The sequence below is a fragment of the Gossypium hirsutum genome, chromosome A01 (genome assembly GCF_007990345.1).
Source record: "Gossypium hirsutum isolate 1008001.06 chromosome A01, Gossypium_hirsutum_v2.1, whole genome shotgun sequence".
In the NCBI taxonomy this organism is placed as follows: Eukaryota; Viridiplantae; Streptophyta; class Magnoliopsida; order Malvales; family Malvaceae; genus Gossypium; species Gossypium hirsutum.
Window position 1 is genome coordinate 96,931,314 of NC_053424.1, and position 72,089 is coordinate 97,003,402.

Sequence of the window (72,089 nt, forward strand, 5' to 3'; positions counted from 1 at the left end):
CTCTCGGTTTCCCAAGTAGTTTCCTCGATCCCGTGTTTGAGCCATAACACCTTCACTAACGGAACCCTTTTGTTTTGCAACTCCTTTACTTCACGAGCTAGGATACGCATCGGTTCTTCTTCATAACTCATATCGGCTTGAATTTCAACCTCTGATGGGCTAATTATGTGCGATGGATCAGATCGATAGCGTCGAAGCATCGAAACATGAAAGACGTCGTGAATCTTTTCAAGCTCAGGGGGCAAAATCAATCTATACGCAACCGGACCAACTCATTCGGAGATTTCGTACGGCCCAATGAACCTCGGGCTCAACTTGCCCTTACGGCCAAACCTGAGTACCTTTTTCCAAGGCGAAACTTTAAGGAACACTTTATCTCCCACCTGATATTCAATGTCTTTTCGTTTCAAATCCGCATACGATTTTTGACAATCTGTGGCTGCTTTCAGACTTTCACGGATTACCTTTACTTTCTGTTCGGCATCCTTAATCAAATCAACTCCGAAAATTTTACTTTCACCGAGCTCGGTCCAAAACAATGGTGTACGGCATTTACGACCGTACAAAGCCTCGTAAGGTGCCATCTTAATACTTGATTGAAAACTATTGTTGTAAGCGAATTCAATCAAAGGTAAATACCGTTCCCATGAACTACTGAACTCGAGGATGCAACATCTCAACATATCCTCAAGTATCTGAATTATCCGCTCGGATTGACCATCGGTTTGGGGGTGAAAAGCAGTGCCAAAATGCAGCTTGGTACCCAAAGCTTCTTGCAATTTCTTCCAAAACCGTGAGGTGAATCTCGGATCTCTATCTGACACGATAGAAATAGGTACCCCGTGTAATCTCACAATTTGAGAAACATACAATTCAGCTAGTTTATCCAATGAAAAATCCGTACGCACGGGGATAAAGTGAGCCGACTTAGTCAGTCTATCAACAACAACCCAAATGTAACACCCCGAACCCGAGACCGTCACCGGAGTCGAACACGAGGTGTTAACAGACTTTTAAAAGAAAATTTCCAGACACTGCCAATCTGCGTAATAGTCGCTTTAAAAATCATATCTTGAGTTCAGAAACTCGGAATCCAGTTCCGTAAATTTTCCCTGAAACTAGACTCATATCCCCATCTACATATTTTTTTCTAGAATTTTTTGTCGGGCCAATTAGTACAGTTTATTAGTCAAAGTCTCCCATGTTACAGGGATCGACTACCCTGACCTTTTCGCATTACGACTTGGATATCTCCTTGTACAGGGCTCCAATACTGATTCCGTTTGTTTCTATAGAAACTAGACTCAGAGAGGAATCTATACATATATGGCTTGACTCCTAATTGTCTCTGGTTAATTTGTAATGAATTTCCAAAGTCGGAACAGGAAATCCAGAAACCGTTCTGGCCCTGTCTCACGAGAACCTGAATATCTCTTAACATACTGTCCGTATGATTGTTTCGTTACTTTCCTATGAAAGTAGATTCATCAAGGTTCGTTTAAATAATTTATTTACTATTTAATTCCATTCCTACTATTTTTAGTGATTTTCCAAATCTACATCACTGCTGCTGTCAGCATCTGCCTTTAAGGTAGACTTTACCTATTTCATAGTTTCCATGATTCAACTAGCCCTTTTTGCATAAGTAGCACAATTTATGATAGTGATTAACCATTCCCATGGCCAATCCTTGTCAAGCCTATCCACACCTCTCAATAACCATATCCATACCAAATGATTATAACATTACACTCAAACTTATATAAGCCATTTTCGCATGGCTATCCAAAATTATACAAGTCCAAAGGGTCCATGACCCACAACAAACGGGTAGTCCTATACATGCCATTTCGAAGTTCAACCAAAATTGTACCAAAAAGGGGGCTTTGATAGTGTGGGCGACTTTGACTTCAAGATCCCGAGTCCGATAGCTGGAGAACCAAATCTATAAAATAGAGGAGCAATGAAACGGAGTAAGCAATTTATGCTTAGTAAGTTTTGAGCAAGGAATTCCAGCACAACAAAAGTATAGCATTCATATAGCTAAACGGATAATTTCATATGCACAAATTTTCGATATCATACTTGCTTCACATTACTAACCCTTATGTACATACACAAAAGATCAACTCAGCCAAAGGCCGGTAGCTCGTTTATCAACTGAGCGAATACTTATTTGTAAGGGCTCAACTAAATTCAAGCACATACGAAACATACCTCAATGTTGGGATGTTTCTAGAGTATTAACTGAAATTTTTACAGCAAGATCATTCATTCCCAAATCACGTACCTTCGGAATTTAACCGGATATAGCTCCTCGTTCAAATGCCTTCGGGACATAGCCCGGTTATAGTAACTCGCACAAATGCCTTCGGGACTTAACCCGGATTTAGTAACTCGCACAAATGCCTTCGGGACTTAACCCAGATTTAGTAACTCGCACCAATGCCTTCGGGCTTAGCCTGGAATTAGTATCTCGCACAAATGCCTTCGGATCTTAGTCCAGATATGGTCACTTAGCACAAAGCCTTCGGGACTTAGCCCGGACATCATTCAAATAACCATGCACATTTAACAGTAAATCATGGCACATTCGTATTTCATTTTCGTTAGCAAAACTCAAACACAAGACACTTATCATTGTTGCAATTTCGGCTCAATAGCCACACACAAAGAGCATGATTTTGATTTGCTTAAAACATGATCTAATCAAATCTTAATTTAAGCTCTCTTACTCAAGAACTTACCTCGGGTGTTGTCGAACGATTCCGATAGCTATTCGACCACTTTTTCCTTCCCTTTATCGGATTTATTTCCCCTTTGCTCTTGAGCTTAATTAAACAAATAAATTGATTTAATCATTTGAGCATCGAAAAGAGGAACACAAGGCACTTAGCCCATATTTATACATTAGACATTAAAGTCACATATGTACGGAATCATGAATCAAACTCAACATTTTAGCTAATTTTTCCCCCTTGGCCGAATATGCATGTCTATTTTGGGGCCGATTTCAACACTTAATACATTCTACAAGTATGGTCACTTGTATTGACTAAACACCCTTTTGTTTCAAGTTCAAAACTTGGCTAATACACACATATATACACTAGTAAAGCATCCTCTCCCTTTCCATCAATTTAACACATGCATTACTCATTAATATACAAAAATTATATTCGGCCTTAGCACACAACTTGCTAGCCGATTCTTCTCCATTTAGCAACCAATGCACATATGTGCTCACTCAAAAATGCTAAAAAGAAGATTCAAGAATCATCAATCCACCATCACATGTATCATTACAAAGCTTTACACTTAGCATGCAAATGACATCAACACAAATCCACCTTAGCCGAAACTTAACTCATCTTCATGCCTCATCACCACAACATCAAACATCAACCAAGAATGATGCATCCATGGCCGAGTGTCATTTCCATCACATAGCAAGATTTAGACCATGGGCTAGGTAGAACTCAAGCTAACAACTAAAATATGCATGCATCTCATGGAACATCACCAAACATACCTTAGCCTAGTCACATGCATGGCCGAACCTCTTCAACCTTTCTTCTTCCTTCCTCCTTAAAATTTTTGGCCAAGGATGAACCAAAGGATGAGCACTTTTTTTTTGTTTTTCTTTCTAGTTTCGGCAAAATGGGGGGACAACCACACACTTTTTTTTTGTTTTCATCATATTTCCTTTCATTATTATGCCCATGCTCCTTATTTTATTTTTTTTCCACCCATGATGCACCAACAAGACATGTCTATGACATGTCTGGCCCATCACACTTGGTCTACCATGCTTGTCATGGCCGGCCACTACTAATAGGGGGAATTTGACATGCAAGTCCCCCCTTTTTCCACATGCACTAATAGGTCCTTACGCATTGACCTATCACATTTTAAAATTTTCTCACATAAGTCCTATTTGATGAAATTCACTTACAATTAACAAAATTCAAACACGAAATTTTCACACATGCACATGTACATATAATGAGCATCAATTATGACGGTTAATTATTTTTACGACTCGGTTTAGCGGTCCCGAAACCACTTCCCGACTAGGGTCAATTTTGGGCTGTCACATGATGGGCAAATGTATATGTTTAATTAGTTATTAAAATAAGAAATGGCATTATGTGAGAAAAAAATAATATTAGTGAAATAAAGTAAAGAAAACAAAGAGGAATGAAGGTTCATCTTTCATCTCCTTCATTGCCGAAATTGAGAAAGGAAAGATTGAAAAAAACAAACCAAGGCATTCGGCCATGGCTAGTTCAAAGGAAAGGTATGCATTGTGATTTTATTCTAATTGATGTTGAGATTAAGTTGATAAGTGTATAGTCTAGTTAACCCATAGCTAAATTCATGAATTCATTGTTGGGAGATAAGAATGGAAGTTGCCGTATGTATGGGTATATATGCACTTTGGAAAGGAGATTTTTGGATGTTATTTGAGTTCTCTTTATGTATGTATGTGCATGAGTATTCGGTCATGTTATAGATTCATGTTGAAAAATGTTAATGCTATATGTGTCATATAAATGTACTTGTGAATGAACTTGAGAATATCTAAATTATAGGTTGGAGGTGCCGAATGTAGTGTTGGATGAGTTTTAAAGAATAAAAATTTAGGTGACTAGAGGTTAATGACATTCGGCCAAAGGCTTGTGTGCTAGCAAAATCGGTATAAATGTTGTTCGATGTGTTGAATTGAGTAAGTTAGATGTTGGAACACTTAAGGATTTGGCATCTCTATGACATTAGATATAAGTGTATGAAAGGCTAAGTTTAAGTAGTAAGGCCGAATAGGTTATAGATAAGGCACTTGGGAGTCTTTGGCCAAGCAATTTGCAAATTAGATTAGGGTTCTTGTGACATTTAATGTTGAGTTTAATTTGGTATATTCGGCCATCTAATTAAGTATATAGGTGATGTTGAATTTAATCTTGCACATTCGGCTATATGGGTGTACACAATTGTGATACTATCCTTGATTGGATTATCGACAATAGGGTGATAGTATATGGTTGTTAACCAAATAGTTCAAAAGCATGGGGTAGAAAGATAAGAATTGGCCATGTGTCTCCTATGCTATGAAATCATTAATATTTTGATATAAATATTTAGCAAGACGGTTAAACTAGTTAATTTATCGATTTAGCTCAAGAAGTTAAAGGTGGAGAGGCAAGCAAGGGCAAAGGAAAGAACATCAAGTAGCCGAGTTGGAATCGTTTTCCCCAACATAAGGTAAGTCACCAAGCATATATTTTGTATTGATCTAAATAGACATAATGTCTATGTAATTATGCCGAATGGAATGATAAATTTATATACATGTATGCATCTGGTGATGAAAGTGTTGAATGAAAAGAAAAGAGGTGAGATGTATTGAGTTGTTGATTTCGGCACTAAGTGTGCGGGTATAAACATTTATGATCATGAGATTGGCACTAAGTGTGTGGGTTTAAATTGTACAGCACTAAGTGTGCGAGTTGATTATATAGCACTGAGTGTGCGGACTTAATATATATTTTTGAATCACTATGGACACTAAGTGTGCTACATTATTGAGTTGATCACGAACAGCGGATCGGGTAAGTACCTTGAGTTCATGGCTAATAGGCGCTATGTTTATATTTGGAGTTGAGCTTGGTAAGTTTGAACCTATGTGACAATTATAATTGAAGTCACGTACATAAGATTTATCGTGGAATAGGTGAAAGGTCGTTTAGTTGTATGATTGTAACGAAAATAAAATGATGTATGAAAATGCCTCAAATATCCTATTGATTAGTATATGGAATGTGAATGCATGACTTGGTATGAGACTGAACCGATAGGTCTAAGGAACTATGGCATAGTTCGGTATGGATGGAGTAACTAGCCTCGTTCCATTTTGTTTCCTCTTGTGAAATGTTATTAATGGATGGTAGTGCATTGCTTATGACTTACTGAGTTATATACTCACTCGGTGTTTCCTTGTCACCTATTTTAGGTTTCTTGGACTCGTCTCTTTTTGCGTGATCGGGCCTTCATCGAAGTCATCACACCAGCTAGCAAGTTTTGGTACTTTCTTCTTAGTCGGTTTAGGAGAACATTTCGGCATGTATAGGCTATTATGTTGTGTTTGAACTTTGGTATGTAAACTTTTAGCCATGCGAAAATGGCATAAATGTTAATTTGGACTTTGGGTCCTATGATACTTAGTTATAAAACGTGGTAAATGGGTTTTATAATGTGGTCATGACTGATATTGGGCCAATTCGGTTTTGGTTGACTAATAGTTGAGGCCTAATCGATTTTTATGCCATATGTCATGGTTGATTAATTTTGGTGTTAAAATTCATGATATGGCAATAGTGTAATAGGGAGATGTTTGTCAATGATTAGCCTTTGGCATGGCTAGTCATGATCATAATTTGTGATATGCATGATGAATTATTAGTTAGATCAAGGAGATATCACGAAATAGGCATAGTTGCTTTAGTAACAGATGCTGGCAGCAGCAGTGATGTGAGATTGAAAAATCAAAAAAAATAGTAGGAATGGAATTAAATAATGAATAAATTATGTAATCGAATATCGATGAGTCTATTTTCATATGGAAGAAACGAAACGACCGTATGAGCTGTATGTTAGGAGATAATTAAACCCTTGTGAAACAGGACCAGAGCGATTTCTGGATCCCCTGTTCCGACTTTATAGATTTGCCATAAATTAATCAGAGACAATTAGAAGTCATGCCTTATAGGTATAGATTCCCTTTTGAGTCTAGTTTCATTAGAAACAAATGGCATAAGTATTGAAGCTCTGTAAAGGGAGATATCTAAGTCGTAATGCACAAAGGTCAGAGTAGTCAAACCCAGGAACAGGGACGACTTTTACTAATAAACTGTACCAATTTTCCCTACCAAAAATTCTACAAAAATTCTACCATATAGATATATGAGTCTAGTTCTGGGGAAAATTTACGGAACTGGATTTCGAGTTTTAGAACTCAAGATATGATTTTTAAAGCGACTAGTATGCAGATTGGCAGCTTGTCTGGGAAATTTTTAATAAGTGGTTTGAAGTCTGTTATCACCTCGTGTTCGACTCCGGCAACGGTCTCGGGTTCGGGGTGTTACACTTCAGACCTCACTGCAGCATCTCTTGATGCTCCTCTACCACTAGTCCCACTCCCGGGGTTCTTTTGTGGCCTACTCTTCAAGAGAGTACTACTTGCTTTCATATCTTGTTTTCTTCCTCTCTCGTCCATCTCAGGACAATCACGGATAAAGTGGTCAAGTGACCCACACTTGAAACAACCCCTCTTGTTTACTCAGTATTCGCCTAAATGACGTCTCCCATATTGCGGACACTCTTGCCTATTTGGCCGAGTGTTACCAACACAAGTGACCGAAGTAGTCTGGGCTTTAGATGACATATTCTGTTGATTCTTGTTTCTCCTCGAATACCCCACCGAAGCATTCGATCGGGTAGTAAATTCTTTTAATCTCTTGGATGATGACTGATGTGCTTTCCCCATCTGTCTTTTCTTTAAGTCCCGCGACTCAATGGTCACTTTCCTCCTCTCTTTCACCAGTTTCTCTACCTTCCACATTCTCTCAACGAGCACCACAAATTATCTTAATTCTAGGATGCCCACAAACACTTGGATATCTTCATTGAGGCCATCCTCTAACCTCTTACACAAGATAGCTTCAGTGGATACGGATTCCCACGCATACTTGTTGAGTTTCACAAACTCACGGTCACACTCTGTCACAGTCTTATTACCATGTTTCAACTCTAAAAATTCTTTCATTTTCTGGTCCATGAACCTCTGGCTAATGTACTTCTTTCTGAATTCTTCTTGGAAAAATTCCCAAGTTACTCTCTCTCTCGGCACTACTGACACGAGGGTGTTCCACCACTGATAGGCAGAATCCCGTAAGAGTGACGTTGCACACTTTACGCATTCCTCAGGTGTGCATGATAATTCATCGAACACCCTTATGGTATTATTTAACCAAAATTTTTCCTTCTCTGGATCATCACCTAAGTTAGCTCGAAATTCTTCAGCCCCTTGTTTTCGGATCTTGTCCATCAGACACTTTTTCCTTCTAAACATTTCCACACCTTACGAAGCTACCGGGGCTTACTGAGGAATCAGGGGAGGTGGGGGAGGTGGAGTGTTCAAATTCACACGAACAAACTCCGAATACCAAGCATCCATAATTTGGAGGTAGGCTTCTCTAGCCCCTCCGTCTTAGCCCATACTCACGGGCTCACTCTCTACTGGCGCGGTCCCCTTTGTGGGAGCTGGCGCATTACTTTCCACGTCATCCGCCGTGGTTCTATTAGGATCCATTTACTATATGAAAACAAAATTTATAATCGTTAGGAATCGTCACACTATTAACATATTTTTATGGCATGTATAGTTAGACTCATGCTCTAGCTAGGTTAGTCCTAGAACCAAATAAACCATAGCTCTGATACCACTAAATGTAACACCCTTCACCTGTATCCAACGCTGAAACAGGGTTTGAGGTGCTACTGAACTTAAACTCAACCAATATTAGAAAATCATACCATAAAATCTTGATCAATTTAAAACTTTTCATTTCATAAGCAATCTTCCTTTAATTGGGCTTACGAGGCCCAAAACATACATTCGAGGTGATTCGGGATCAAACCGAGGGCTCAAGAAAAACTTAGAAAATTTCATGTCTTAAGGCTCCACACGCCCGTGTGGGTATAAGGCACACGCCCGTGTGCTTGGGATACGCCCATGTCTTGCACTCGTGTGGCCAATTTAATATTTACAATTTTTCATAAAACAAGTGCTGACTTCACACGGCCTGGACATACACCCGTGTCCTTTCACACGGCCTTAACACGCCCGTGGCCCAGCCCGTGTGCAAAAACTTGGGCATTATGTTTCTGACGTTAGCATCACACGACCATTGTACACACCCATGTACTAGGCCGTGCCCTCACACGGCTGAGACACACGATCGTGCCTCTGCCCGTGTGATCCTTACCATGCATTCTGACTTGAAATTTCTAGGTACAGGGGACACACGACCTTCTCACACGCCCATGGGGTTGGTTGTGTGTCACAGATGGCTTAGCCACACGCCCGTGTGTCTACCCATGTGGACAACATGAGGCTATCTACCAAGCCTCTTTACCACCCTAGTGTACCTATTTTCATGTCAATTCCAACCAATACCAAAACAAGCAAAATAGACATTCATTCAACCATGAAGATGCATCTTTTATAGACTCAAAATGAAAGCCCTCATTCAAGGCTCAATGTAAAGAGTAGAATCTATTCTAGACCAACACATTTGGTCAATTCTCAAGGACACAAATTAATAAGGTCTAGCCTTATACATGCCATAATCAAAAATATAACTACAACTATACCTAGTATTAGGGCTGACAGAGTGATCGATATCTCTGACTTCAAAGGATCCTTGAGCTAATTAAGCGGCACTGAAAGAAAAGGGAAAAGAAAGAGAGTAAGCATAAAGCTTAGTAAGTTGCATATAAATAAATATACAACAACAATTTCACCATTAGCCATCATGCTCATATCTCAAAGATAAGCATAAACTTGAATTACTCATTATCATCTACTCAAGTCATATTCTCTAATTTGAGCTCATTACTCATGCATACCAAATAAGTACCTATACCACTCACAACATTATTATACTTTCCTTATTAAACCACTTTCGTAACCTTTAAATCTGAACCTTTCAGAATACTACCGGATATTCTATAAGCCTCAAACATGGGATAAGTTTCTGATGCCATGTCCCAGACATGGTCTTACACTAGCTCTCGTATATACGTGCTGATGCATGTCCAGACACATCTTACACTGGCTATCATTGTCGAGGCCAATGCATGTCCCATATATGTCTTACACTGGCACTCATCTCTACGCCGATGCCATGTCCCAGACATGGTCTTACACTGGCACTCATAATGTGGCCGATGCATGTCCCAGACATGTCTTACACTAGCACACAAGAAATTCGAATGTTATGGCATGAATATCCGATTTATTTCCTAGGGTCCCAACTAGATCTTTCTACTTTCTCAATCGCTAATATGCATTCTCAGTTCACAATCTAGCAATTGATATCATATCAATTCAATGACAATTCGAATACATACATTAACAATTAGTTTTATTATATACATACAACTTACCTCTATTTAGAAAATGTACTTGACTATTTTGCTTGGTTTAGTCGATTTGCTTGGCTTTCCCCCGGTCTAGGTTTGAATTCGGTAAATCTTGATCTATAATAGCAAAAGTGCACTCATTTAATCACTAATTACAATTAGGCAATCATAAATTCATATTTTTGGTAAAATGACTATTTTGCCCCTAGACTTTGGCAATTTGACCATTTTACCCTTATGCATGAAATTTTATTTTTATCGAATTTCGTCATATCTTAGGCCTAGCTGACCCCTTTTTTCCCTTATAGCAACCCCAAATTCTCACTATTTCACACACTTACCACCTATTTTGCAACCTATGCAAAATAGCCCCTTTAGGTGTTTTCATGCTAACACCTTTCACAAAAGTTGTTTAGAACTCTTCTAAGATTCATTTTCTTCCATAAAATTTTAGAAAGAATATAAACTCTCTCATGGTAAATCCCTAGACTTATCACCATTGTTCAAAATAGTCCTTTCATTTGAAAGCCCATGATACAAGCATGCCAAAAATGTAAAAATCATCAAGAAAATCATCAAGATCACTTGCATTATAAGAGGAATAAGTTGCTGAAAATTTTCAGCTTTCAAACCTCTATATTTGCTTATATTTTTGGTGGAGAGAAAGGATGGAGAAGAAGAAAAATAATAGCTAGGCTTTTAAGTATTATTTTATCACCAAATCGTGACATCACTTACCTAAACCTTGACTATTTGTTTAAAATTCATCTCATGGCTGGCCAACACAATTAAAAAGGGTATAATTTCCCTTTAAAATCCCTCAATTTTAGTTCTCTAGCTAATTGACACATTTGGGTACTAAAATGCAACTTTTGCCTTTTATGAGATTTAGTCCTTTTTTGCAACCAGGCTTACAAACATTAAAATTCACTCCCCAAATTTTTCATGCTCTAATATAATCATACTATAACCTCATAATAGTAATAATAATAATAATAATTTTCCTATCTTCGAATTTGTGGTCCCGAGATCACCATTCCGACTAGGCCCTAATTCGGGCTGTTACAGAACATATGCCAAGTCTGAGTGAAATAAGCTCAGCAAGAGGGCAACATATGCACAGTTTATTAATTGTGGATGAATGCATTTTGTTTGTTGGTGAAATTGCACACCATGTGACATCTTCATATTAAAATCGTTTCTCACCCACAACATGTTCATATCTTTAACTAATTTCCTTCTTATAAAAAGGGCTTCAAATGCTTTAATAGCCTTTCAAAATCAAAAGCAAATCTCACATTACTTTCACATAACACTCAAGAAGTAGTATCAGTGAGGTACTTCTTCCTAATGAGGAGTATGAAAGGTCAATCATGGCAAATGTGTTCAAAGTAAATTAGAGAACAAAGGGACGGCTTTACATTATATGGAGATGATTGTGTTACTCCTTTGCTGGCATGACTGACTTCCATTGTAGTTCAATCTTGTACCCACTTCTCAATTACACTGCAAGATTTAAATGCTTCTAGTGTTATGGGTATTGTATAATTTAGAAACTCAGATCATTCAATCACATTTTCAATTAGGAGAGAGGGTCTTTTTTTCCCTAAGATAAAGAAGGAATTGTCTGGTACGGTGGTTAACATGAGTTAGAAAAGAAAAAGTTTATAACTTGACATGGTGATTGAATTTTGTAAATAGATTTTTAGTTAGTTTTTGTTCCAAAAAGCTTCTCTTTCTTGTATCACTCAAAACATAATAAAAATTAGAATTCTACTGGTTTATCTCTGCAGCCACAAATGATGGAAGCTAAGATGTTTCGGTATCATTAATTGTGTGACTACAGGTATAATATACAAATTTAATTATTGTTCGATCATTTATTGAGAAGGTAAATAGATGTAGAAATTGATAGATTCTTGTTTATTCTTTATTCACTAAACCTATCCTAATTGAAAGTCTTTGGTTAATTATTGCTCATCTAATTCTTCTTTCCAGCTTTTTGTTCATAAACATGCAATCTGTTAGTATTTATGATGTTCGAGGGTCTACTAATGCCTAAACTAGTGTTTGTTTCTAATGCTTATTAACATGTAGAATATATACTTTCTCTAAAAAGGAAAAAAATTATGCTATACTTGTTCCTCATTGCAGCCCAATTTCTCCTGCCAATCAGGATCTTGCCACTTCTGATGAAATAATTTAAATAACAGATGTCGAAACCATTTTTTTGAGAAACGGATTTGACTTTTTATTTTGAAAATGAAAACGAACAGATGAGTCACCACCAACCCTTTTTGATGAGGTGTGATCGGGTCACCTCAAATTAATCATTTTAATAAAATTTAAGGTTTACTAAAACGATAATTTTTGATCTACGAAAATTAAAAAATGAGTTCGGGAGTCGGTTACGCACGAGGAAGGATTAGCACCCTCGATACTCCCAAAAATTGGTACCTAGTTGATTAATTAGTGTCTTAGTGTTGAAAATTGAAAACTTGAAAGACTTTAAAATACGATTCCTCTTTTTGTAGAAACACATGAATGTTAAAGGCCTTCTCGTCTCAAAGTGATAAAATGTCACATCCAGTAAGTTAGGACACAACATCTCTAACTTTTGAGAATGAGCTTGCCTTTTATGTGTATTTTAACTTTCTAAAAGAGTATTCTATTATTTAGAGTAAACGTGAAAAATCGAAACCTAGTAAGTTAGGGCACGATATCTCGAACTGCCAAATACCGAATATTGCCTTTGTTTGCAGAAATCTCATCTCGAGGTAAGAAGATGCCATATCCAGTAAGTTAGGACACCACACCTCGTATCTCCGAGAATAAGTATTTTATTCAAAACTCGTATGACGATTTAAAAGAATATTCCATAATTTAGGTTAAACGAGAAAAATCGAAACCTAGTAAGTTAGGGCACGATTTTCTCGAAATTCCAAATACGGATCATTGCCTTTATAAAAGAATTAATTTTGTCGGGTAATTAATATAAATTCCTGGTGAAATAGAATAGCGAAGAATGAACAAACAAATATGAATTTCAATATCAACGAACAAAACAGAACAAAAATAAACGCATAATAAGAACGATGAGAACAGAAATAGAGGAATAAAATGAACAAGCAATGTAAGAGAATAATAAAAGATCAATAATAATTATAATAGTTTATGTTAATATCAATAATAATATATAAAAAAATAGGAAATAGTAATATAGTAAAAAAATAATAATATGTTAATAAAAATAACAGTAGTAGTAATAATAAAAAAGTTATAGTAATAAAAATAAAAATAACAATAATAGTAATAATGATAGTAATAATAATAATGATAATATAACAATAACAGTAATATATAAAAAGGAATAATAATAGTATAGTAAAAATAATAATAATGTATTAATAGGAATGATAATAATAAAATGAGATTATAATAATAATATTAATAAAAATAAACATAAAAGAAATAGTAATAATAGTAATACTATAAATAATAATATATGTATGGAAAATAGTGATAGTAAAGAAAGAAAAGAAAAGAAAAATATGTATATACATAAATATATATATATAATAATATATATAATAATAGAAATAGTAATAATAATGGCATTAGAATAAAATGAATATAAGTACAAGTACAATAATAATAATAATAATAATAAGAGTAATAATAACATTTTAGATTAATTAATTTACTTAAAATATCGAAAATAACAAAAAAAAGAGTAAATTAAACTTAAAGTAAAAGTTTGGGGCCAATTTGAAAATTATTAAAGAAGAAAATGACCAATTTGGGCGTGCGGATAACAAGAGAGGACCAAAATGGGCAATATCTCATCCTCCCAAAACGCGTAGCACCAATAAGGATTAAATTGAAGGTCAAAATAAATCACAAGGAAAAATTATAAATAATGAAAAATCTAATTTCAAAACAATAAAAAAGTGGAAGGGCTAAAAGTGCAATTAGCCCTTCCACTTAAAAACACGCAGATCTCCCCCTTAGCGGGTCGGGTAGGGTCAAACCAAGGGCAAAACGACGTCGTTTTGGGTGTTTAAGGCCAACCCCAAAACGACGTCGTTTTGAGGGCCTATAAAGGACAGATTTTTTTAAAAAAAATTCATTTTCATTTGTTTTTAAAAAAAACCCCTCCCCTTTCTTTTTTTTTCTCTGCAGGGGTTGAGGGTCCGGCGAAAGGACCACTGTGGCTTCGCCATCGGCCACCGTCGCCGGTCACCGTACGCGATGGCCGAAATTCCAAAAAAATATATTTTTTGTTTTTTTATATTTATATAAATATATATATGCTGTTTTTTTAAAAGAAAAAAATAAAGGAAATATGTATATATATTCAAAAAAAAAGGGAAAAGTAAACTAAAAAAATCACGACCTTTTTCACGATGAATTTGTTTTCGATCTGCTTTCTTGCTGTGTTTCTTTCGTATTTGGATATTATTTTGCTTTAAAATCTAGTGCTCTTTTTATTGATCAAGATTGCCGAATCTCACAAATGTTATTTGGCTTGGCTTTTTAAAGCCATTTTACACACTTTTTTATTATTTTCTGTCTCTTCTTCATTTAATTTTGCAGGTGAAAGTGGCGTGGGCAGTGGTGATGCGACTGTGGCGGTGGAGTAGGTGGTGCTACAGGTGGTGACAGAGGGCAATCGGCATAGGGGCGGCGGCTAGCTAGGCTAAGGTTTTTTTTCTTTTTTGTTTTTTGATAAGTATTGGGCTAGGGTTAGGTTGAAATTAGGTTTGGGTTTGATTTGTTTGGGTTAATGGGTTTTGGTTTTGGGTAGGTAGTTGGGTTTATTTTATTTTATTAGGCCCGGGCAGAATTTGGGTTGTACAGCTGCCCCTCTTTGCTTGTTGTCATGTAAAAAAACATAGCAAAGACTTTTAAGAAAGACCAAATTTGCCCGGTCTCAATGAGTCTTGACTTCTTTGGTGTTCCGCTTCTTCATGTAGCCTCGCTCCAGTTCACCGTGTCTTGTTGCTTTAATCCACTCCACTGCAACTTGAAGGAGATAAGGTTTGTTACTTTAATCCGTTCTTTTGCAATTGTAGCTTGATCTGCTCCGTTGCAACTTCAAGGAGATGAGGTTTGCTATCTTCAGTCTGCTCCACTACAACTTCAAGGAGATAAGACTTGTAACTTCAACTTGCCCCACTGCAACTTCAGGGGGTAAGGTTTGTAATTTCCAGCCTTTTACCCTACTGCTTAGGGGGTTAAGACTCACTGTCTTTGATCTCCTCCACTACTACTTAGGGAGATAAGATCTATAATTTGGCATGTTACCCTACTGCTTAGGGGGTTAAGGCTCACCATCTTTGATCTGCTCCACTACTGCTTAGGGAGACAAGATCTGTAATTCGGCCACTACTGCTTAGGGAGACAAGGTCTGTAATTCGGCCTATTACCCTACTGCTTAGGGTGTTAAGGCTCACCATCTTTGATCTGCTCCACTACTGCTTAGGGAGACAAGATCTGTAATTCGGCCTGTTACCCTACTGCTTAGGGGGTTAAGGCTCACCGTCTTCGATCTGCTCCACTATTGCTTAGGGAGACAAGATCTGTAATTCTCCAGCCTGTTACCCTACTACTTAGGGGGTTAAGGCCCATCATCTTAGATCTGTTCCCCTACTGCTGAGGGAGACAAGATCTGTAATTCTCCAGCTTGTTACCCTACTGCTTAGGGGGTTAAGGCTCATCATCTTAGATCTGTTCCCCACTGCTTAGGGAGACAAGATTTGTATTTCTCCAGCCTGTTACCCTACTACTTTGGAGGTTAAGGCTTACAAATTCACTGATCTAGGGACATGACCTGTAGAGTCGGTTTAATGTATCTATGCTTACGCCAAATAATTAGGATACTATGATCGAAATGGATCGAATGCACCTAACTTAGATGTGTTATGAATGATCTATAAATGCATGAGTGCAACATGTTATGAGAATGATCCCTTTTTAATGTTTGGGTTGCCGTTGCTCTTTGTTCATCAAGGTTCTATCACTGAAATAATATTCTATCTTCTTGTTCAGCTTAGATCTTGGACAGAAAATCAGAAGTGGTAGTCCCAATTTAAACTCTGCTTTCTCAAATATTTCCAATCCTTAGGTTTGATTAGTTCTAAATAATAGTCCTGTTTTAGGTCCTTGTACTATTTAGAAACTTTCAGAGTAATATGCATAACTCCTTTTGTGAAAGTGTCATTAGTCCATTAATCGTTATTTCAATGCAAAATGCTTGAGAAAGATCGTAACAATAGACAGAATCAAAGTTTATCAGAAACAGAACTTGAAAGGAATAGATTAATAACAGAAAACAAACATTGCTGGAATACAAAATGAGTAAAAGGAAAATAGGTGTCCTAGTTATCGCAGCATGAGCTTCTCTGTACGAACTTCTTGAGGACCTTTTGTTTTAGCCCAATATGTGTTCAGGGGATCTAGAGTAACCTTGTAGATGCCCTAGATGTAACATCTCTCCTCCCTGTTAATTTAGGTACCGTAAGACTACCGCATGCCCCACCTTCGATCAAAATTTGAATCGTCCTTTACGGGTTTTCAATTCAAAACCCTTTGGTTTCAAGGTGCCTTTTGCGAGTTTTCACCTTGCCCTCTCCTTTTTTTTAGGCGAAGTATTTCTTCACTGAATCTGAATTCACAGGATTGGGTAAAGTCTTGCCATCTATTTCACCCAATATCAATTCTCCTCCAGAAAAGGCCTTCTTTACCACATAAGGTCCTTCCCAATTTGGCATCCATTTTCCTCTGAAATCCTTTTGTATGGATAGGATCTTTTTCAATATTAGGTCTCCCTCGTGGAAATCTTTTGGATGAACTTTTTTATTGTAAGCTCGCATCATTCACTTTTGGTACATCTGACCATGGCGAATGGCCCTTAGCCTCTTTTCTTCAATCAAATTCAACTGATCGTATCGGGACTGGATCCATTCTCTTCATCCAATTTTACTTCTGACAAAACTCTGAGGGAAGGAATCTCGACCTAATAGGTAAAACCGCTTTCATTCCATAGACCAATGAGAAAGGTGTTACCCCAGTGAAAGTCCTAACAGACGTTCGATAAGCATAGAGGGCAAATGGTAACTTTTCATGCCAGTCTTTATAAGTCTCATTCATTTTCCCCACGATCTTCTTAATGTTTTTATTAGCTCCTCAACTGTACTGTTCATCTTTGGGCAATACGGTGACGAGTTATGGTGTCTGATCTTGAACTGACTACAGACCTCTGCTATCGTGCTGTTGTTCAAATTCAATGCATTGTCAAATATGATCCTTTCTGGCATTCCATATCGACAAATGGTTTTTTTTAGGAGCTTGTTAACTGCCGATTTTGTAACATTGGCATATGAAGTGGCCTCTACCCACTTGGTGAAATAGTCAATGACCACAAAGATGAATCGATGCCCATTTCAAGCTTTTGGAAAAATTGGCCCAATCACATGCATCCCCACATCGAGAAAGGTCATGGAGAAGTCATAACATGCAGAGGTGAAGGAGGCACATGAATCTTGTCTCCATAGATTTGGCACTTATGACATCTTTTGGCATAGTTAATACAGTCTCTTTCCATGGTGGACCAATAATAACCAAATCTCATAATTTGCCTGGCCATTGTAAAGTCATTAGCGTGTGTCCTACAGATGCCCTCATGGACTTCTTCTAAGATTTTCTTAGCCTCTATAGCATCTACAAATCTTAACAGTACTTGATCCTTCCTTCTTTTGTATAGGATCTCCCCGTCCAAGACATAGTCATTGGCCAGTCTTCTCAATGTTCTTTTGTCATTCCCAGTACCTTGGCCGGGGTACTCACGATTCTTCACATACCGCAGGATATCGTAGTACCAAGGGTGATCATCATTTTCTTCTTCTTCTTCAAGGTTGTAACAATAAGCCGGAGCCTCATAAATACTTATTTGGATTGGTTTCACATCCTCTTGCTTATTCACCTTGATCATAGAAGCTAAAGTTGCTAGGGCATCAGCCATCTTATTTTCTTCTCTCGGAAGGTAGCAGAAGACAATATCATCAAACTCTTTAATTAATTCAAGGATCAGAATTCGATAATTGATCAACTTAGGGTCTCTCATCTCCCATTCACCTTTGAGTTGATAAATCACTAGGGCAGAATCTCTATATACCTCTAACACCTTGATTTTATGTTCTATGGCCACGCGAATTCTCATGATGCATGCTTCGTATTCTGCCATATTGTTCGTGAAGTCAAAATCTAATTTACTAGTGAAGGGATAATGATCTCTATTCGGGGATGCCAGGACTGCCCCAACTCCATTACCCACAGCATTTTATGCTCCGTCAAAGTTTAGCTTCCAAGAATGGCCTTCTTGAGGGTCTTCTTCAATGGTTGCTACGTACATTAGATCTTCATTAGGCTCGTAGTCCGCTAGAGCTCTACTGGCTAGAAAATCTACTATTGCACTCCCTTTTACAGCCTTTTGGTTCACATAGACTATATCGAATTTAGAAAGTAGAATTTTTCATCGGGCCATTCTCCCATTCAAAGCAGTCAACTCCATCAAGTACTTCAGAGGATCCATTTTAAAGATCAACCAAGTTGTATGGTACAACATGTATTGTCTCAGTCTTCAGGTTGTCCAGATTAAGGCACAACACAACTTTTCAATTGACGAGTATCTCGTTTCACACTCAGTGAACTTCTTACTGAGGTAATATATCGTTCTTTCCTTCCTTCCTGACTCATCATGCTGGCCAAGCACACATCCCCTAGAATTTTAAAACACCATTAAATACAGTATCAATGGCTTATCTGGACTAGGTGGTGTCAACACTAGGGCATTAGACAAATATTGCTTAACCTTGTCGAAAGTCTTCTGGCACTCCTCATCCCAAGTACCAGGGTTATGTTTCTTAAGGAGACGGAATATGCGGTCACATTTCTCGGTTAGTTGTGAGACGAACCGAGCGATGTAATTTAGTCTTCCTAGGAATCCTCAAACTTCTTTTTGAGTACGCAGTGGAGGTAACTCTTGTATGGCTTTGACTTTATCTGGGTCAATCTCAATCCCTTTTTCACTGACTACGAATCCTAGTAGTTTTCCTGACCTGGCCCCGAAGGTACATTTTGCTGGATTGGGTTTCAACTGGAATTTCCTCAACCTTAAAAACAATTTCCTCAAGGCTTGCACATGCTCCTCTTCTGTCTGATATTTGGTGATCATGCCATTGACATAGATTTCAATTTCTTTGTGCATCATATCATGGAACAGGGTTACCATGGCTCTCTGATATGTTGCTCCCGCATTTTTCAGTCCAAACGGCATTACCTCATAGCAAAAAGTTCCCCACTTGGTTACAAATGTGGACTTATTCATGTCTTCAGGATGCATCTTTATCTGATTGTACCCTAAGAAACAATCCATGAAGGAGAACAGTGAGTAACCTGCCGTGTTGTCCACTAAGGTGTCAATATGAGGCAACGGGAAATTATCCTTCGGGCTGGCTTTGTTCAAATCCCTGTAGTCTACACACATCCGTACTTTTCCATATTTTTTAGGGACGGGGACGATATTGGCTACCCATTCCGAGTACTTAACTACTTGTAAGAAACCAGCATCGAACTGCTTCTTGACCTCCTCTTTTATTTTCAACAAAACATCTGGCCTCATCCTTCGGAGCTTCTGTTGAACTGGCTTGCATTCTTCTTTAATGGGAGCTTGTGTACCACAATGTCAGTACTTAGCCCAGGCATATCTTGATACGACCATGCAAAGACATCCTTGAACTCTTGCAGTAACTCAATAAGGTTCCACTTTGTCTTTGTGGTAATGCAAGCTCCGATCTTTACTTTTTTCTTTTCTAGTTCATCTCCCAAGTTCACGACTTCTACTGACTCTTTGTGAGGTAGAATCTATTTCTCCTCTTGTTCTACCATCCTTAACAAATCAGGGGATAAGTTACAGTCTCTGTCATCCTCAAAGTCTTGAGATCTCTCTAGACACATATCTCGCTCAAAAAGAGACTTTGAGTTAGTAGCAACGTCGCTCATATCGTTGATATCTGGAGACCTGTTGTAGGTGCAAAGGAAGATACAAAGAACAAGAGAATCTAAGAACAATGATATGTATGGTATGATCATGAATGAAAGAATAAAAGAATATTTGCACGGAATAAGACAAAAGGATGCATTTCATTAAAATAATGATTTTGAACATAAGCCTATTTCATAAAGGGGACTCTTATTACTCCTAGGCCTAGAGTAATAAGTGAGTTTTGAATATTACTCTGTGTTAGTTCTAAAGACTACAGGAATCTCTTTCGCAATCCAATTATTCAGAACACTTCCCGGCTCATAAGGGCGAAAGCCCGACAAATTCTCTACTCCAGTTCTTTCTTCGTATGTGGCGTTGATGTCCAAATTTTCCAATATTCCTTCCATGATTTCCTTTCTCGACGTCTCCCACACAGGGTGAATGACTCCTCCAGACACAAAAGTCTTCGATATATGGGGAAAAATCATTGGTTCACATTTGATTTCTTCCCCGCTCAATCGCACTCTCCTTCTCTCTTGCTTCTTCTCCAATTCCTTCTTTCTTTGTTCCGTGTCTGGCTTACCCAAAACGGTCTTGTTTGTCTTTCATTATGGGTGCCTTAATCCTTCCTTGGAGGTATCTCTCGAGTCCTATTCTCGGTAGGGCTCCTTTTCCAACAGTTAGCCGTAAGCCCATTCTTGTGGTTTTAGATAACCTGGGCGTTAGAATCCTATTTCCTTCGGTGACGAATGTCGCATTCATAAACTCTAAAGACCGAAAGGAACATTCAATTGCTTCATCGTTTGCCTCTGGATAAGGCGCGTTGCTGGTTACCGCTGCGATGATGTCTTCTTCAGCATTTATTGTTACCAACCGACCTTCGGTTACCAATTTCAGATTTTGGTGTAGCGATGAAGGGACTGCCCTTACTGAGTGTATCCATGGCCTCGCCAATAGGCAATTATACCAAGCCTCAATGTCCATGACTAGGAAATCTACCTCGTATGTCCTCGGCCCAATTAAAAGGGGTTTTCGATTCTGCCCATTACCTTCCTTTCTATTCCACCGAATGCCCTCACTATGTTTTGGCTGACCTACATGTGAGAACTATCTACAAGCAATCTGTTCAGCATAGATAACGGTAGAACATTTAAGGCCGATCTGTTGTCAATCAATACCCCCGGCAATTTATACCCTATACAGTGGGTCGTGATATGCAAAGCTTTAGTCGATCCCCTGCCTCCTGGCGGTACTTCATCATCATTGAAGAATATAAAGTTGTCGGCACTTATATTATTGACTAAGTGGTCCAGCTTGTTTACCGAAATATCGTTAGCAACATAAGTTTCATTCAGCACCTTCATCAATGTGCTACGATGGGTTTCTGAGCTTAAGAGTAAGGCGAGTACCGATATACGAGCTGGTTGTTTGTGCAACTATTCCACGACACTATACTCGCTGTGTTTTAGAAATTTCAAAAATTCATTTGCTTCTTTTTTCGTCACTGATTCATTAACAGTCGGTTCAAGTCCCGTTGGCTTCTCTTTCTTTTGCTCAATCGCCAATGATTTTCCTTTAACATGCTCGACTTTTATATTTGGGGTATCATAATACCTTCCGTTGTGCATATAAAAACCCTCGTCTTGACCTTCCTCTGATGCATTAACCGGGATCTCCTCTCCCGGGATCGTCACTTTGCAGTTATAGTTCCATGGTACCCTTTTACTATCTTTATAAGGGAAAGCGATGGGCTTCTGGATTACGACCTTTGGTGCAACTTATGCCCCGGCTTCATTAATTCGCAGACGTGATATGATAACCACTGGGTGGTTGACTTTTTAAACATTCTTTGCTGGTCCCTCTTCTGAGGCACATACATCTAATCCTTCTGGGCTCCCGACATACTCGAAGAATTCTAGCTCCTTATTATCCATCAATCCTTGTACTAGAGCTCTGAATTCGCTGCATTTCTGAATCTCATGATCCTCTTGATTATGGAACTCACAATAATTCTTTGTTTCTTGGGGTCTGAGCCTTGAATTTTTTGTTATCAACCCTCTTTCCACCATTTCTTCCATACTTCTTTCAGCGGGGTATTCACTTCTGCGATATTCATCTTAATTTCTTTCCTTGAACTCTCGATTATCGCATTTATCCCCTTATCCCCATGGTTAGGTAATGGATTCTTTACACTAGATGTATCATCAAATTTCACGATGCCTATGTTGATGAGTCTTTCAGCTAATTTCTTGAAAATGGTGCAATTTTCTATCGAGTGTCCTGTAGCTCCCGCATGGTATTCGCATTGGGCATTTGCATCATACCATTTGGGGTATGGGGGTTGCATTGGCTTTAGATAGAAGGGGGACGCAACATGTGCATCAAATAAACTTTGATATAACTTCTTATATGTCATTGGGATGGGCGTAAATTTGAGTTTCTCCCTATTTTGCTTTGTGTTAGGCTCTTATCTGGGTGGGCCCTGCTGACCAGTGGTTGTCGACCTTGGTTGGCTTACGGTGATCGATTTCAAAAATGTGCTCACATTATTTACCTCGTGCTCTTTCTTTTTCGATGCTGACCTTTTGGCATTTTCTCCAGCCTCTATTTTCCCACACCTTATCGCATTTTCTATCATTTCTCAAGACATCACTATGTCTGAAAAACTCTTGGTTGCGCTACACAGCATGTGGTTAATGAAAGGTTCCTTCAGGGTATTAATGAAAAGCATAGTGGTTCCCTTTTCCAACAAAGGTGGTTGGACTTGTGTGGCCACCTCTCTCCATCGTTGGGCATATTGCCTAAAGCTTTCATTATGCTTTTTCTCCATGTTCTGTAAAGTGATTCTTTCAGGGGCTATGTCTGCCTAATGACCGTACTGCTTCATGAAAGCTTGTGCTAGATCTTTCCATGAACTGATCAGGGTGCAACTCAGTTGGTTGTACCGTCTAGAAGCGGCCCCAACTAGACTTTCTTGGAAGCAGTGAATCAATAGTTGGTCATTATTGACATGGCCTGCCATTCGTCTGCAGAACATAGTGATGTGAGCTTCGAGACAGCTAGTCCCATTATACTTATCAAATTCCAGAGTTTTGAACTTGGTACGGAGTACCAAGTCCGGAACCAAACTTAATTCCTTAGCATTGATTCCACCACGATAGTCGGTGTTTTCCATTTCTTTAATTTTTTTTCTAACCATCTACACCTTTCTTCCAGTTCTTCCGGGAGTTCTACCCTTGTCTTTTCTATTTCTATCACTTCATCGAGTTCGGGGACAATAGGGTTAGTCGGATTATCCCCTGGATTAGAGCCCGAGCCAGCCTGATAGTTCATCGGCACTGAAACACCAACCTGAAATGGCTGAAGCCTAATTGTGATCGATGGCCTTCTTGAGTACATACCAGGTTGTGTCTGAACGTTCGTTGGGGCAAAACCCGGAGGGTAGATAGGATCTTCATTATCATCTCCCGCATTGATCATGGGGCTTTTCCCTTTTTCTAATTTTCCATCCAATAGTCACGTTAATTGATCCATCATACTATTTTGGGACTTCAGCATCTGGTCCCTCACATCTTGCTGGATTTTGGCCAACTGTTCTTACATACGTGTTTGTAATTGATCCTGCATCTCTTTTTGCATTTGTTCCAATCTCTCTAACCTTTGGTCCATTGCTTTTGTTTTTCCTCTTGTACCGTAACGATGTTCCAGGGTAACTGTCATGATTTTTAGGGTTTTTTGTGAGTTTTAGTGCGTATGATGTAATGTTGATGCCTGAATGCAATGAATGCAATAAATGCAATGAATACAATGACTGTAAAAAATGCGTCGATTCTAATTCGATTTCATTAGATTAACTTTTCTAGAAAACAAGTTTCTTTACATAAAACAGATTACATATAAGGCTTGGCCTTGATACTTAAGGCCTTGACCTACCTAAGAAGCCAAGCTAGCTCTTGACCTCGGTCCGATTCTAACTTGTATTTTAAACTCAGCACATCGGCCTATACTGCTAACATTTGTAAGTGATCAGCCACTTATCGCACTTGAGTCGAAGCTTCACCCATGACGTAATCCCTATTTCTGACCTGGTCTTGAGATTGATGAAGTTTCTCCTTCAATCGCTCGTTATTTACCTCAAGGAGTTCAATCTGAAGTTCGTGATTTTGCAGCACTGCTTTAAGTTCTTCTATCTTCTCTTTTAATTCTTCAATTTTGTTCTGACTAGCCTTCAACTCGATTATAGAGTTATGAGTACGATACTGATACAAGGACCTTTCTAACTCTGACACCCGAATCTTTAATCCCTCCTTCTCATTTTGGCTTTCTACCAAACTTCTTTTCAGAGCACCTTCACGGGCTTGAGCATCCTGAAATTTTCCTTCCCATTGGCTGGCTTTACTTTTCTCTTCTTTAACTTCCTGTCGCCACTGTTCAGATGCTTTTCCTAACCCAGCGGTTCTCATTGACCTTCATAGCTTCTTGTAGTCTGTTTTCAAACTGTCCAAATCCTCTTCAGCCTTATTTTTTCCCTTTCTGAGTCTTTCAGCTTCTAGTTTCTGGACATCGACATCTAACCCCAGCTGCAATTTTTCTTCCTCCAATTGCTCGATCCTTTTTTCTAATTCCAGGCTCTTTCTCTCGAAATCTTGTCTGATTATCTCTAGCTCAGATGGGATCACTTTCAAGTGTTCTTTCATTGATCGAGTGTTTTCTTGATCTGACATAGGAATGTTGTCGTTGATCCTCTGATCCCACCACCGGTCATACTCAGGGGTAGTCATAGGATTGGCTGCAAATGTTTTCATTCTACGAGTCTGGGTCCAGGTATTTGATAGCTAGCGAACTTTCTTTTTGTAGTTATTCCCCATGTATACAAACTCGCACTAAGCTAACCCATGTGTTGGTGGCGTAAACTGTCTGGATCTGTACTGTCTTAATACAAGTAGAGGAGCATACCCGACGGCTCCCCATATTCCTAATAAGGAAACCTAATCGAAATCTCCGTATCGATATAATATTTCATCAGGAACCATCCATGGGGCTCTCCATTCAACGTCTTCCTCCTGCAAATTTTGAAGAACCGTCATCTAATTTTCTTCTGTAATATCATCTCGTCTCGGCGTAGCCACTAACTCTTTCAGTGGAGAGTAGTTTTCAGAGAAGATGCGATAAGAAATCTTTTCCACTTTCAAAAAATGGCTGTGAAACCAAGATAGCAAGAGCTGTGCACACCCAATAAATCTCCCTTCACCAGTTCTTCGACAAGCATTCAATGATCTAAAAGTTTCAGCCAAGATCACGGGTACAAGTGTGGCCCTTTTATTAAGCCTGTCAAAAATATCGGAGACCGCCTCATCTATATGCCCCAAAGCTTTGGGGAAAATAACCAATCCATAAATGCTCAAAGCGAACACATCTAGCCTCTTCTTCACATCGGGATACGCTAAGATTAGATCCCTCAAGTTCCTCCAAGGAATGCACTTACAATCTCCTTTTTGTTTGATCCGGGATGTAACCCACTGTTCGCTCATCCCTGTGATGTTCATCAGCCTTTTTGAGAATGCTGGGACGTTGGCAACTCTGGAATAAATTCTGTCAACTTGAATCTTTGGGCAATGGAGCAAGGCCGTGTACTCTTCTATAGTAGGTACCAAATCTACCTTCCCGAAAGAGAAGCAACTGAAAGCAAAATTTCAATATTGGGCGAGGGCTCGAAACAGGTGTTCGACTACCTTGACATCGAATAGATAAGGTAAATCGCCATAATGAAAATAGAATAGCTGTTTGATCTTGTCATCCCACTGATCCCAAATTTCTTTCATCTCTTGGAGATTATTCTGAGTTACGCTGATCCAAGTAAAATCCCACAACTCTGACACGTACCCCTCGGTAAGACTATCACCTTTCTCTTACTGTGTTGTCTCAGCCCATATCTGGACAGCTGCATTGTCCTTTACATTATCAAAAAACCCTTTTTCCATGATAAGTTATCTACTTAGCAACCGAATGTGAATCAACACCTTTTGTGATGAAAATGCCATGCAAATACAATCAAAGTAAAAAAAAAGCAAGTCAGTATTTCATACGTAGTTTAAAGCAAATAAGGAATAACAAACATAGCACTTGCTCAGGTAACCACTAGGGTTTGGTGTAGCTCTACCTAAGGTGGGTTTCTACGGCTCGCTATATGTGGCTTGATTCTAAAGTAAAGGTACCCGAACCAGCAGATTCCTCGATCTTCACCCATTATAGGCTCATACAGACCGAGTTCAGTTCAAGGGAATACATTTCCCTATGGCTGCAAGGAGATGAAAATCTCACGAAGACATAGGTACGGATGTATCCTGAAAGCGATCCGCTATCTTGCACGGAGGTGAAAACCTCACGAAGGAATAGTTTCTCACTCCCACTTAAAGGGTGTGACCACAACGGTCATGCAATGCAATGTGTGAGGATATATGCATAAAAACTCAAAGCAATTAAAGAAAATAGGAATAAAATGATGAAAACTGAAAGAAAAACGGGTGAAATGCAATGAAGGGATCATATATCAAAACCAAATTTTCAATTTTCGACAAAAAGACAAAAGTTAATCAATTGTGGCTTGACTCTCTTATTTGGGTCCCCAGCGGAGTCGCCAAGCTGTCGAAACCATTTTTTTGAGAAACGGAGTCGACTTTTTATTTTGAAAATGAAAACGAATAGAGGAGTCGCCACCAACCCTTTTTGATGAGGTGTGATCGGGTCACCTCAAATTAATCATTTTAATAAAAGTTAAGGTTTACTAAAACAATAAGTTTTGGTCTACGAAAATCAGAAAATGAGTTCGGGAGTCGGTTACGCACGAGGAAGGATTAGCACCCTCGATACTCCCAAAAATTGGTACCTAGTTGATTAATTAGTGTCTTAGTGTTGAAAATTGAAAACTTGAAAGACTTTAAAATACGATTCCTCTTTTTGTAGAAATACTTGAATGTTAAAGGCCTTTTCGTCTCAAAGTGATAAAATGTCACATCCAGTAAGTTAAGACGCAACATCTCGAACTTTTGAGAATGAGCTTGCCTTTTATGTGTATGTTAACTTTTTAAAAGAGTATTCGATATTTAGAGTAAACGTGAAAAATCGAAACCCAGTAAGTTAGGGCACGATATCTCAAACTGCCAAATACCAAATATTACCTTTGTTTGTAGAAATCTCATCTCGAGGTAACAAGATGTCATATCCAGTAAGTTAGGACACCACACCTCGTATCTCTGAGAATAAGTATTTTATTCAAAACTCGTATGACGATTTAAAAGAATATTCCATAATTTAGGTTAAACGAGAAAAATCGAAACCCAGTAAGTTAGGGCATGATTTGCTCGAAACTCCAAATACGGATCATTGCCTTTATAAAAGAATTAATTTTATCGGGTAATTAATATAAATTCGTGGTGAAATAGAATAGCAAGGAATGAACAAACAAATATGAATTTCGAAATCAACGAACAAAACAGAACAAAAATAAACGCATAATAAGAACAATGAGAATAGAAATGGAGGAATAAAACAAACAAGCGATGTAAGAGAATAATAAAAGATCAATAATAATTATAATAGTATATGTTAATATCAATAATAATATATAAAAAATAGGAAATAGTAATATAGTAAAATAATAATAATATGTTAATAAAAATAACAATAATAGTAATAATAAAAAAGTTATAGTAATAAAAATAAAAATAACAATAATAGTAATAATGATAGTAATAATAATGATAATATAACAATAACAGTAATATATAAAAAGGAATAATAATAGTATAGTAAAAATAATAATAATGTATTAATAAGAATGATAATAATAAAATGAGATTATAATAATAATATTAATAAAAATAAACATAAAAGAAATAGTAATAATAGTAATACTATAAATAACAATATATGTATGGAAAATAGCGATAGTAAAGTAAGAAAAGAAAAGAAAAATATGTATATATATATAATAATAGAAATAGTAATAATAATGGCATTAGAATAAAATGAATATAAGTACAAGTACAATAATAATAATATAATGAAAATAAGAGTAATAATAACATCTTAGATTAATTAATTTACTTAAAATATCGAAAATAACAAAAAAAAGGAGTAAATTAAACTTAAAGTAAAAGTTCGGGGCCAATTTGAAAATTAATAAAGAAGAAAAGACCAATTTGGGCGCGCGGATAATAAGGGAGGACCAAAATGGGCAATATCCCATCCTCCCAAAACGCGCAGCACCAATAGGGATTAAATTAAAGGTCAAAATAAATCACAGGGCAAAATTATAAATAATGAAAAATCTAATTTCAAAACAATAAAAAAGCGGAAGGCCTAAAAGTGCAATTAGTCCTTCCACTTAAAAACACGCGGATCTCCCCCTTAACGGGTCGAGTCGGGTAGAATCAGGGGCAAAACGACGTCGTTTTGGGTGTTTAAGGCCAGCCCCAAAACGAAGTCGTTTTGAGGGCCTATAAAAGACAGATTTTTTAAAAAAAATCATTTTCATTTGTTTTTTAAAAAAACACCCCTCCTCTTTCTTTTTTTTTCTCTGCAGGGGCTGAGGGTCCGGCGAAGGGACCACTGTGGCGTCGCCGTCGACCACCATCGCCGACCACCGTACGCGGTGGCCGGAATTCCAAAAAAGGTTTTTTTTTGTTTTTTTTATATTTATATAAATATATATGCTGTTTTTTTAAAAGAAAAAAATAAAGGAAATATGTATATATATTCAAAAGAAAAAATAAAGGGAAAGGTAAACTAAAAAAATCACGACCTTTTTCACGATGAATTTGTTTTCGATCTGCTTTATTGCTGTGTTTCTTTCGTATTTGGATATTGTTTTGTTTTAAAATCTAGTGCTCTTTGTATTGATCAAGATTGCCGAATCTCACAAATGTTATTTGGCATGGCTTTTTAAAGCCATTTTACATGTTTTTTTATTATTTTCTGTCTCTTCTTCATTTAATTTTGTAGGTGAAAGTGGCGTAGGCAGTGGTGATGCGACTGTGGAGGTGGAGTAGGTGGTGCTGCAGGTAGTGACAAAGGTTAGTCGGCCATAGGGGCGATAGCTAGCTAGGCTAGGGTTTTTTTTCTTTTTTTGTTTTCTGATAAGTAGTGGGCTAGGGTTAGGCTGAAATTGGGTTTGGGTTTGATTTGTTTAGGTTAATGGGTTTTGGTTTTGGGTAGGTAGTTGGGTTTATTTTATTTTATTGGGCCCGTGCAGAATTTGGGTTGTACAACTGACATTGTTCTTTCATGTATTAAATAACAGACATTTTTTTCATTTTATGGAGTTGATAGTAGAAAGAAATCAACTTGCTAAAACAGAAATAGGAGAAAGAAGAAAGGTGAAACAAAGTAAAATAGGCATAAATAATTTAAAACGATAATTTAAGATCAATAATGAAGAGTATGGTGCATTCTGCTTGGGATTTCCTCTTTTTTAAGTTAATATGAAGAAAATTCATTCTCAAGGAATCTGTTGGATATATGATGAAGGAAGAGCTGAAACTGAAGCAAAAACAAAATTAAAATGTAGAAATCAAATTGTGAACAATTGTTTCATTACCAGAACTAGAGGATTTTTGTTTTATGGTCCAGTTTGTTTGTAAAAAAGAGTAGAACTTCAGCTTTTAATTTTTTTCGTTCTTACCTTCGAGAGAGGAAGATGAACGCTAGTGCAGATTTTGACAACAAAAGGTGAAGATGGGGAAAAGCTTTGATGAACGCCAGTGTCTAGTGTCGAGAATTGGTGTTGGCTGACGGCAAGCAGAAGATCAGGTGTCAAGGATAGGGGAAAGGGAAGGGGAAGGTAAAGGGAAAGGGAAGATCGGTGTTGGCTTCTAATTTTCTTGAAAATGTCTTGCCGAATTAGAAAGGGTAAGACATTTTCCAAAACTAAGGGCTTCTTTTCACGTGTTTTGTAATTGATTTTACCTTAAGAAAATATTTTCAGCCAAAAAAACACTGGAAAAGGCTGCGAACCTTTTTCAAAAAATGTTTTACTTCCACACAAACGGACCCTTAGTGTTCTGGAAGTATAAAGTAAACTAAACATTACATACTTGAACACAGAGCAGTAATTTAGGAAAAGGAAAAATATTTAAGATAGCCTTTCATGAAATTTCTATCAAAACCAAAAAATTACTTGTTATTCTCTCCTAAAAAACTTATCAAACTTACCATATGATGAAACTTAAGCGAACTATAATAAGTTAAGAAAGAACTATCAAATTTTTTAAAAGAAGAAACAGTTACTTACATAGAGAGCTATTTGCAAGCACTGTCTGACTTCTCCAACTATATCATCGTCAACAAATTGTGACAAAACACATATCATTTGCCAAGCACGTATTTTTCGCCTATGGATCTGTTAAAATATGATAGAACAGATAATAAGCATTCTGACCAATCTGAAACATAGAATTAGGAATCTGAAGCGAATGAAGAGAAAAGTATCAACTACCGCACTATACTTCTTATGCAACTCTTTTGCAAGATCCTTATCATTTAGCTGCATAAAAAATGAATGCCATGAGAACTAGAATCCAAACATTTTCTGAAGGGAATTTTCTCCTATAAATAAATGTAGAAAAGTAGAATGCACTTTCTTTTTAAGCAAGTTTGGATTGAAAATCCTTTTGCTATGGACGGAGCAATGCCGACGAAGGAGATAGAGATCAATGACAAATGCACTATCGACAGCGGTGCAGCAAATGGATAATCGAACTGACGACCAGCAGCAGATGTATGGGAAACAAAAAATTAAATTAGGGAATTGGGGAAAATGATTTGGGGGGAATAAGGGTTAGGGGCCAACTGTCAAAGCAGCATCGTTTCAATAAAAAGTTAAAAAATATTTGCAGCATTTATGGGCCAATAGCGGCGTTTATGAGAAAAAATGTTGCTATCGTTTTTAACCTTTTGTGGCTTTTTGTAAAATTGCCACTATTGCTTTACCTTTTGCAGCGTTTATGGAAAAACGCCGCTAACGCTGCTCACATTCGGTGTACCTTTACGGCGCGTAGCATAAAATGCTGCTAAATATATACTATTTACGGCGCTATTTCCACAAACACCACTATATAACAACTTATTGCGGCATTCTTTGGTTAACGCCACTAATAGTATATATTTCTGGTGTTTTTCAATACAATCATCGTTAAAAGTTTGACCTTTGCGATGTTTTCGATCCAAAAGCCACTTAAAACACCGCTAAAAACTTAATTTGCTGTAGTGCAAGCTTCTGATGGTTGACAATCTTGTAGAACAAAAAGGGGGAGAAGTATTAGAGTAAATGGGAGAAGGAAAATATCGGTTTATGTTTTGAACTTCTTTATTTTTTAACAATTTTTGGATGATTTTATGTTACTACTTTTATATTGTTTTGATGGTGATGAATTTAAAAGGTTTTCTTCTGTGGATTTCGTTTCTTTGATGCTTTTTTACATTATTTTCTTAACTTGCTTAGTTATAATTATTTTTGGTTAGTTGTTAATGTAAAATTGCTCTGACATTGATGATTAATTACTTAATTATTCCGAAGTTGAGTTGAGTTAAGCTAATGGGAAAATATACTAAGGGGGAGCTATAGTTGATTGATGATTCAAGTTTCCTGCATTTTGTGTTTTGTTCAACCAATTGCCAAAGGGAGAGATTGTTGAAAAATATGAAATTGGCAATGTGGTGTCAAAGGGAGTACTCACTCCCCTACCTACCAAATTTGTGGAAGACAATTTCCATATTTAAGATGTTGCCAAATTTATTGAATCAATGATTTGTGCTATACTAATTGTATGGTTGATATCTAGTCAATTATGGAACACTCATATTACTTTAGGAATATAATATTAGTGATTGGATTGATTCGAACTTACCCAAGACAATCCATTAGATCATAAACTTTGGATTGGATCGTGATTCTATTGGATGAGTTGCCAAGATTCTATATTTTCTTTATGCTATTATTAGGGGTGAGCATTCGATCGTATTGAATCGAATCGAATCAAATCAAAAATTTTCGAGTTAATCGAGTTTTCGAATCTTATTTTATCATCCTAACTTTATTTGAAATTTTATCAAATCGAGTCGAGTGAGATGGAATTCAAACCGAATCGAATTGAATATATTTGTTCGAGTTAAGTTTTAAAAAAAATGACTCTAGTGTTATTTTATTTTTATGTAATTTTTCAAAAAAAAATTCTTTAAAGTTTTTAGACATGATCATACAACAAAAAATTAAAATAAATAAGTGAATAAATACAAACAACACAACATCAACCCAAATAAACAACATTAGTCCAAAAAAACAACAAAATCAATACAACAAGATTATAATAAAAAAATATAAGTAAAAGTTTTTAATTTGAAGGTTTGAATGAACTAGAAGAAGAAGAAGGATTTTAATTTTAGGGTTTTTTTTTTGAGAAAAACAGAGTTTAAGGTTTTGTGGAAATGGAGAGGAGTCTGAAAAGAATAAAAATAATAATTGGAATTGGCTGCTGGGGCATGGCATGGGGGTTTGAATTGACTTGGGGGAGGAATTGGGTTTTGGGAAAATAAATTTTTGGGCAAACGGGCTTGGGGTTGGGGTGGGGAAAAAATGGGATAAAATAAAATATTTGGGCTTAGGGGTAATTGGGTTTAGTAATTAGTAAAAGCTTAAATTTAAAAAAATTAAAAATATAGTTTATATTCGGTTTATTCTAATTATTCGAGTTATTCAAATTCGAGAATTCAACTCGACTCGAACTCGAAATTTGAAAAAAAATTTGAGTTGATTCGATTAATTCGATTAACTCAATTCGAATAATTCGAAATTCAAATTTTTTTCTATTTTTCGAATCGAATCGAATTTTGCTCACCCCTAGCTATTATAATGTATTATTCTATTGTATTATTGTTTTACTGGGATTGGGATTGAATTAAATCTTCATTTGTAAGTAAGTCTCAAAATTAAATTTTATGTATTTGATAGACTTGCCTAGGTGGATGTACTGAGAGTTAAGCACTTAACCTGTTCTTGTGATAATATTATCATAAGAGTATCATTTTGATAGTAAAACCTTGTGTTGTCGTTTTACTTGCTAAATTCACAATGGGTGAATTTAGTGGTGAGACTATCAATTCTTCAAAGTACAAAGGTGAGGGAAATTATCATGAGGTGTGATTGAGTAGGTTCACTTTGTGTAATTATTAAAGAGAATGAATATTTCTCACTGAGCTAGACTATGCAAACGTAAGAAAACCAAACTGCATAAATAACTTTTTGTACCTTGTGTGTTTTCTGTTTTACATTTAGTGCTTTAAGAAGTGCCTGCTATCTTAGGCACCACTTTGACTATATAACTTTGATTCAAAGCATTGTAAAAGTTAATTCAATATCTTTGTTTTATATTATTTTTATTTCTTTTCCTCACATCATGAATGTCACATAATCTAAGGATTAATATTTAGATTAATATTTTATGCAGTGGAATAAAAAAAATTCATAACCAAAATTGTAATGTTGTCTCGTGTATTTTAATTATATTAAAAAAATTTTAAAAAGAAAAACACATAACTAATAGATTTTATTGGATTATGCATATTTTTTTACTCTCCAAATTTATAAAAAAAATCATTTTAATCTTTCATTTAATTTATTTTTTTAGCCCTTAAATTTGCTCTTTTTGCCAAATTACCCCAAAATGAATTAAAAAATTAACGTTTTTTAACTTTGCTAATGTTGCATACACGGTTGCCATGTGAATGACACATCAATATTTAATGAATTTTTTAAAATTAAAAAAATAATTTTAAAAATTAAAATCATTAAAAATGTTAAAAAATTATAAAAATTATATAAAATATTTTTTTAATATTTTTAAAATTCTAAAAAATTAATTAAACTCTTACGTGATAATTTAAGTGTATGTCATGTTAGCAAAGTTAACAAATGTTAAATTTTTCATCCATTTTAAGGTGATTTGAAATTTTAAATGGAGAGTTAGAAGAGGCAAAAAAAAATAAATGAATAGCTAAAATAACTTTTGTTAATAAAGTTGGAGTGCTAAAGAAATTATTATACATTTTTTATTCCACTGCTAATTATAAATCCACCAAAAGGAAAATGAAGAGTAAAAGGTTATAAGGATTATAGGATATCCAAAGTTTACACAACATGTGGGTTAATAGTAGAGAAAAGTTAATAACGAACAAAAACTTGGCATGAGAAAAATTAAAGGTGACAGGTAGTAAAGGCTGAACGCGTTGCGACATACTTAAAAGGCTGAACGCGTTGCGACATACTTAGAATTTTATCACCTATTAAAAGGAAAGACTAACCACTTGGATAGGTTAAGAAAAAGAGGTTTTATCTGAATTCATTTGGAGCCTTCAATCCATACTTTCCAAGACGTTCTAAAAATGGAATAAACTTAAACATGCTGTCAACTTTTCCTAGATACGTGCCACTGCTCTCCATGAAACGACGCACTTCGGCTAGCTCAGTCATCGCTAACTCCGCACCTGACAAACTGTGTCAATACGCCAGCAGACTATGTATTGCCGGCAAGTTGAGCTGCCAACACACTGTCATGGACCAAGAAATACTAATCAGTAACCAGAAAAAAACATGTAAAACGAATATTAGCTTGCCAATATATATGCATACATATGTCGGTCTAAGAGTATGGATAGTATAAAACTGTGATTCCACATCATTTTTATTCATTTCTAATAGGAGAATGACAAATCAGATTTTTTCTCCTGATTTTTAACTTTTCCTAATGAAAAATTCAAATTCAATTAAAAATACTAAAAATTAAGAGGAAAAATCTGATTTTTCGTTCTTCTATTGAAAAAGAATATGAATGACATGAAATCATAATTTCACACTCTCAACCTGCGTTGGTCTAATTTATAATCCTTTAAAGACGAAAAATTAATCTTCGTTTTGAAGGAACAGAAAATTCTATTCGTGGTTAAGCAACCGGCTTGAAAAATGATTAATTATAATACCCAAAGTTGCTTCCAACTACGTGTATATTGATGCAATTCTTTTTATCACCATCTACCAAAGTTGCTGGACAAAAACATCTAGTTTGAAATAGTATCGTATTATCACTTAAAAACTAATCTTTATAAAAAATGCAAAGTTTTGATTTTGATTTCATGGATGAATAATTAAGCATGCAAATAAGATTAAATGACATTTTCTTTAATCAATATGATAGGCTTTATCATATACGCATTGCATGCTTATCGGTTTTATCAATTATTCAATCAAACATAATATTCATCATATATCATAAATATAATTGAAAATTAAAATAGATTCTAATCAGTTAAAAATTTTCATGATTCTATCCTAGAAAAAATAAAATAAAGTTATAATTTTTTTCTAAAAACATTTTTTTGGGTCTTAAACCTTTTTGGTTATCAATGCAAATAATCCTATTTTTTGGTGATATTTTTTATATGCTATTTATTTAAAAATGCTTAAGTGTCTAATGTTATTTATAACGGTAAATCTTAATTTTCATTAGTATAAAATAATAACACTAATTAAACAGTAATTAAAATAATATATTTTTATTGCAAATTTAAATTAAAAGCAAATATAGATCCTTCCATTTAGTATGCTTTCTTAGCACGTTTTGTTTGCCACCGCTGGCAAGTTCTTATTTTTAGGTTTATGTTTGTTTTATGGTTCTCTTGAAGGATTTTGACGGCACTGTTAGGATCAGGGGTTTTGGTTTTATTATCTTCGCCATTGGCCAGTTTAATGATAGATCTAGTTCAATGGAAAGAAATTTGGTTGCGTTGTCCTTGGATGACAAGGAAAAGGAAATTATGCATATTCAGAAGGAACCTAATTCAGGTATAGAGGAAGATGAATTGTGTTTAGCAAGGTGTTTTTTAACAACAAACGTTATACACTTTCCAGCGATGATGAGTACAATGGCAAATCTCCGGCATCCAGTAAAAGGGGTCTAGATCTCAGATCTAGGGGAGAAAAGATTTTTGTTTAGATTTTACCACAGAATGGATCTAGAGAGGGTACTTAAAGGGTCCACGTGGACTTTAAATAATCATTTGTTGATGCTGCACCATTTGAGGGATGGAGAGGATCCGTTAAAGGTGCCTGATCCCTGCGAATTTTTTGGTACAAATTCATGAAGTACCCTCGGGGTTTTTCTCTGAAGCGTTTGGAAGGCAAATTGGGGATTTTCTTGGAAAATTTTTAGAGTATGATGGTTCAAATATAGGGAAGGGAGTACGAAATTATTTGTGAATGAGGGTTAAATTGGATCTGAAACGACCTCTAAGGAGAAAAAAGAAGGTTCACTTTCGATAGGAATTTGCTCTTATGTCAGTTTTAAATATGAACGATTGACTCTGTTTTGTTTCTTTTGTGGACAGTTAGGGCATAATGATGTTTTTTGTCATTCTAAGATGGAGTTCATTCTAAGATAGAGTTAGGATTTGAAGTTGCCAAGATGGGATGGAATTTGTCACTACAAGCTCAATCTAGAAAAGCTCTCGCAATAAATAGTATGTGGCTACGTGATGATGGGGGAGGAATTTAAAGGTGGAGTTCTATTGAAGGGCATGACTTGGGGAGATGCAATTGAGAGGTTACGGATAGAGGTTGTTCTAGGAATTTTGTTGACCCATTCTGGGGGTTAATTTGGAGGGGAATTTGAATTGGGTTTTTGATGTGGAGGTAGGGTATTCAAAAATGCACGAACAGACATATATGGAGCATGATGGCCAGGACTATGCAATTGAAGGGGGAGATGTAAAAAAGAGGCCTAGAATGGAGAATGATAGATCTCTGGTGGGGGAGGAGATAGGCTCTCTAGTTTTTAGAAACAAGAGAGGGTTGGAAAAAACCTTTTGTTATAGGTGACTGCCAAGGGGCAAGCCTACCGGTCGCAATGAAAATAATAAGCTGGAATGTCCATGGATTGAGGAGTCCACGGGCTATTAGAAGATTACGGCATTTGCTGAAGATGTATAATCCCCAAATGGTCTTCTTTATGGAGACTAAGATTGATAGGATGCGAATGGAGGGTGTAAGAAGGAAATGCGAATTTTTAGTGGGATTGATATTGCATTGATCGGTTCAATGGGTGGATTATGTCTGGCATGGAAGGAAGATATTGCAGTTAGTCTAAAAAGTTGTTCTAACTCTTATATTGTTGTTGAAATTCAATGGAGTGATAGTGAAAAATTTTGGAGGTTTACTGGAGTTTATGGCTCGCCATATGCGCATAGTAGAGAAGTTTCGTGGAATTTGCTGAGGAATTTAAGTCAGTCATAGGGTTTACCTTCATGGAATTTGCTGAGGAATTTAAGTCAGTCATAGGGTTTACCATGGATGGTATGTGGCAATTTTAATGAAATTTTGTATTCTTTTGAGAAGGTAGGAGGGGTACCAAAGGACGAAAGGAGAATAGCAGCTTTTACAGATGCTTCAATGGATTGCCAGTTATTGGATGTGGGGTATATGGGAACGTGGTTTACTTGGGAAAGAGGAAATCTTCCAAAGACTAACATTCGTGAAAGATTGGATAGAATAGTAGCAAATATGGAGTGGCTTAATTTGTTTTCGTTTGCATTGATTCAACATCTGCTGCATTCTTTTTCAAATCATTGTTCCCTTCTTATTCAAATAGAAATAAGAATAAATAACTTGTCTAGAAGGAAAGCCCGTTTTAAGACACGGTGGGTAAAGGAGAATTCTTTCGAGAAATAGGTTAGAAGCTTATGGAGGTCCACCAGAGGCGACATTCTGTAAAAATTGAACAAGTTACAACAGGGTTTGGTAAGATGGGCAACCTCAATTAGACACAGAAGATCAAGTCGTAAGAAGGAGTTGATAACAAATTTAGAGATTCTGATGGGTAGAAAAAGAACTAATGAGAACTTAGTAGAATTAATTGATGCGAAAATTCATCTAAATCTCGTGATTGATAAGGAAGAGATGTACTAAGAGCAAAGGGCCCGAGCTAACTAGTAGAAATTGGGAGACAAAAACACAACTTTCTTTCATAGTTATGCCTCGCAAAGGAAAAGAAGGAATACTATTCGAAACGAATATGGGAGAGACAAGTGGTGTGGGGGATATGGAGAATATTACTCAATTATTTTCAAAACCTTTTCTCATCAAAGGGGTGTGGAAACTTTGATCACATCCTTTCAGGAATTGAGAGATGCATCTCAGAAGAGGTAAATTCGAAGCTAATTGCTAAATTCGCGAAGAAGGAAGTTGTGATGGCACTAAAAGAAATGGGTCCTACAAAGGCTTCCGGGGACGATGGATTTTCATATTTGTTTTTCCACCAGTTTTGGTATATTGTTGGAACAGACATTGTTGACTTTTGTTTGGGAATCTTGAATGAAGGTATGGTTGTGGATTCTATTAATGTTACGAATATTGTGTTAATCCCTAAAGTTTCCCATTCGAAAAACCTTGGTAATTTTAGACCAATTAGTCTATGTAATGTTTTGTATCAATTGATAGTGAAAATGATTGTTAACCATTAAAAACACATATTGGAGGACTGCATTGATAGCGCTCAAAGCGCCTTTGTAACGGGTAGACTTATTTCGGATAATGTTCTTCTTGCTTATGAGATCTTGCATACGTTTCGACAAAAGAGATTATGGAAGAAAGGGTTTATGGCAATAAAGCTGGACATGAGTAAGGCTTATGATAGAGTTAAATGGTCTTTTCTTAAGGCAATGATGCTACGAATGGGGTTTCATATTTCTGGGTAGAGATTATAATGAAATGCATCTCGACTGTCTCTTATTCTATTATTGTGAACAAAAAAGAATGGACAATTTTTAAACCAATGAGGGGTCATCGACAAGGTAATCCTCTTAGTCTTTTTTTTATTTGATTTGCAGTGAGGATCTCTCGTCGCTTATGAGACTGGCTTTGAGGGAAGGTTTGATAAAAGGTGTAAAAGTTAGTAGAAGCAATCCTCCGATTTTACATTTATTATTTGCTGATGATTGTATTTTGTTTAGTCAAGCGGGAAGGGGTGCAAAAATTTTAAATTCAATTTTGAGGGAATACAAGGGTTGTTCTAGGTAATGTGTGAATTATGAAAAATCCACTATCTTTTATAATACAAATACTCCTGAAAGGACCCAATGTGTTTTTTATGACATTCTTGGGGTTAAGCATTCAAATAATATGGAGTGATATCTTGGCTTGCCAAACATGGTGGGGAAAAATAAGAAAGCTTCTTTTCAAATTTTAAAAGATCGCATGAGGCAAAGAATTGATAATTGGAGTGTCAAAGAGATTTCTTTCGTAAAGGGGAAAGGAAGTCTTTATAAAGACAGTTTTGCAAGCCATTCCGGCTTATTCTATGGCATGTTTCTTCCTTCTAAAATCTTTTTGTGGTGATTTAGAGAGTATAATGGCTCGATTTTGGTGGCAAAAAGGTAATGAAAGAAGAATGATTCATTGGTGTGGTTGGGATCGACTTCGTAAATTAAAGGAGAATAGGGGATTGGGATTTCGTAGTTTGACCAAGTTTAATGTTGTATTATTAGCTAAATAGGGGTGACGTATTATTAATCGTCCAAATTCATTATTATTGCGAGTTCTAAAAGCTAAGTATTTTCCAAATATTTACTTTTTAAATGTTGAGTTACGGAATCTACCTTCATTTACCTGAAAGAGTGTGTGGGCTGCTTAGGGCTTGCTGAAGAGCGGTTTATGTTGGAGGGTAGGAATTGAGGAGAAAAAATCAATTATGGCTGATGCTTGGCTTCTAGGGACTGTAAACAATAAAGTGTCAACAAACATTTATAGCGGTGAGGTCAGTTTGGTTTCGAACTTAATTAATACACAGCTATGAGAATGGAAAAATAAGTTTATTAATTCTTAGAATTTTGAAAATCCCCTTAGCTGTAGAAGCTCATGATGATTTGATGGTTTGATAAAGGGAACCTTCAGGGGAATTTTCTATACGGAGTGTTTATAAATTATTACATGAAAGTAATATTGAACCTAATTATTTAAAGACCAAGATGAAAATTTTTTACAAAAAAACTATGGATCAGTAATATTCCAGCCAAAATTAAGATTTACATTTGGAAAATTTCCTGGAATTTCATTCCTAATCTAGCTATTTTATTCACAAAAAGAATGGCGATGGAGACTGCGTACCTAAGATGTGTAGGGGCTACTGAAAATGTTGATCACCTTTTGCGAGGCTGTCCTATTACACGAGAAGTCTAGGTAAGTTTAAATCTTGATTGGGTATTAACAGGAATAAATATGAATTGCTAGGAATGGCTTAGCTGGGTGTTTAAAAGCTATACTGGGTCGCAATGTTGTTTATTCTGCTGCTCCTTGTGGGAGATCTGGACTAACAGAAATAAGTGGTTATTTGAGGGGAAGAGAAATAGGGGTTGTGATATTACTGCATGGGTCTTAAGGTATGCTAAGAAAATAGACGAGTGTGAGACTAGTAAATTGACCAAGGAAACCGTGACTATGGAATGGTGCCCTCGAATAGGTCCGATATTAAATTGAATTTTGACACGGCCTTTGACTAGGCACAGGCTAAATCGGCTTCAGGGTTAGTTGCAAGAAATGCTTCTAGAGAGATTCTCGCCTCTAAAATTGTGGTACACAGGGCTATTGCTTCTCCTTTCGCAGCAGAGGCACATGCGTGTCTCCAAATAGTTTTATTGGGGAAATAAAAGGGATTTACATTAGTTATAATCGAAGGGGATTCAGCTTCAGTTATAAAGAGAAGTAAGTCAGATCTGGTAGATAGATCGATGATAAGGGCTTTAATAAGGAACTTACAATGTTAAAAACTATTCTTCCATCAGATATTATTTAAACACATTCCTAGATCAGCAAATATAATGGCTCATGAACTAGCCAGAGAAGCGATGAGAAATGGGTCACGGACTTACCTTCTCGGAGGACTGCTTGAGCAAAATGCAACAGAAGATGGATCGTGCAGAAGGAGAGAACCAGATTGAAGATTGACTGATGAAGGCGTTTGGGTTTTGGGAAGAGATAAATGAAGTAAATGATGGTCTACTGGTTTTTGGAAACTACTTCTTGGGGACTGGAACCGTCAATAATAATAATGATGACATTTATTGGGTGCCAGCTGTGAATCAGACTGTGGTGTTTTCTTTATTTTGTTTTGTTTTACTTCTGTTTTTGTTTTTTTTGGTAGGCTTAGTTCAAAGCCCGAATGTTTAGTCTTGTTCTATGGGCTTCATTGTTTGTGGATCTATTTGGTAGGCTTCTTTGGTGTTCTTTTATCATTTAATTACAAGTCTAATAATTTCAAAAAAAATTAAAAACGATGATTCATTTAAAATAATATTTATTATCAATAATTAATCAATATACTTAATTTTGTAGTTCAAACCAAAAAATCTATGCAGAAAAATATATATTATTCATATGATTTTATCTAGTATTAATAATTAATTGATATGTTTTAGTACATTGAATTCAATTTCAATTCAACTATATATTCAAATTAATAAAAAATCTATTATTTTAAAAAATTAAACTTACTTTTTTAATGTTAGCTTAGTAATATAAAGAAAACAATACTAGTTCTATTGTCACATGCCATGTGGTTTTACGAATTTAATATTTAACCAAATTTTAAATTTTTTATTTTTAATTGCAATAATTACCATAAAATAATATTTCTTATTTGAATTATGGAATATTTTTAAGGTAATATTAGCCTATCAAATCAAATATTATAACAGAAAATTTTCAAATCATAATTGAAGCATTTTAACTTATTTAACATACAATATAGTTTTATTTTATGTAATCAATGCAAAGTAACATTATTCAAAACAATAACTAATTAACTATAATGTAAATTAAGTGATAATTAATACATTTAGAATTCTATTCAAGTAATAAATCTATTTTACATTAACAAAATTAACACAACTTCTTTTTCATGTCAAAATTTTTAATTAATAACTATAATTTAAATTATAATTATACTTATCACAATTTTTCCCCAATATTTTATGCTTAGAGTTTCATTCAAGTAACAACTCTATTTTAAAATTAGCTCAACAAAAAGACTAACAATCGGGATGAAGTTTGTTGTATAGCATGTTTTCTTTTTTTCATATTAAGGTTTTGGGCAGCTGGGGCTCTTTGCAATTTGAATCTATTTTAGGCTTTCAAGGGATATGGAAGAGGAATTGGAAAATTTTAACATCTCAATTGATGAAGAGGAGATTTTACAAGGCCAATTGTAACACCCCTAAGCCATCTCTGTTGTCGGATTAGGGTTACAGAGTACTATCATACAATAGAAAATATTTGAACATTATATCATTCACTAATTTAATCACATCATAAATCATTCATAGTACATGCATACTGTCCCTAAATCGAGCCCTCGAGGCCCTAAAAATAGTTTAGAAGCAATTCGAGACTAATTTTAAAAAAATAAAAAAATTTGGGAAAAAGTAGCAAAATTTGAAAACAGGGGTCACACGGCTGTGTGGAATTACCCTAGTCTGTAACTTTCGAACAAGGGACACATGGCTGTGTCCCAGCCCGTGTCCTTACCCATGTAACTCACTGAGTAAGGTCACACGGCCGTGTCACATGTGACATGGCCGTGTAAACCTAAAATTTACCTAAAATCAAACCATTTCCTACCTAATTCAAGTACACATTCAAAGGTTTCAAACACCATTCAAACATGCATAAACATGACATTTCAAAACATCCTAAATCACCTAACTAATATGCCATTCAAAGGCACCACAAATATACCAAAACATTACATACCAAAACTAGTCAATAATTCCTTATTTCAAAAATTATATCTTAGTTCAATTACCTACAAAAACATATCACAATGGACCATTACATGAAACCACAAAAAAAAAGACCATTTCCAATTCATCATTTACATACTAAAGAGCCATATATACAAGTACTTAAGGATGGTCAAAATGACCTAACTTTAAACAAGCATTAAAAGTTCATCAAGTTCAAACTTAAAACTTCACAAGTATGATCATATCAATTCACCGTTTACACATTCACAAAATACCTTAATACTAAAGACTCCTCCTATTACATGCCACTTTAAAGCAACTTCAAACAAGTAAAAAATGACTACCAAGGTATAAATGATAGTGTGTGAGCTTCTAAGCCAATCCAATCGATGCAACGATTCCAAAAGTCCTACAAAATCAAATTAAGCGAATAAGCCTACTCATTTACTTTAATTTTCCAAATTTCCAAGGGACATTACATTCATTACACCAGCAATAAGTCTAAATAACACCAGCACTAAGCCTGCTAAGTACTAAGCCAGAATAACACTAGCACTAAGCTTACTAGGCACAAAGCCTGAATAACACCGACACTAAGCCTACTAGGCACTAAGCCTGAATAACACTGGCATTAAGCCTGCTAGGCACTAAGCCTACTAGGCACAAAGCCTGAGTAACATCGGTACTAAGCCTGCTAGGCACTAAGCCTGAATAACACTGACACTAAGCCTGCTAGGCACAAAGCCTGAATAATAGTACGATTCAACATTTAAGTATCCATACATAACAAAATTTAAATATTAAATCACTAAAAAGAATTGAATTCAACTATACATAACATAAAACAAACTTACAGGACTGGTTTGCAATAATCACAAAAGCACAGGAACTACTCCATAATCTTTTCTTTTCCACGACCGTCAACACGCTTGTGATCTAAAACAATAGTTTCATTTAATTAACAAAATCAACAACCAAAATTAATCATTCTATACAATATAGTCTTTTATTAACATTTTACAAAATTACCCTCAACTTTTCACCCTTATTCAATTTAATCCTTAAACCCCAAATATGTAATTTACCCATTTATTTTACACAAAATCTAGCCGATTCTTCCTTGGCCTCGTACCGGACCCTACTTGCATTTATTTCCTTTCAAGTACAAACAATTCCATCATTTTATCAATCTAGTCATTAAACCTTAAAATCATCAAAAACTACTTTACAAAATAGTCTAATCTATCAACAAAGATTAGAAATCTTTCAAAAGTTTCAAGAAAAGCACTCAACTCAACAATGGCACAATCACGTAGTTTGACATTTTCACAAATTAATCCTCAGGCATACTAGATTAAGCTAATACGAGTCCAAAAACATAAAAATTACTAAAAACATGCATCAATACACTTACCAAATCAAAGCTTCAATCAAAAGCATGAAGACTCTATTTTCTTTCTTCTATTGCCGTGGAGAAGACAATGAAAAAGAATGGCATTTTTAATTTTATTTCCTTTGGTTTCATATATTTACTTTGGTAATTTTGTAAATTTTATAACTTTCTTAATTAAACCTTAATTAATACTAGATTAAGCCTAATTAAACCATTTCCACTCATGCAAAACATCATTCCATTCCACTAACTAGAGTCCATGGTTTAATTATTCTTATAACCCTTCTAATTTTACCATTCGACTTTTATAATTTTACGATTTAGTCCTTTTACTTATTAAACCATTTAAATGATAAAAATCTCAACCAAAATTTAATATTACACTAATTAACTCATAATTATTTTAAACTAATAAAAATTTATGAATTGACATGTCAGATTTGTGGCCCTGAAACCACGATTTCCTTCACCACTGAAAAACGGGCTATTACACCAAAGGATTGAAGATGTAAATGAGGAAGACTATAGGATGTGTCTGGTAGAGAGAGTTTTAATAAATAGTGTGTTTCACTTCCCATCAATAAGAAACACTCTGGAAAATATGTGGCATCCGATAGGAGGAGTATCTATTACTGATATTTGAGAGAAAAGAATCTATTTTGGTTCTACCCTGAGATAAATCTAAATAGGGTTCTTCAGAGTACACCTTGGTTCTTTAATAGACATCTAATACTATTCCACTGATTAGAACTGGGGGAAGATCCATTGCAAGTTTCGTTTTTCTTTACGAAGTTTTGGGTTCAAGTTCACAATTTATCGATAGGATTTATCTCCAAAAGAATAGTGTGTCAATTTAGTAACTTCATTGGAGAGTTTTTGGAATATGATGTTGCTTTGGTAACTAGGGGCATTAAAAAGTATATATGAATCAGAGTCAAATTGGATGTTCGATGGCCTCTGAAAACGAAAAGGTGAATAACCTTTGACCAAAATCATTCGACTTATGCACTGTTCCAATATGAAAAAATCGCACTTTTTTACTTCTTTTGTGGGAAACTAGGGCATGGTTAAGGATTCTATCCAATTAAATTGTCACTAAAGTTGCAAAAGGCATGCTTTGGTTAGGATTTGTCGATTAAAACACCACTAAGGAGGGTATCGGCAGAGGCTAGTAGGTGGTTGTAAGATGACAACTCGATAAGTAAGCTGGAGGGATTGCATTTGGATGGCAAAATAGAGTGGAGGAGTTTCAGTGATATCCAAAATCCTCGACTTTAACGGGAAAGGATTGATAAGGAAATCAAGGTCAAACAATGGGTTGGAAAATGAGGGGCATATGAAGTTGGGCTTGGACATGGAAGATTACCAATTGGAATAGAAAATAGTAAGAAATGACAAAGAATGCATCAGAAAAATTTGAAAGTTTCTATTAAAGGTTATTTAAAGGATTTAGGAATCCCCTCTGAAATATCAGCGGTTATTGTTAAGCAAACCAACCGGACACAATGAAAATCCTAAGTTGGAATATCTATGGGGTGGGGCAACCATGGGTAGTTAGGCATCTCAAAAATAAAGTGAGACATGTGCAGCCCCAAATATGGTTTCTTATAAAAACAAATATTAATGTAAGAATAATAGAGCAAGTTAGGATGAATTTTGGTTTTTCGAATGGAACTGATTTTAAAGCTATAGGATCTACAAGTGGTTTATCATTAGGTTGGACAAATGTCCAGTTAAGGAATTTCTCCTCTTCACACATTGATGTAGAAATTTGTGAAGGGGAGGGTATGACACCATGGAGGTTTACCGAGTTTTATGGGGCACCAAAGGAGCATTGTAGGCTGGAGTCATGGAATTTGTTGTGGCAATTAAGCAAAAATAACAATCTACCGTGGTTAGTATTAGGCGACTTTAATGAAATATTCTATTCGTTCAAAAAATGAGGGGACGTCCTCGAGATGAAAATAAAATAATGTCTTTTCAAAGAGTTTTAAAGGAATGTGATCTTAATGTTCTTGGATTCTCAGGGCAGTGGTTCACTTGGGAAAGAGGTAGGCTTTTGGGAAATAATATATGATAATGGCTGGATAAAGGAGTGGCAAGCCCAGATTGTGGAATATTTTCTCGAGATATAGTGTTAAACATCTCACTCACGCTATTTTTATCATTGTCCAATTTTGGTTGATATAGTTGGTAGTAAGAGGGAGCAGGGGTTCAAAAGACAAGCTAAGTTTTGATTTAATGCAAATTGGGTTGTGGAAGAAGGTTTTAAGAATGAAGTAAGAAGGAGATAGGATGTAGGTAGTACGAATGTTCCTTCAAAATTAAATGAGTTGGGGTCCAAATTGAATAACTGGGCGAAGGCAAATCAATAGGATAGAAAGCTCAAGGCATCCCGTTTGAGTTCTAGATTGGATGAGCTAAATGTTGGTGACCCTAATAAGGAGAATTTGGCTGAGTTGGTTGAGATAAATCTTACGTTGAATCTAGTAGCTGATAAGGAGGAGTTATTTTAGGAGCAGCGAGCAAGAGAAAACTAGTTACGTTTCGAAGACTGAAATGCATCTTATTTTCATAGCTTTGCATCTTTTCGAAAGAGAAAAAACACTATCAGAGTCTTGCAAAATAGGAATAGAGAATAGGTTAGTGAAGAACAGGACATGATAGTAACTGCGACAGAGTATTTTAAGGAGATATTCACATCAACACTGGTGCAAGACTGCAATCATATGTATTGATGGGGATTCAGCCTTGTATTCTTGAAAGTATGAATGATGAGTTGACAGCCAAGTTCAAAGAAAAAGAAGTCATGGAAGCAGTTAAAAGTATGGAACTGCTAAAAGCGTTAGGTACGAATGGCTTTCTAACTTTATTTTTCTAAAGGTACCGGCATATTTTGACAAATTGCTTATATATTTTAGTGAGAATGTAACCGTTGAAAGGAAGGAACAAGTAGGAAAAGTGTTTGGCGTGCATATTTCTGGAAACCCAAAAAAGTATCTCGGTTTACCAACAATGGTAGAATGAAGAATGAAGGAAGCATTTACAGGTCTCAAAAATAGATTTTCCAAGAGGATAGAGAGCTGGAGTACGTGTCAATTGTCCGTATAAGGAAATGAGGTATTTATTAAGTCGATTTTACATGCAATTCCCATTTATGCAATGCAATGTTTTCTGTTCCCAAGGCCTGTATGTCGTGAACTAGAAAGTACAATTCCTAGGTTTTTGTGGTGTAATGTTAATACAAATAAAGGCATTCATTGGTGCCAATGGAGTGTGGCTTGCAAACCAAAGGTACAAGAAGGGTTGGGATTTAGGAATTTAAACAAGTTTAACGTTGCCTTTCTTGTGAAATAAAGTTGTAGACTAATTACGAGACCTAATTTTTTATTAGCACATGTTATGAACCTAAATACTACTCAATGGGAGATTTTATAAGTGTAAGTTTAGCTTATTACCCTTCTTATAAATGGCGAAGCATTTGGGCTACAAAGAATCTACTAGAACAGGACTATGGATGGAGAGTCAAGAATGGGAAGGCCATCAACATTTAGAATGACTCCTGGTTACTAGGTCCTCATCAAGGAAGAGTAAGGGTATAGAGGATTAGTATGGATTATACGAGTGTTGCTCATCTAATAGATAAAGATTCCTTTACCTGGAAAGTCGAGATGGTAAAGGGGTTGTTTAATGAAGAAGAGGTGAAAAGGATTCTGGCTATTCCACTTTCCAATTGTGCTCAGTCAGATGAGTTGGTGTGGTGGGGTGACAACACTGGAAGTTATACAACCAAGAGTGGTTACAAATGACTTCTGACAGTGGGCATGGGCGGCATAGATGATGGTTGGGCAGCACAGGCCACATTGCTAAAATCTTTCTTTACAAGGCTATGGAATTTAAATATTGCATGCAAGATAATAATTGCAATGTGGAAAATTGCTAATAACTACATTCCTATTCTAACAAGTTTACAAAATAGGAGGATTGTGGTGCAGAGTCAGAGCCCGATCTATCGGCCCGTTAAGGAAACTGTCGAGCACATTTTCGTGAATGTTTTTTTTTCATAGCAGGTTCTACAATGGTTGAGGTAGCTTACTCAACCACCAATGGAGAACAGAATTGGAAAATCTGGTTAGCAACGGAATTTACCAGCGATAGTATAATTCTATGCAAAAAAAAAATAACTATTATTTTTAGGCAGTATAGCACAACTGCAATAAAATGTATCATGAAGGTACAGGGCAGAATGTGTTTGGAGTAAATATTATTCATCAATGCTTATATGGATTGAAGTAATTATCATTCATCAATGTGTTTGGAGTATAGGTGTGCATGGGCTGGGCCAGGCCGGGCCCAACTAAAAATTTAGGCCATTTGTTAGGCCCGGGCCCCGCCCGACCCGAAAAATGGGCCTAAAATTTTGCCCAAGTTCGGCCCGAATAAAAATATTAAAACCCAACCCGGCCCACCCATATTAATTTTTATATTATTTTTATATAATTTTAAAATATATATAAACCATCAAAAATACTAAAAAAATCAAAATAAATATTTCTCAACAAATTGAAAATAAATTTAAAAAAATATGTATACTTAAATAACACTAAAATAGATGCAATTTAACAAGCAAATACCTCTAAAATAACAGCAAAATTAGCAAATGTCTTTAAAATAATAAAAAAATAACAATAAAATAAGTTTTATATAATATCCAAACAATAACAACATAATAGTAGCAACATAATAGTAAAATAGTAGTAAAATAGGGAGAAAATAATAAGAAAATAATATTAAAAAATCAGATTTTTTTTCATTTAGTGAATTCGGGCCGTGCAGGGCCGGGCCCGAGCCAAAAATGCCTTACTCGAGGCCCGGGCCGTTTTTTAAACGAGCCTTATTTTTTTACCCAAGCCCATTTTTTGGGCATATATTTTTGCCCAAACCCTCCCACATTTTGGGCTGGCCTTCAGGCCAGGCCGGGTAGCCCGGCCCATGCACACCTCTAGTTTGGAGCAATAAAATTAGCTTAATTTTTTAACTAAAAATTGTAAATTAAAGTATAATTATTTTTAATGTGAGATTATCACAGCTTCTACTAAATTATAAATATTTTTAAATGTATAATTATCACTATTTCTATTTTACTTCAACATTTTTCTTTTTTTAAATGTAATTTTAGTAATATGATGGAAAATAAAAGAAATTCCTGTCAATTCAAAAGTTTTTCTAAACTCAGGCTTTTATATATATATTGGTAACGTGTGTTGCCTGTGATTTTACGTATTTATTTTATAAAATTATTTTTAATCAGGTCACATGCTTTTTTATATATTTTTTGTATTATCTATATTTGTGTTGAATTGATTTGATTTGATTTGATAAATTAATATTTATAAAAAATTAATTTAATTATAAAATATTTTGGGGGTTTACATATAAATTAAGAAGAAATAAATAAATTTATGCATTATAGATTAGAATACCAATATACTGATGCTATCTTTTAAATACATAAAATTAATTTCATACATTTAATTTTTATTAATTATTATCATATTATATATAAAATTAAATTAAATTCACATTGGTATACTATCATATTATTCAATATTTAATTAATATTACTTTTATTATTATCATATAATAATACTAATTAAATATTATTTTAATGTCAATTTAGTAATATAATTAACAATAAAGTATATTTTATGAGTTCAAAATTTTTTTCTAAACTCATGTTTCTATATATATTATATATTGTATTCTATTTATATTTAAATATATATTGATTGATTTAATTAATTAATTAATTAATTTAAATTATTATATACAACATTTTTTTTGAAACTTCATTTTTTTCCCAAAGTAAACATTCATATTTAAAATGATGGACCAAACTTCCTCCTTTTATCTCCTCCAATTGCAACAATAATAAGATTGGTGCCAAATATTTTATAGCAGATCTTACTAATAAAAGATTTGTATATGGATTCGATTATTGTAATTAAATAATTGAGAAGACTGATATATATGTGAAACTTTAATATTGTGAAACAATATTAACGACAAATTAAGCAGCATCTAGAAAATTGAGAACTAAAAGAGAAACAAAGATGGAATCTAATGGGAGGAAAAAAAACATATATAAGAGATGTATCGATGGTAAACGAGACAAGCAGGTGAGATTAACAAGTCTCTACCTTGAGTTTTTTTATATTTTAACATTTTCGGGGGATAAATTTATAAGGTAACAATTATCTGTTTTGAGGTAAGGGATAATGTAATTTGAGATTCAACCAAACTCTGATACGTCATGATAAAATTCCCATTATTTTCATTGATATTACATTAAATACACATCCATTTTGTTTATTTCATGACAATTAGGCCTTAGTTAATAAAAGGATAATAAACTGAGTTTGTGAGTTAATTAGACCGTTGTGAATTTAGTATCTCTACTTTAATTTAATCATTTTTAATCTCTATACTTTTCAAATTTTGAAATTTTAGTTCTACCCAAATAGTAGCAGTTAAATCTATTTGATTAAAATATGCTATTAGTTCTTTATTTTATTATACTTAAAAGTTATAGATTTTGTCCCAGCTCTCCATTAGATTATTCTTAGTTCCTATATTTTTTGAATTTCGAAATTTCAGTTTTAATGCCAACAACATTTGTTAAATCTATTAATTGATTTTTTGTGAGTAATATGTGGAAATAACAAGCTAACATAGCATTACAATCATTTGACTAAGACTAAAATTTTCAAATTCTAAAAGTACAAGGATTGAAAATGATCAAATTAAAGTACATGTACTAAATCAACAATTTACATAAAGTAAAGGGTCTAATACCAAAATTTAATGTAAGAGTAATAATTAAGTCCTTAAACTATAGTCAAAGGCCTGAAATAACAAGCAAAGGACATATGTAGAGAAAATGGTTGAAAGAGCGTTAGCTTTATGTGTCCATGGCATCCAAAATAATAGATTCTCCCTTTAAACAGGCTTTCCAATACCAAAAGTGTAAATTACGAGGGTAGTAAAGCAATCGACGAGGATTTTCCTAGTACAAGAAACTCCCAAATAAATCAACTGTTAGAGGCCCTTTCTATGTTGGAATTTTTGAAACCAACAATCCTTTTACAACAAACAAAGCAAGGGTTAACTAGTGCCGACTCAATTTAATTAAAACATGATGATAAATAAACCTTCCATCTGAAGCTATAAGTTGAGTTCACCTATCTACAAAGATCAAAAATCAAGTGTTATGGCCAACAAAGGTGGTGGGCTGTTCCGGTATGCTGATGGTATAGACAAAGTGTTGTTGGTTTTGGGAACTTTGGGTAGCATTGGAGATGGAATGATGTCCCCTGTTAACATGTACATACTCAGCGGTGCACTGAATGATTATGGATCCTCTCATCAGTCTTTCTCTAATCAAATAGTCGACAAGGTACACACACTATGCACTTAAAACAACCTTAAATCTTATGTTGTATTAGCAACACCGCTTCGTTTGATTTACAGTATGCACTTAGGCTACTTTATTCTGCAATTGGAGTGGGAATACATGCTTTCATCGGTATGTGCAAATGTAATTTCCAAGTTAAATCAATGTTTCATTTTAACTGCTTATATGTTTATATTCCAGAGGGAGTTTGTTGGACAAGAAGTGCAGAGAGGCAGGCATCTCGCATGAGAATTGAATACTTAAAATCTGTTCTCAGGCAACAAGTTGGTTTCTTCGAGGATCAAACGGACTCTTTCTCTACATTCCAGGTCATCTCTACTGTCATTTCTGATGCTCATTCCATCCAAGATACCATCGCCGACTAGGTTTGCGAGATTGCCTTCTCAGCTCTTGAAAGTTGCATGTTTTATCTCATAATGGATTTGTATTGTTTCAGACACCAAACTGCCTGGCTCACCTCACATCATTCATCTTAGGCCTTGTGGTAGCCTTCAAACTTTCATGGCGACTAACATTGGCTGCTTTACCATTCGCACTGATGTTCATTATCCCGGGACTTAGATTTGGTAAGGCACTGATGAGTATAGGAGCAGAGATGAAGGCTGCTTACGGTAATGCAGGTGCGATTGCGGAGCAAGCAATCTCCTTGATTCGAACAATTTATTCGTATGTTGCTGAGCGCGAGACGCTATAAAACTTCAGCAATGCTCTTCAGAAAAGTATGGAGCTACGGATAAAGCAGGGTTTTACAAAAGGATTGCTGATCGGAAGTATGGGAATCATTTATGCAGCGTGGGCTTTTCAAGCTTGGGTTGGTGGTGTTCTTGTGACTGAAGAAGGAGAAAACGGTGGTGATGTTTTCGTCATCGGGATTTGTATCATCTTGGGAGGATTGTGAGTTTCATTCTATGATATTACCCTTTTTTTCTTTTTCCTGTTTCAACAACATTAATTCTCATGATTTCTTGTCTGCTTTCATGTTGAACATTAATTCAGGTCTGTTATGAGTGCACTTCCAAATCTATCATTCATTTCAGAGGCAAGACATTCTGCCTTGAAGATTTTCGAGATGATCGATCGAAATCTGAATATACGCTCAGAAAACGGAAAGGAAAAACTTCTATCACACGTGAGAGGAGAAGTTGAATTTAAAGAAGTAGATTTTAGTTATCCATCAAGGCCTGAAACCCTTGTTCTGCATGGATTCAATCTTAAAGTGTAAGCAGGAAAGATGGTAGGCCTCGTTGGAGGGAGTGGTTCAGGCAAGTCCACTGCCATTTCTTTGCTTGAAAGATTTTATGACCCTGTCAATGGAGATATTCTCCTGGATGGACACAACATAAAGAAGCTTCAGCTTAAATGGTTGAGATCCCATATAGGACTGGTTAATCAAGAACCAATTCTCTTTGGTAAGGAAGATGCGTCAATGGAACTTGTCATTAAGGCAGCAAAGGCCGCGAGTGTACATGATTTCATTGTGAAGTTGCCCAATGGATATGAAACTCAAGTAAGTCCCAGTATCCTTTAATTGATATATATATATAGTTTAGAAGATGCTTGTTTTGCTGAGTTAATGGGTTACCGCTGCAAATCAGGTAGGACAATTGGGGCTTCAGTTATCAGGAGGGCAAAAGCAACGGGTCGCCATCGCAAGGGCTTTGATCCGTGATCCCAAGATCCTTCTTCTTAATGAAGCAACGAGTGCATTGGATGCACAATCTGAAAAGATAGTGCAAGAAGCCTTGGATCATGCCTCACATGGAAGAACTACCATTATTGTTGCACATCGCCCTTCCACAATCCGTTAAGCGGATTTGATAGTGGTTGTTCAATCAGGAAGAGTTATCGAATCCGGTTCTCACAATGAACTTATCCAAATGAACAATGGAGCAGGAGGGGCATATAAGAAAATGGTCCAGTTGCAGCAAGCAGCAACACAAAATGAAGAATCTAATGGTGTGTTTCATCTAACGGAAGCTAGACACAACCTTATGAATCAAACTCTGGAGACTCCAATAAGTGTGAGATCTAGCTATCAAAGCAGCCCTACATATCCTCTTAGCCCAATATATGCTTTCAGACCAGTAATTTCCTACACTATTGCGAGCTCGGTCGAAATGCATTCGAACGAAAATCGAAATGACAAGAACATAAACAAGTCTTCACTCTCAGGGTGGTGTTTGCTTCAGATGAATGCACCTGAGTGGAAGAGAACCTTAATGGGGTGTTTTGGAGCCATTAGCAGCGGAGCAATTCAACCAATCTATGCCTATTGCATGAGAACAGTTGCCTCCGTCTACTTTCTCAAAGATAGTTCCAAGCTGAAATCAGAAATCAGATTGTACAGCTTGATTTTCTTGGGACTAGCAGTTGCAAGTTTCTTTGCTAATCTGCTGCAACATTACAATTTTGCAATCATGGGGGAACGGTTAGTGAACAGGGTTCGAGAAAAAATACTTGCAAAAGTGCTGACCTTTGAGATTGGGTGGTTTGATCAAGATGAAAACTCAAGTGCCGCCATTTGTGCACGGTTATCTACTGAAGCCAGCACATTTCGGTCATTCATTGCAGATCGTATGTCATTACTGGTTCAGGTTTTCTTCAGTGCTTCCTTAGCCTTTCTGTTTTCTTTGATTGTTACATGGAGGATTGCCATTGTTATGATTGCCTTTCAGCCATTACTCATTGGGAGCTTCTACTCCAGAAGTGTTCTAATGAGAAGTATGTCTGAGAAAGCCCAAAAAGCACAAAATGAAGGAAGCCAGTTAGCAAGTGAAGCCATTGTTAACCATAGAACTATTACTGCCTTTTCTTCTCAGAAAAAGATATTACATCTCTTTGTAGAAACAATGAGAGGGCCCCGACAACAAAGCATCAAACAAGGTTACATTTCTGGGTTTGGTCTGTTTAGCTCTCAATTCCTCACAACATCCTCCATATCACTAACATTCTGGTATGGGGGAAGACTGATAACTCAAGGATTGGTGACCCCAAAGCATCTCTTCCAAGCATTCTTCATATTGATGAGCACAGGTCAAAACATTGCTAACATAGGAAGTATGACTTCGGATTTGGCTAAAGGTGGCTGTGCCATAAAAAGAATATTTGCAATTCTAGACTGGAGGAGTGAGATTGAACCTCATGAAGATGGGAAAGGGATTGAAGTGGAGGAAAGTAATAAGGGGGAGATTGAATTGAAGGATGTATTCTTTGCTTACCCTGCAAGGCCTAACCAGATGATCTTCAAAGGCCTGTGTCTCAAAATTAAAGCAAGCAAAATGCTGGCACTTGTGGGGCAAAGTGGATCCGGGAAATCCACCATTATTGGGTTGATTGAAAGATTTTATGACCCACAAACTGGATCCATAATCATAGATGGTTATGATATCAAGAGCTACAAATTGAGGAATTTGAGGTCACATATTGCATTAGTGAGTCAAGAACCCACTCTTTTTGCAGGCACCATCCGACAGAACATTGTCTACGGGAAAGTGGAAGCTAAAGAAGCTGAAATCAGGAAAGCTGCCATCCTAGCCAATGCTCATGAATTTATAAGGTAACTATCGATCACTATTTACATTTACATCAAATAACTATGAATATCATTTACAAGCATGTGTTTGCAGTTCCATGAAAGATGGATACGAAACTTATTGTGGTGAAAGAGGAGTAAAGCTATCGGGAGGGCAGAAGCAAAGGATAGCATTGGCTCGAGCCATACTAAAGACCCCAATGATCCTGCTCTTAGACGAGGCAACCAGTGCACTTGATAGTGAGTCAGAGAGTCTAGTCTAAAAAGCATTAGAGAAGATGATGGTTCGAAGAACTAGTTGTGGCTCATCGATTGTCAACCATAGAAAAGGCAGATTCAATAGCTGTGATAAAGAATGGGAAAGTGGTTGAACAAGGATCCCATTCCAATCTGCTAGGTATTGGTCGGGCAGGGGCTTACTACTCTCTAATCAACCTTTAAACTGGTCACTCTCCCTACCGATGAACCATTGCTGAATGGGAATTGATTTCTTTCTTATCGTCTTTATAGTGTTTAACATGAAATGAATGGTTGCTAAAAGTTGACAAAATCGTTTTAGTTAATATGAGAAATCAGTTTATTGTGTGGAAACCCCAAATTCTCAAAATGACGTAACACTTCTACATCGAAAGAATTAAAAGCAAAGTGAAGAAAACGACTTTAATTAAGTTCATAACAGCCAAGAGGAAGCTGTGTCTGCAATGTTACACTCCTACATATCAAGAAACACGAGAATTAGCTAGGATATATACGATGGCGAAGATACGGAGCCTGTGCCTAAAAACTGTTTGAATAAAGTTTAAAATATACCATAAGTACCTATAGTTTTTGTAAACTTGGAATTTAGTCTCTATTCTTTTATATCTAGTCTCTCCATTTTTCCAAAAAAAATAAAATTGTGAAATTTAATTTTATTATAACGTTATATTTTTAGTTACATTGCTACCAACCAAGTGAGTATTTTTTTTTATTTCAAAATGTCACACTAACAAATTTAACAAATAAAATTTAATAATGTTAATAATTGGACCTAAATTTTAAAATCTATAAAGTAAAGGAACTAGAAATAAAAATGCAAGGACTAAATTCCATATTTGTGAACAGTATGGGGACCTATGAAATATTTTAACCTTGAATAAATGTGTAACAATCCAATTTCAATTGTGTCGAAAAATATGGTTTCGGAACCTCATTTCCGTAAATCGGGTAAGTAAAGGTACAAAGGGGATATTTACGGAGTTATTATGAAGACATATTGAAGATCAGTTAAATAATTTAAATGAGAAAATAGTTAATTAAAGCTTAAAGACTAAATTGTAAAAGTCCAATCGCTATTAAATTTTAATTAAGAAAATACTTGAAGACCTATATAGCAATTATATGAAGAATTAAAATGGTTACTAGACCAATATTCTTTTAAAGTTAGCAGATGATGATGGTTGTTCACTTTGTTTAAATTAAAATTGAATTTTCTAACATTGTCAAAATTGAAGTCATTACACGGGTTCTTCTAATCCACAAGATTGCCAGGAAATTAAATCGTGGAAATTGTTTTTCAGGGTTATTCGGGTAAGAGTTAATAATCAAGTTATTCCCACGGTTAATTTACAATTAAAGCTTAATCAATATAACCAATTTATCTAAGCGAGAAGACATTCATAGTCCATGTTCAATTTAAAATTTGAGGCCAATGTTATACTCGAGGCTAGAATTTTCATCAATTTGATTTATTTTGTTTAATTTTGAAATCACTACTTATTTGCTATTTCACTATTTTTCGATTGCATTTATTTAATTTCATTATTCTTTAATCTTCCTTTCTTTATTTTACGTAAGACTGGAGTTTTGTGAACATGAAATTATCCATGAAGTGCTTTGGTTTTATATTGCGAATTTTAATTCTATTTTTAAGTGTGATATTTATTTTTGGTGGATTCAACACCGATCAATGATTGTTTGCTAGCGCACTCTTAATACTGAAATCATTTGTTTTAGTTTTTTTATTATATATTTTTCTATAAAAATCAAATTAAATTTAAAAATATCAACGTAGAATCAAATTCAAACATAAAACACCGTAATTTCTAAAACCGATTTCATATAAAATTTCACTTTATCTTCTAAAAGAAGTCCATAATGTATACGTAAAAGTTTATTATTTCCGTGAGTTGACTTGGCCCGAGACATGTTATATGGAGTTGCATTTGGATTAGAGAAATCCTTATTCTTTGAGAGCCCATTGGTTAGTTGGTTTTGGTATTTGCTCCTAAACAGATCCAAATATATTGTATCAGCGTCAATGAGACCCCACACACCCTAAACTCTCATCCTTCCCACTTAACAGAGTCAACAACTTTTTCAAAATATTAAAATATATTTTTTAATTTTATAATTATACAAAGCTTAATATCAAAGTTAAGATCCAAAAACAACTCTAAAATTAACTTTCACATGTTTGTTATGAATATTTGTATAAAATTTCTAATCAAACAAATGCGATTTATTACTTTTCAGGAGAGCAAATTATGGATAATATATAAACCTAAAACAGTAATATTAGTGCATTTTAACTAAGTAAAAATATTATAAAGGCTTTTGTATTAAGAGTCAAATTATATTTTATTTTTTTACTTAAAATATGAGTAACTTAGTTAATTTATATTAGATTAATGAGTAAATTGGTCATTTCTATTAAAAACTTTATTTATTTCTATTATTAAAAACTAGTGTGACTGATAAAATATGTGTATTTTATTCTAACATATAAAATTTAATTTTTAACTATAAAGATAGAAAAAAAATTTTAAGAGAATCAATTAAATTTTTAATTTGATGCATAAAAATTAATTTATTTAATAAAAAAATATAATTCATCAGTTAAGATAAAAAAAAATTGAATGATACTTTTACGATATCATTGTTGGGCTTTTATTTTATCTATTTTCAGGAAAAAAGAAAATTTTAACTAAATTATGGTATCTCAGGTAAAATATGCAATCATTATTGTTACAAGTTGCCAAAATTCGCCCACACTCGAAGGTTGCCATTTTGGTTCAAGAACTGAGAAATCAAAGAAGAAAATTCCAAGTTGGCTGGCTTGGGACGCGGTTCTCCACCCCAGCTTTTTCTCTTTCCCAACTGTAAAGCACCAAGTTGGCCCCACTCCATTTCTTATTTATGAAATATTTTTTTATAGTTAAAATATATTGTAAAAATGAAAATGAAAATTATTTTAGTTATTAGATTAAAATTAATAGATTTTGTATTTAAATTATTAAAATAAAATTTATAACACTCAATCTTTCCTCTTCTTTTTTTCTTTTCATCATGCAATTCTTAGAATGAAAATAATAAAATTTTTTACTTTTATATTTTGTTTCACTGCTATTTTTATATTGTGGTTGAGCACTCTTTTTGAGTACAATTCTTTTTGGGTAATATTTTATAATTCGGTGGTTATTCAGCTATGGAAATGTTCCAATTAAACTAATATAATTAAGTGATAGATGAGATTATCTATCAATAATTTAGTTGTCCATGACTTTCTATACTTATTTTATATCCTTATTTAACACTGTCATTTCATTCTTATTTTATATCCTGGTACGCATTAGTTAGGAGCAGTTACTTTTATTCATGTATAAATACTAGCTGTGCATTGATTCAAAGTAAGGAAATAATACTAAGTAGTTTCTAAGTAAAAAAAATTCTTTTCAAAAATTCTTTTCTCTAAATAGTTCTCTATTCTGTTAAAATTATGTAGTATCTAATATGGTATCAGTCGCCTAGTCCTGGTACCTGCTCCCGCTTCTGCATCATGGCGCCATAAGATGATTCTACCTCTGCTAATCACAAGAATCCCTTATTCTCCGGTGCACGTTTGATCCAATCATTTCGTCTCCATGACATAGTAAAACTTGATGAAGGAAATTTTGTCCAATGCCAGCAACATATTTGATTGATAATAGAGGGATATGAACTGCAAGGATTCTTAGAGGGCACATTACCTGCTCCGCCTAGGTTCGTCACATCTCCAGACGGTGTCCTTACTCCAAATCTAGATGCGTCTGTGTTTAATCAACAAGATAAGTTGTTAGCGTCTTGGCTTCTCCCTATAATTAGTTTATCTCTATTATCATGCTTTACCTCTGCTAAATCTACATGTGAAATATGGAGCACAGCGAACCGTCTGTTTGCCGCTTCAACTGGTGCGAAACTTTCTCGTATTAAGCATGACCTGCACTCTACAAAGAAAGGTGATTTATCTGTAAAAGAATATATCGCAAAAATAAAAAAATATGTATTTGTGCACTTCTTGCAGCGTTTGGATCGGCGGTTTCGGAGGCCGAAAAGGTGGAAGTTATTTTGGTCGGTCTATCAACGGATTTTGATGCAGTGTTGACCTTAGCCTCCTTCTTGACTGAGCCTCTTCCGTTCCAACGCTTAGTCGACATTCTCATGGAGTTTGAAAGTCAACAGACTCGAGCGGAGCGCGAGGTTTCGATGCATACTGATCTCGTTGAAACTCATTTGGTTGCTACGATGGTCGACTCAAATCGGCAAGAGACACGTGGCTTGTGTTCTGTGGCAGACTCGAGTGGGCTGGTTTTCGATCACAAACATAGTGTCAAATATGCGGTTGCTTTGGTCATTTGGTGTAATAATGCTTCTACCGGTTTAATCGAGACTACTGTGGCCCAAACACGTCAACTCTAATGCGTTTCTCCTCTGAGCATGATGGTCGAGGTGTGCAAGGTGACTTCGCTAGTCGATTCACTTGCTCCGGTGGACTTGGGCTGCTTTCGAAATTCTTTCCGACACAATTTCCTGCTACTCATTCATGGGGAGGATAGCCATAATCTCAAGAATTTGCTAATTGGCTGCCTAGGGCTATTCCTTCTTTTGCATACACATATATAAATGGGGATGGTAATAATGTTGGGTATGTCAATGGACCATATGGTGTTAATGGGTCTATTGATGGCCCAAACTTTGGTAGCCTGAATATTGCACATGGCCCTTATGATAGACCATCTAGTGGGCGTGGCATTGGGAGTGATTTTAGGTGTCGTTTTGAGCGTGATATGGGCCAGCAACATGTTGGGGTTTCTGCTAAAGTACGTGGGTTGACTGTTGCAGGCCAGAGCCTTGGGCCGACTCTACTTAGGGGACAGAATAGTGGATCGATCAAAGCTGGTCCAAATTATGGACAAAATTCCCTTGGGCCCAGTGCTAATTATGTTGATTTTAAAGGTTGTATGTAGAATACTACCCCTGAAATTCTGTAGCGGACTAAACCACAAGCTCATATATATAATTTTGACTCATCACAGTGTATTGAGCTACCTCGAATTCTTAACTTTCATGCGTCTGATTTTTTGGATGCCACACTATAATTCTAACTTTGATAATACTGACTCATATGTTTCTGTGCCAGTAGGAACCACGTCATGGTGTCCAGATTCAAGAACCACTCATCATGTCTTTCAAAAGACTTCTGGTTTAAATGCTTCCACTTAGTATACAGGTACTTCTTCTCTTCTGATGGGAAATGGTGTTCCCACTAAAATTTCGTCTATTGGGAATATTGTTTATTACATCTCTCTAATGTTTTGTGCATGCCAAACATCCAGAAAAATCTTATGTTTGTTTCTCAATTTGCTACGGACAATAATATATATATTTTTTAATTTCACCCCTCTTATTGTGTTATTAAGGACAGCCAGACACAGGAAATTTTAATGCGGGGCCAAGTTCATGATGGCCTCTATTAATTTTAGCTTGCCCATCTGTCTCTTCTGATCCACATCCTTCTATTCACAACATCAAGATCTAAGATTGTCTTTTGGATAATGATGTCTTTACACTGTGACATAAAAGGCTTGGCCACCATTCTCCTATGATTGTTAAAAGTGTCATTGACAAGTGTCGAATTGTTTCAAATGGTAAATGCCTTGATCATGTTTATGTTGCATGTCAGAAAGGGAAATCACATAAATTTCCTTTTTCACAATCTACTACTGAATATATAGAATTACTTGAATTGGTTGTTTCTGATTTGTGGAGACCGGCTTCTGTTACCTGTGGGGGTAATTTGTATTATGTTTTGTTCATTGACATGTGTAGTCGATTTCCCTGGGTTTATTTGATCAAACGCAAATCTCAAGCAATTGAATGTTTTCTTCAGTTCTAGAATATGGTCTTCACTCAGTTTGGAAATAATATTAAAAAATTTCAAGGTTATTAAGGTGGTGAGTTTCGTGCCTTTGCGTCAGTTCTAGCTAGTCATAGGATTCTTCATCGTCTTTCTTGCCCCCATACCTCTAAATAAAATGGTGTTGCTGAGCGTAAACACAAACAAATTGTGGAGACCGGTCTTACACTTTTGGCCTAGGCTAATCTACCTATGACTACTAGGGCTATGCATTCTACAGTGCTATGTATTTTATTAATCAACTACCCCCTTCAATCTTGAAAGGTAAGTCTCTATATCGGATTCTGTATGGGCATGAATCTACGTATGATCATCTCAGAGTATTTGGTTATTATTGTTTTTCGTATTTACGTCCTTTCGTGCAACATAAGCTGGATTTTCGCTCATAACCATGTATATTTCTGAGCTATAGCTCTCAACATAAGGGCTATAATTGTCTAACAGCAGATAGTAAGGTGATTATCTCTCATCATGTTATTTTTTATAAGCATCAATTCTTGTTCCCTTTGCCTATTGTGGACAATATTCAGACACCTACGTGTTTTCCCACATATGTTCCTATCATTCAGTCTTCTTTTCAAACCACGACAGAGCCTAGCAGAACAACTATGCCTTTGGCTACAGTACTTGTGGCTGGTCAAAGCTGCGATCCTATCCAATCTGGTTCACCAGCTACATATAGTCCGCTATAGACCATCTCAATTGATTCATCAGCTGAATCAGGACCTAGTCTAAAGGAGAAACATCTTTCTACTGAAGTTGTTCAGTTACCCACTGAGATTGCCACTGTTCCTCTTGTCACTCCAAAGAATACTCATGCTATGGTTACTCGGTCTAAAGCCAAAATTTTCAAACCTAAGACTTTGTCAGTAGACGTTGTAGATTTTGAGCCTAGCTTTATTAAGGAAGCTATTGCCCATAAGGAATGGAAATTAGCGGTTTAAGCTGAATTTGATGCTTTAATAGGAACTTGTTCCTCTATCTCCTAGTCGAAAGGCGATTGGGTGCAAATAGCTTTTTAAAGTCAAGAAGAATCCTGATGGGACAGTTGATCGATGAAAGGCATGATTGATAGCAAAGGGATGTTCATATGTGCCTGGATGTGTCTTCAAATAAATATTTAGCCAGGTGGTCAAACCTGCTACTATCCGAACCATTTTATCTATTGTTGTATCCAACGGTTGGCAACTTCATCAAGTTAATGTAAACAATGTCTTTTTAAATGGAGACTTGATTGACAAAGTATTCATGCAGTAACCTCTAGGCTATATTCAATATAGTCGAAATGGTGAGTAGTTGGTGTGTCGTTTGACAAAGGCATTGTACGGCTTACGGTAAACACCTCATGCCTAGTTTGAAAAATTGAAACAGTTTCTTATCTCTACTGGTTTTGTCTTATCTAAATCGGATGCTTCATTGTTTGTTAATGTTTCAACTAAGTTCACCGTCTATGTCTTGGTCTATATGGATGATATTATTATTACTGGAAGTTCGCTTGACGAAATAAACTGTTTTGTTCAGCAGTTACACAATGAGTTTTCTCTAAAGGATATGGGTAATCTCCATTACTTTTTAGGGATTGAAGTCAGTAGATCATCTTTTGGCAATCTTCACTTGTGCCAGCACAAATACATTCGGGACCTTCTTGACAGAATTTCTCTAGCTAATGCAAAAAGTGTTCATACGCCTATGGTGAGTTCATCTACTTTGTCTAAAGATGAGGGTGACCGGCTTACTGACCCTACTGAATACCGAAGTCTTGCTGGTGCTCTTCAGTATTTGGTTTTGACTCGACCATACATTGCCTATGCTTTAAATTGTGTGTGTCAGTTCATGCATGCCCCTACTACGGCTCACATGGTAGTATTAAAACATATCTTGCAGTATTTACATGGTACTATTACTCATGGTCTGGTTTCTGATGATTTAACAGACTTTCTTTAGTCGGTTATGTTGATGCCAACTGGGGTCTTGATTTTGATGATCGATGTTCTACTATGAGCTATTGTGTCTACTTTGGTCATACACCTGTTTCGTTGTGTTCTAAGAAACAACAAGTTGTTTCTTGGTCCACGACAGAGGCTAAATATCAATGTTTAGTTGCAACCACTAGTGATATTGCCTGGTTGCTTTCTCTGTTGACGGAATTAAAAATCAGTTTTGCTGATTGTCTTGCTATTTGGTGTGATAATTCCAATGTAGTAGCTGTTGCAGCTAATCTAATCTTACACTCCAAGTTCAAACATGTCGAACTTGATTTATTTTTTGTTCGAGAAAAGGTGGCTAGTAGATTTTTGGTTGTTGGTGAAATGCCAGCCTGTGACCAAGTTACGAATATTCTCACTAAACCACTGTCTGTATCTACTTGTACTCATTTTCGACGTCTACTTCGGGTCATACCACTTAAGCAAGCTGGGTGAATATTAGAGTATAGAGTCTGTTAAGAGTTGCTAATTTATGTTGCTTAAGTCTGGTATGCAGTAGTTAGGAGCAGTTACTTTTATTCATGTATAAATACCAGCAATGCATTGATTCAAAGTAAGGAAATAATGCTAAGCAGTTTCTAAGTAAAAAAATTCTTTTCTCTAAATATTTCTCTATTCTATTAAAATAGTGTAGTATCTAATACATTCCAATCATCAGTGAAAAAAATAATCCAAAATTTGTTGCACCAAATTCTAGCTTCATTGACACGAGGAAGTTGAGATTGAGAAAAATATATGGTTTAATCCATTTGTTATTTTGAAACAAAGGAAAAGAAAAGACGGGGGAATTAGGTGTTTTTGTTTTTGTTTAATGATGTAAGTTAAATACAAAATCCAAAGTCTAGAATCATTTATTTTGATTTAATAATTAAAATCATTTTGGTTCTTTTACTTCTCATTTTAAAAGTTCTTACTATAATTGTCGTTAAAATATATTATTATTATATATGATAAATATTTAAAATGCTCATGTAAATAAAAATATGTTAAAACTCAAAACAAATTTGAAAAAGTAAAATTATTCAAGTTAACATGAATAATGACTTCAATATATATACTATTATTTAAACTCCTGTTTAAGTTGATGTCACGAGTTAATCGAACACTAACTTAGTTTAGAAATTATGAGAATGCCCTTCCATAATTAAGATATGCATATGATGATATTTGAACCCACATCATTTGCATAAGTAAAACTTTAATTTACCACTTAACTAAATTTTACTTTAATATTTTTTCACATTTTCTTTTTATTATGCACACTTTATTACCTCTATCAATTGTATATCATAACAGTGTATTTGATTGAATTGGTGTCATAAATTAACTCAACACCAACTCAAGATTGATGAAAACACTATTATAAACAATTTAATCTATTTTTTCTATTTTAATAGCATACATATTCCATGTGTTTCAAACCATAAATTTTATTATTTATTATATGTTATTTTAAATTGTACATTTGTACTCTAAATTTGTGATTTCCACACATATATTTGTAATAGGAGTTCTTGTTAATTAAAAAATTATTTAAATAAACTTAATTCTATTTATAAAATGGAATTAAATATGTGGAAATTTAAAATTTGTTAAATTTTATGATAAACAAACCAAAATAATATTATTATCTCATTGAAATATATATATATAAGGGTGTGTAATATTAATTGAATTTAGGTGTAATTGTTTTGTAATATGTTTGGGTAATCATCATAGTTAATGAATTCTTCTAAATTTAGTGTAATTGAAGTACTCTAATTACATTCTCCAATTTTTTAGGTTGAGAATTGAAGTAATTACATTAGTAACTAAACTCAAATTCAACTACCTTATGGTTTTCCAAATACACACCCATTCATTATTTAAGTTTAAGAATATATGAACGTTTGAAATCTAAAATTTTTATTGTCGAGAAATAATTTATTTTCCCATACATTTTGATTTGAGATAAATCTCAAATTTATAAATGAACTTTAACCAAAAAAAAATACAACGTGATACATAAACTTTATTTTGGTGGAATTATACACTTGAAATTTTTATTTGTGTTCGATTGTATATATGATGTTTAAATTTTGATTCAATTGTATACTTAGAAAAAAATACATCTATTTATTTTCATATTAGATAATATATAATTGTTTAGGTAGGCAATAGATAAATACGAAATAATTCTATGTTAATAAGTGTCAGTAATTTGTGAAAAATAAACTAAATCAAAATACAATTTATGCATAACATTGCACATTGAATAAAAATTTATGTATAATTTTAATATTTATCCTTTTGATTTACTAAATATTTAATTAAATTACATAGTATTTATTACTAATTATTTATATTTGTTCAATGGCCAACCAAAGATAACAAAAGGTATATATTAAATATCCAAGAGAAAATAACCAATAAATATGATATGTTAGAGTAATTAGATAAAATTGTATATTTATTTTGCATATTAATTTTATTGGTAATTATATTAGAGACACTTTCTTTGATTAAAATTATATAATTGTATAATTATAATTCATAATACAAAACATAATACAAAAAATTACAACCAATTTAAAAAATTAAAATATTTGATAATTACTAATAATAATTATATTTTCACTAAATAAAAGATAAATTATAAGCAATCATCTACTTACGGGACGTTCGAACCTGGACAAACCGTACATTATCCTCCCTCTCTAGTCCTAGTGGCATCCACTTCTTTTTCTCTCCCAAAACTTCCTATATATATAAACCGCAGCCAAGATTCTGCTTCACTGGTCTCTCAGGACTGGAGCCAAAATTCTGATTGGTTTTTTACATCGAAAAAAGCGGTATGAAGGTTGGATCATGGCTACCCACATGCTTGACGAGCGATGACTCTGCCATTCCATTCCCCAGAAGCCCCTCCCACTCCGACAATCGCGGGAGCACCACCTCATCTTCTAACTCTTCAAGCGACACCAGCTACGGCGGCCTCCACACCAACCCCTCCCTCCAGACTCTGCCATCTGTCCCTTCCTTGCAATATCTTTTCCCGGAGACCCTAGGCTCTTCCGTTTCTCATGTCACCGTTACTTCTATTAAGCCCCGACCGGAGCACCCCATCACCTGCATTGCGGTTCAGGGTAACCTCTTGTACGCTGCTTCTATCAACGAAGTCAACGTCTACGATCGCCAAACCTCTGCTCTTCTTGATGTATTCAACAGCCAGGGTTCATCCTCTGGTTCTGTCAAGTCCATCACTTTTTGTGATGGAAAAATCTTCACTGCTCATCAGGACTGTAAGATCCGCGTTTGGCAGTTGACCATGGCTAAGAAGTACAACTTCTTAACAGCTTTACCTACCGTTAATGACCGTTTACGTCGTTTCATTCTTCCCAAGAACTATGTCAACGAACGCCGTCATGTCAAACGGTTGTGGATCGAACATGCCGACGCCGTTACAGGACTTGCCGTTAATAAATGTCTGATCTACTCTGTTTCTTGGGATAAAACGTTGAAGATATGGCGCGCTTCTGATATGCGCTGTTTGCAGTCTATTAAAGCACACAACGATGCCATTAACGCTGTCACCGTCTCCGGTGACGCCACCGTTTATACAGGGTCCGCTGACAGGCGGATCCGAGTGTGGGCAAAAAGTACAGGTGAGAAGCAGTACTCATTAATGGCGACCTTAGAGAAGCATAAATCAGCGGTTAACGCACTGGCTTTGAACGCCGACGGATCGGTGCTGTTTTCGGGAGCATGTGACCGTTCGATACTGGTTTGGGAGAGGGAGGATAGCAGCAATTACATGGCGGTGACGGGAGCGTTGAGAGGACATGGGAAGGCGATATTGTGCTTAACCAACGTCTCCGATTTGCTTATGAGTGGATCCACTGATCAGACGGTTAGGATATGGCAGCGAGGAGTGGAAGGGAAATATTGGTGTTTGGCAGTGTTGGAAGGTCACCTGAAGCCAGTGAAGTCATTGACGGCGGTAAAGGATGAGGAAGAGAGTGATGTGATTTGGATTAGTAGCGGAAGCCTTGACGGGGAAATTAGAACGTGGAAGGTGTGGCTTTCCAAACACAGTAGCCCGTCGTCATCCACGACGAATATCCTAAAATGGACTTTGGGAATTAATTAATCAATCTTAATAACATCATAAAAATCAGTGTTTTTTCTTTGTTCTTTCTAAAATGGTCCCGTAGGTTTTACCAACTTGTGAGTTCCTATACTCTTTTCTCATGATTGTAAAATATGCATCTGTGCGATCTTACAATAACACTTACTAAATTTTGTTAAAATATAGTAGTAACATATGAAAGCATTATCTTCTTTAAATATAGTGAATAATGCCATCTTCCAAATTTTATTCTCCAACGCTAAATAAAACTTTAAAAAACACACACCAAATTATAACTCATTTCATCGATGTGTCCTTTTATAATCTTCAGTATCTCAAATAAATTTTTCAAAATTTATCACTCAATTATTAAAAATCAACAATATATTTCTCGATCGAATCTTGTAAATTTCTTAAAAATATTAATTTGTAGATTGTCCTTAATTTCAACCATTATTATATTTTAATCTGTACCGTTAAATTTGAAAGACATTAATTATCAATTATAAACAAATAGTAATAGAATATCTTTAAAAAAATAAAATAATATCGAGTATAGTTAAACAAGTAAATATCATTAAAAATTCCGTATTATCTCCAAAATGTTACAAGACAAAATTGGTCAATGTCAAATGTCTTCGCTTTTCTTCGGCAAAACTTTTGATTATTTAGCCTCATATTGTCTTCTTCTATTTCAACAATGGTAGTGGCTGTCTTTATCCCATCCAACACTTAAACCATGAAAGTCCCCTCTCACACTATCAACATTACTAAAAATTATCTTTATCTTTTTCCTTTTCTTTAGTAAGCATCCAATATAACATCAATCTTTAATCCATAAAAGAGTTCTATTTAGATAAGCCACAAACAACTTGGATAAGACATCCCCTTTAACAAGTCTAACTCTATTTATCGTATTTTAATTTTGATTATTCTAGAAAGATTCATGTGTACGATGCTATTAATATTTGCTTAACAAATTGGAATGTTTTATTTAGGAAATAAAACTAAAGTACTTTTTATAATTTGTGTTTTCATTTACAAATATTTCATTTAATAATCTTCTCTTCCACAAATATTTTTGTTAAACAGCTAGAAAACAAGAAATAAGAAAATACAAGTCAATTAAACACTCAACTAAAATTATAAGAGGAAGGCATTTCTAAAGAGAATATAGAGAAAATTTGAAAGAGAACATGAAAGCTAATGAGAAACATTGAATGTTGTGGTATTCATAGAAGTTTAACTAGCTAAATAAAGAAAAAGTAAATTTGATTGAATTAGTTAGAAATAGTAGTTTAAAAAAGATTTAATGAATCTGAACTTAATTAAAAATAACTTCAATTCGTTAAGTTATTTTTAGCTTAACTAAATATAGGTGTTACAAGTTAAGAAGTTTACTTTTCTTAAAATCTCAAAAATTAAATAAAAAATAATTTTAAAAATAAAATAACTCAAATGTACATTACAGTAATCTTTTGAGCTCAATGCATGAATCCACACCCTCAACTTAGAATCTTACCAAATTAATAAAGTACATAATGACTTATAAACGAGTATCTCAACATTTTTCTTTAAAATGTGGAATTTATATAATTCTTTAAAATAAATAAAAACTTCCAATAATTTAAACTTATGGTAATGCGTTTTACTGTACCCAACTTTTGTTAGCAATGTTGAAGCTCTTTTTAAGGATAGAGCAATTTGGCAAGTTGGGTAAAAATGATGAGAGAAAAAAAAGTGTAAAGGAAATGACAAGAGCTTAGGTAGAGCTGAGTCAATAGTCAATTTCATGGACGTCGAGTGATGGACACAAATTGGCGGTCACACGCTGATATAATTGATGTCTCCAACAGGCGCAAAAATTGTGATAAATAATTTTATTCCTTTTCTGGGGTCATTGCTCACTCTTTCTTTAGCTAAGAGATATATAAAATACATGAATGGATACTAATTAAAATATTAAAATACGAAAATTTGGAGACATACATATAAAATGTGGGAATTCATCAGCTACGGACGTGGAGCTTTTCTTGATCACAAATATATACATGGATTAAAACATTAAAATGTCATAGATAATATATTTAATTCTTTGTAAGAAAGTGTTATGAATTCTAAATTTTAAAAAAAAAAAAACTATTTACAAAGGTAACAAAATTGTTTATAAAATCCTAAAATTTCATCGGTATGGCACATCGGATATTATATCCAAGGTCAAAAGGAATGTTTTGAACATTTCAATGTTGGTATAACGTTTTAGTGATGCAACAAAACCGTCAGCAAAAGTTATTTCACCTTATGTTGACGGGTTCTTTTGCCACTAAAAGCACTATCAAGATTTATATTATCTCGACCATGTTTGTAGGGGCGCCTTTTGTCCATCCTAAAGGTTCAACATTTTCTAACCGCGTTACTATCGGTCTCTCTATTGATATACGTTAAAAGTTCCCCTTCTTTTTGCTATCGACATTTGCTGACATTTTTGGCCGTCAGTATATATTATTAACTTATACTAACAGTTCTATATCTGTCAAGGCCTATTTCATTTTTTTTTAAATTTTCATAACAATTATAATTTTAATTGTAAAAAAATATTACAAGATGTATCTAAAAATTAAAGGAAACTACAATTATTTTATATAAATAAATAAAGTTGACATACAATATGAATTAAAACATGTCGAAGTGTGTACAAAAATTAACAAAATATAAGAATGTGTTCAAGCAGAAAGAGGTTTCTTAAAACTACAAATCTCCTCGTTAGAACCATAGGTGTCCCTTGAGCTTTGATATAAGCTACATGTACATATATACACTCAATAAAATATTAACCAAAACATAACCCATCGTAATACCTTTATGCTATACCCTACACAATGGATTCACCACAATATCAATGTTACAAGCAAGGAAATAGCCAATAAAATGAAGAGAAAAAAAATCAAACAAATCACTTCTTTGTAATAGAAGAAATAACCAAAATTCTTCACCTATACAATTATATGCATTAAGCCATCCTTTTGTATTCACAAATGACTCTTCATTTCAAAATTATTCCTTAATGAAATCATAAATTAACTCATGAATTAGAGCCATGAGCACACCTCCATATTTCTGGATCAGCATTAGCATATTTCTGGGAAAAATGGCAAGCAAAAACCTGATAAACAAAAGCTAATGCGATAAACATAGTTGAAAAATGATATTCAAACCTTTATGGTTAACCTGTCATGAAGAGAATCACCGCAATCTTTCTTAGCTTTGAACTTTGATCAATACTCCCTCAAAAATATAAATAAATATCCCTCCATGCAAGTTGGTCAAGGGTTATCCTTTTATGGAGACTAAGACTTGCATAAATGTTCTTATTGATAGTATAACATAAAAGTAGATAAGGTGATGTTGGTGTTTAGAATTAAAACTTAATATTTAGGGTTGTTCTGGCTATTCGTTAAACTAAGGAACGTGTTTAGTATTAAAATTTAATATATGTTTATAAAAAGCCTATAAAATTTAAAAAAATAAATAAAAATTAAAAATATAAGTAATAAAAAATAAAGAACTAAAAGAACTAAAAATTTATAAATTTATAGAAAATATATATATAACTAAAAAAACATGTCTACAATGAATTTAGGCACATGGTTGTTTAAATGCATTTGAATCTAAACAACCTTTTGTCTAGGTTTATTCTTGATGTAATTTTTTTTAATTAATTTATATATTTTATTTTTTAAAAATTTTATATATTTTTTAATTTCAAAATAATAATATAAATAACTTGATATTTTATAAAAAATAAAAAAATTATAAACTTACTAAAAAGTACATATGAAATGAATCTAAACAATATCTAAATTCAAATGTATTTGGACAACAATTTATCTAAGTTTAACCATCACGTTAAAAATTTAATTAAATTATTTATATGATTATTCTATTCTTAAAAGCTAGTGCGAATCTTATTATATTTCTTAATTAGCCCACAAAATTATAAAGATTTTTGAAGCTTAAATGCAAGATTAATGAGTAGAATGTGCATGACTAAGATCTCAAAATATGTGATATTATCTACATTAATAATATTGACGGAATCCACTCTCATAATTTAATTATATAAAAATGTAGTAGTTTCATAATTATTAGCAAGTTTCCTAGTAATAGTTGGTTGTTTGTTTGTCCTTTTTGCACCAATCAAACAAATAGGAAGAATCAGATTAAGAGTAGTATAATTAAGCATCAATAGCTATAAAATTTGGTTTAAATAATGACATGTTTTAAGTCAACTCCTGC

At 34.9% G+C, this 72,089-nt stretch overlaps 2 protein-coding genes, 1 long non-coding RNA gene and 1 pseudogene across 3 annotated transcripts; 2 read left to right on the forward strand and 2 right to left on the reverse strand.

Annotated features, from left to right (window-relative positions):
* Window positions 1–24,282: 24,282 nt before the first annotated feature.
* On the reverse strand, window positions 24,283–24,711 carry LOC107917469 (myosin heavy chain, clone 203-like). Its single transcript, XM_016846818.1, has one exon. It carries the CDS (start codon window positions 24,709–24,711, stop codon window positions 24,283–24,285), a length of 429 nt encoding a protein of 142 aa, XP_016702307.1.
* Window positions 24,712–34,389: 9,678 nt separating this feature from the next.
* LOC107916633 (uncharacterized) lies at window positions 34,390–41,595 on the reverse strand. Its single transcript, XR_001689546.2, has 2 exons — window positions 41,216–41,595; window positions 34,390–34,849 (listed from the first exon to the last, which is right to left on the reverse strand). It is a non-coding gene; the product is annotated as an uncharacterized lncRNA (long non-coding RNA).
* Window positions 41,596–51,649: 10,054 nt separating this feature from the next.
* On the forward strand, window positions 51,650–55,951 carry LOC107917662 (ABC transporter B family member 15-like; annotated as a pseudogene).
* Window positions 55,952–66,349: 10,398 nt separating this feature from the next.
* On the forward strand, window positions 66,350–67,987 carry LOC107916818 (protein JINGUBANG). The gene has a single exon (XM_016846192.2). The coding sequence runs from the start codon at window positions 66,519–66,521 to the stop codon at window positions 67,812–67,814; it is 1,296 nt and encodes a 431-aa protein (XP_016701681.1). The 5' UTR covers window positions 66,350–66,518; the 3' UTR covers window positions 67,815–67,987.
* The last annotated feature ends 4,102 nt before the right edge of the window (window positions 67,988–72,089 follow it).

Coding starts and splice junctions, on each gene's coding strand:
- LOC107917469 (XM_016846818.1), bottom strand. CDS start 24,711: ATGAGAACCGCTGGGTTAGGAAAAGCATCTGAACAGTGGCGACAGGAA.
- LOC107916818 (XM_016846192.2), top strand. CDS start 66,519: ATGAAGGTTGGATCATGGCTACCCACATGCTTGACGAGCGATGACTCT.